This window comes from Salmo trutta, chromosome 30 (assembly GCF_901001165.1).
Source record: "Salmo trutta chromosome 30, fSalTru1.1, whole genome shotgun sequence".
In the NCBI taxonomy this organism is placed as follows: Eukaryota; Metazoa; Chordata; class Actinopteri; order Salmoniformes; family Salmonidae; genus Salmo; species Salmo trutta.
In genome coordinates, this window is record NC_042986.1 from 21,916,459 (window position 1) to 21,986,333 (window position 69,875).

A 69,875-nucleotide genomic window follows, 5' to 3' on the forward strand; every position below is an offset into this window, starting at 1 on the left:
CGTGACTGGCCTCACTTTAGCATAGTAGGTGGCAGTGTATGCACCTTTAAGTTGGATGTGATCCGCCAACCTAGTCCCAAAGAAGAAGAAGAATCAGTGTGGCAGACCTTACTATTTCAGTTTCAGTGTTCTGTTACAAGACACCTTTTCTCTTGTAATATTGTGTATTTTGGATGCATTTATGACCAAGTAAGTTTGTTCTCATTTCTTAATTTATTCTATAATTTTATTGAGAACATTTACTTTTTGATAAATTTGTTTGCTTTATGCATGTATGTTTTTATATACTTGTTAACCATCACATCCTTAAATCTCATCTTCAATTCAACTGAAATAATAAACCGGGCAACAGCCCATTGAACCGCAAACCACCATCTGTGTTTTAATGGACACACCACCACGATAGCCCTCTGTAACTCAAACCAACAGTTACAGCAAGATAGTTTTCACAGGTTGTGAAATGCAACCATTGAAATGGTGAGAACAGACATATATATCTGTTGGGGGAAAAAGTCTGGTTATTACTACACAAATACCTGCTTGTTAACAAGGTCAAAGAGGTCTCTTTCAGAATGATCCATAAGTATTACCCTGCGAATCATGAAGAAACTCAAAATACATTAACATTAACCATACTTTTTGTGTTGAGAATCCAGAAAAAGTTTTGCATTGATTTTGGCATTGTCTACATGTAAAGAAATGATGGAAAGATATATAGTTTAATAATTTTTAATATTCTTGATGATTTTAGTTTTTTATGGGAGAATGTGCTGCTCGGTTTCCTTAACTATAAAAAGGATAAAGAAAAACAATTTGACCTCAAATCAAATTGTGCTAATGGAAAAATGTCATGTTCATAAATGTAAATTCACTAATAAAAAAACACTCTTCTGTGTTTTCTATAAGGAATTCGAGCAGTACATTAAGACCATTCTACATTATTCTAATAAGAAAGCTGGTTAAAACAATCAATATGTGTGCATCTTTTAAGGTCTTTGTATAATCTGTAATTTGTTGTACCCCTAGCATATGTTATCATTGTCTGTTTGTATACTTGTATGTATACAATTTTTTCTGCAATAAAAAAATGTGTATATTATATATATATATATATCTATATCTATATCTATATCTATATCTATATCTATATATATATATATATAAATATATATATATAAATAACAACAACAAAAAACAAATATATATTATTTTTAAAGGAAAACAGGAATATATTACATGGTGGTTTATAACCTATGGCTAAGCTCTGATGACATCTGTCGGCCAGTTCAGGAAATGCTAATATCACAAAGCATATCTACAATTGTTCAATGAAATTAAAACCACTTAGTTTTGTTTACCATCAAAGAGTGGGTCCCACCATCCATAATGTAAACGGTGGATAAATATTCCAGTGTATTCCATGACAATGTCAGATGCAAATAGCAATTGATTTCCATGAGAGATCGATCGATCTACACACACACACACTGGAGCAGCAGCACGGCCAGGTGGACTGGGGACAGCAAGGAGCCATCAGGCCAGGTAGTCCTGAGGCATGGTCCTAGGGTCCAGGTCCTCCGAGAGAGAGAAAGAAAGAAAGAGAGAATTAGAGAGAGCATACTTAAATTCACACAGGACACCTGATAAGACAGGAGAAATACTCCAGATATAACAGACTGACCCTAGCCCCCTGACACAAACTACTGCAGCATAAATACTGGAGGCTGAGACAAGAGGGGTCAGGAGACACTGTGGACACTGTGGTTGTGGGGTAGGATGTGTAGATAAATGTGAAAACAACTATTTTAATGCATTTTAATTCCAGGCTATAAGGCAACAAAATGTTAACATTTTGACAGGGGTGTAGACTGTCTATAGATAGGCACTGTATCCATATAGGCTTACAATTGTCTTATGCCGCGTTCATATTCTGGTCGGAACTAAGAAACTCGAAAATGTCCGAATTGCTGAATGGTTGAACGCGACACGTTTATAATTACTATCAGCATGTTGGAAATGTCAGAGTTTCCTAGTTCCGACTAGAACATGAACGTGGCAATATTATAGGCATAGATCCCACCCCACATACTGCTTTATGTTTCATGTCAAACAAGGTAAATAACTTTAAATGGATATTACGAAATCGCATTTAAAGCCTCATTTCTATTGGACAAAAATTGCCACTTTACATCTCGGCGGATGCAAGACGAATATTCCATCGAAGATAACTGACTTGACTAGTTAAATAAAGGTTACATTAAAAAAATATGTTTTTTTTTACAATGGCGCGTTCCTCTGCCCAGGTGTTGCTGGCGCCTGCCAGATCTTTTAATATTACTCCACCGGGGGTGCTGAGCGCACATTTGGGTGTTACTGCGTGTGACGTTAAGTGTCAGCTGGTCAATGTTTACATCCATAATAGTGGTGAAATCTATTGAATGTGTATGGGGGAAACGAGAAGGTAACAACATATACGATTTCAACATAATTTTCAGAAGTACAGTTGACACTATAAAGCAGCGTCGATTAAACGTCACTTCCATAAGGTAAAGACAGCTGCTTCGTATTTCTTTGTTAGCTCCAACCAGACCATAATTTCTCTTCTCTGCTGAGCAGCTCTTCATAGACGACATCAACAGAGACAAAGGTGATACTTTTTTTTATGTAGCTCACATTGCGGCTGCAGTTTGTGCACGTCTTGGTTGGTTGTTGATAACAAAGCCTTACCAACTATTTGAAATAAGGCATAACAAAACACTATGACGAATGCGTATGAAATGCTGACCTAAATGTTGGTTGCAGTAGTTTTGGTGGCCATGAGAATATATTTATGTAATACAGACTCTTTTGTTATTCAGTGGCGCAGCTGTATTTTGTGTGTTCGTTGATTGGTGGGAAATATGCCTCTCTACCACCGTCACCAGGATTCTCGTGTACTGTGGCAGTGCCACCGCCCGGCTACTGGTGAAAACACAGGGAAAGGGCTTATTTGACTTGTTTATGATATAAGAACTTCATGAAAGACTTGAAGAAAGTGCTTATAAAACAGGCCTGTATTTTACACACACCTTCAAGACCCTAAAAGACAGATTATTTTCTCCAGCTACCGCTTGGCTCTGTTGAATGCAGATGGAAAATAACCATTTTTATTTTAAATTTTTTATAATGTCCCAAGTCAGTGGTTAATCCAAATATAGCAATAGAAAGTTATTATCTGGAGCCTGAGGTCAGCATTGCAGAAAATACAGAAGCTGGTACGGATCATTGGGGAGACGAGGGGGATGATGAATCAATTGATCAATATTTGACACCTTTTGTCTGACTCTATCCTAGTTAAACCAGCGTGATCTCTCTCTCTCTCTCTCTCTCTCTCTCTCTCTCTCTCTCTCTCTGAGACCGTGAAGATGGGAGGAGCAGTGAGTGCGGGGGAGGACAATGACGAGTTGATTGACAACCTGAAGGAGGCCCAGTACATCCGTTCGGACCTAGTGGAGCAGGCCTTCAGGGCAATCGACCGGGCCGACTACTATCTGGAAGAGTTCCGGGACAGCGCCTACAAGGACCTGGCCTGGAGGCATGGCAACATCCACCTCTCAGCCCCCTGCATCTACTCAGAGGTGATGGAGGCCCTGGACCTCCAGCCTGGCCTTTCCTTCCTCAACCTGGGCAGTGGCACGGGCTACCTCAGCACCATGGTGGGACTCATACTGGGTGAGTCAGGACAACACAAACCTCGCCTGGCCAGGTGAAATCTAGGCTGAGTGAAAAAGGATAGACTTGCTCCAGATTCACTAGATATTCTCAAAACTTTGGTGACTTAAATTAGATAAGTGCATTGCAATGGAGCAAGAGAGGCTGAGCACAGTTCTTGCCATTGAGACTCTCAGCCACTTGTGGTCTCCACTGCTATACACAAGCCTGTGGATGTGCCCTGTTAAGGGAAAGAAAATGGAGAAGTGTAAATTATTGATGGACTCTCATTGTTGATGGACTGACTCTTTTTCTCATCCTTACTGTAGGTCCATTTGGAGTGAACCATGGTGTGGAGCTGCACCAAGATGTCATTGAGTATGCGTACCAGAAACTGGAGTTCTTCATTAAGACCAGCGACAGCTTCGACAGGTAGGAGGGTTTCATGATGAGAGAGCTGGAGAGAAGGTGATAGAAACAGAAAGGAGGTCAACAGAGCAGAAGCTCTCATAACTCTGGTATAATGCCATCAGGCACAACCAGTTAAATGTAATTACTCTGTAACAAGCTAGTAAGATAACAGTTATTGTGAGTAGGCTACTCACCACACAGAGTAAGTCTGTGTCTTCGGTGTACAGGTTACATTTATTCTGGGTTAAGTGTCGTTGATAAGATTGTCGAGAAAACTGTTTCGGGAGGGCTAAAGGTATCCAAGAAACATCAGACTGGAATGGGGGAAACGTGTGTTTCTGTCTGTGTGTGTGTAGGTTTGAGTTCTGCGAGCCCTGTTTCGTGATAGGGAACTGTCTGGAGATAGCCCCAGAGAGTGGTCAGTATGACCGGGTGTATTGTGGAGCTGGGGTGCAGCGGGAGCAGGAAGACTACATGAAGAACCTGCTCAAAGTAGGAGGAATCCTAGTGCTGCCATTGGAGGAAAAGGTCAGCATGTGTGCACACCCACAAACTATACAGTTCATTCGGAAAGTATTCAGACCCCTTGATTTTTTCCACAGTTTGTTACGTTACAGCCTTATTCTAAAATGGATAAAATATTTTTCCCCCTCAATCTACACACAGTACCCCATAATGACAAAGCAAAAACTGGTTTTATGATTTTTTTCCCCCCAATGTATATAAAAAACACATGTACCTAAGTATTTAGACCCTTTTTGTGTGTGTGTGGGGGGGGCATAATATACTGTAAAACCACCAGGAAATCAGCTCCAAGTGATTTTAATAAAATAAATCTGTTCCCAAGTATTCCCACAAATAATAGAGAGACACGTGATCATATACAAATGTAAGCAAGGTTTGAAATGATTATGTCTTAGTCAAACGTTATTTGTTTGGGCTTCTTGCGGTCAATTTGCGGTCTCCAAATTATTTGTAATTATGTTCCCGACCATCCGCTCAAGAAAGAAATCGGCCCGCGGCTGAATCTAGTTGATGATCCCTGAACTAGAATAAACTAATCTCTTCACCCAGTGCTATTTTTAGAACTTGAATCTATTCTGGTGTCTTGTGGTTTCATCTCCCCTGTCCCTTGCGTTCTCTGTTGTAGAGTTTGTGTTGTCTCATCTTTCTTGGTCCTGCTCCTAGAAATGTTTTTTATACCATTGACACATTTTGACACTTGTTTCCTTTGTGTGTAGCTAATGCTCTGTGCTCCATTTGTGACTTGGGTTTAGAGAAAGGCTCCATATAAATGCACTTTATTTCCCAGAAAGTATTCAGATCCCTTGACTTTTTCCAAATTTTCTTACATTTTAGCCTTATTCTAAAATAGATAAAATAGTTTCCCCCTTCTCAATCTACACACAACACCCCATAATGACAAAGCAAAAACAGGTTGTTAGAAATGTTTACAAATGTTTAAAAAATTAACTGAAATATCAGATTTACGTAACTATTCAGACCCTTTACTCAGTACTGTGTTGAAGCACCTTTGGCAGCGATTACAGTCTTCTTGGGTATGACGCTACAAGCTTGGCACACCTGTAATTGGGGAGTTTCTCCCATTCTTCTCTGCAGAACCTCTCAACCTCTGTCAGCTTGGATGGGGAGCATCGCTGCACAGCTATTTTCAGGTCTCTCCAGAGATGTTTGATCAGGTTCAAGTCCGGGCTCTGGCTGGGCCACTCAAGGACATTGAGACTTGTCCCGAAGCCACTCCTGTGTTGTCTTGGCTGTGTGCTTAGGGCCGTTGTCCTGTTGGAAGGTGAACCTTTGCCCCAGTCGGAGGTCCTGAGTGCTCTGGAGCAGGTTTTCATCAATTATCTCTTTGCTCCATTCATCTTTCCCTCAACCAAAATGTGGAAAAAGGGAAGGGTTGTGAATACTTTCCCAAATGCACTGTAGATGTATTTATTAACCCTGCTTAATACAAACACATTTCCAGTACACATAAACACATCATTGTCCTTCCTCTCCTTAGTTGACAAAGATTACTCGAACAGGCTACAACAGCTGGGAGACCAAAAAGATCATTGCTGTGTCATTTGCCCCACTGGTGTTGCCCAAACACAGAGACAACAGTAAACCGAAAGCAGTGCCTTTACGTAAGTACTGTACTAGCATATCTGTCATATAATTGTCTTTGTAGCAGAGGTAGTTTTCTAAGTGAGCCTTTTGTGTGATGAGTAGCCATGTTGGAGTTCTGGACCCCTATTCGCAAAGCGTCTGAGTAGTGGTGTGCTGATCTAGGATAAAACATTTTATTTTAGATTATAAAGAATACAACAGGGGGAACTGATAGGGGAGGCAGAAGCAAGGCACTTAACCCTAATTTCTCCAGGGTCGCCGTTGATAATGGGTGAACCCTGGCCATGACCCCACTCTCCAAGGGTGTCTCGGGGGAGTTAGGATTTGCAAAAAATATAATAAGAAATAAAGGCACCCTCTAAATTATTATTATTCTAGCTCAGCACTCCTACTCTGAGAGGCTTTGTGAATACAGGCCCTGGAGACTCAAGAGACTGGGGAAGGAGGCAGGAGGTGAAAGCAGCTGAACACTGTTGTCTCAAATGCATGTTGGAATAGTTAGAAAATGAGAATGCAGAACTTCCATCATTTACTATGTGGGGAGGGTGAAATGGTCTCATCCTGTGGTGTGTGTGCGCCTCCTCAGCGACCATGTTTGAGGTGCGGACTCTGCAGGACTTGGCTCGCATTTCTATCCGCCTGACATTGAAGAGGACAGTGGCGGGGCCAGGGCCGTTGCCCAGGAGGAGGTTGGCCCACAGCGGGGAGCGGTTCCGACGGAGGCGGGTCCAACACCGTGGCTCCACCCTGCTCTCCAACCGCTACGTATTCATGAGCCGCCTCATCCCCGGGCCGATGGACAACAACAACAACCGCTCTGGAACCGACACCGAAGAAGAGCAGGAGGACGAGGAGGTGGAAGAAGAGGGGAACTGCAGGGTTCTAGGAGATCCTGAGGAGCAGGAGGAAGAGGAGAGGAGGGAGGCTCCAGTGAACCTGCTAAGAGAGAGGATCCTGGGTCTGCCGCTCCCTGAGCTTCTGAAGATGTACCTGCTTCACTACAGAGAGAAGTAGGGAGGGACAGGAGACGTGAAGCTGTGCGGCCATTCTTTAACTTGTTCCCATCCCTATGCCCTTGTTGACTCCCCTTTCTGGATTCAGAAGTAATGGATGTGTAAGAAATAGTCTGATAACTCCAGCGGAATGGCTAAAATGAGTTCCCACTTTTTTTATACAGCCTACCTAATAAGTTGCAAGTCAACAACTGGTGAATTTGAAATCAACCCCTAAAAACTTCATGTTGAAGTGAATATCTAGAAGAATTGGATAAGTAGAAGCAATATGGTAATGGCACCATCTCCCCCTCCCCTGATAGCCCAGGTACGCCTATCCAGAGGTGACTAGGAGGTAACGGTTGAGTTGGAAAAACAAGGATGGCGAGTTAGGGATTGGAAGCTTACTTAGTCAGCCCCAGAGACGTCACCACCACCAGCCTCCTAGGACTATCCCAACAACTCTTCTGAACACTGAATTCTCATCATCTCACTCAATGCCCTACCTGTGAACTCCATCTACCCATCTTTTGGGGTATCTTCTGTTTTGTGCCTGACCGTGGCACCCCGTCTCCAAGTCCTTCTTTATTCCCTTTGAATTTTGTAAATGTGATTGTTTGGAAAATTATGCTTTTGACTGTGACCGAACAATTCAGTGAAGATTTTGAGATGGACTTACAAGTATTGAAAGCCCCAAATGTTGTGGAAATATTTGCTCATTCTGTTCATATCTTACTGCATTGAATGTAGTTGGTGAAAGCAGGGAATTTGTTGAAGAGGCCATTTCTGTTCAGGCAAATGTCGAGGGCTCCAGGCATTAAGGTATAGTAACACATTTTTGCACACAGAGAAATGAAAGGACCACATTGTCAATCAGCATTACCCAAATTCACTCTTTTCGTGAATTCTTTCATCAAATCTTTTCAAATAATGGGACTGTAGAACACCCCTGTATTAGGGGTAAAAAGTGAATGAGTGTGGGATAGCAATTTACCATCAGTTCTTAATGCAGAACTGTAATCAAAGTAGTGAAGAATGTGTGTATCCACCTGTGAAGGAATTTAAGTACTAATTGGTCTACATTGGAACTTCAGTGTAATGCTCTTTGATGGTGTTTATCGGTTGTTTATAAAATGTTTTGTCTGATGTTCTCAGTGCCAAACTTCTCCAGCACTGGCCAGCTCCAAATGTTTCTTGCGGTTCCGTTCTACAATGTGTCAAGTTGTTCAGCGGAAGTAAAAATTATGTATTTATTCTAAATATCTACGTGTGACAAGATGTTTGGAAAAGGACTGTAGCGTGACGATCATTAAAATAAGTTAAACTATACTGCAAGAAAATTAAAAAGTTGTATTGCTTAATACCAGACTGCTTGATTAGTTTTGAATATTGTGCTTAGCTGCAGAGTATAGTCTTGACTTTGTGCAGGAAAAATTGAAAGAAAGCAATTACAAAAAAAGGAACGTAATTTATGCTTGCTTTAATGATTTAAAAAAATATTTATTTGCAAGAAAGAGACTAGAACAAATTCCCCAGAGGGGAAAACAAAAACAATAACAAACGGCCACCATTTTCACACTGAACTGATGACAGGTGTCAAGATGAGGTAAATGTTTTTTTGAGAAAAGAAAAAAGGCACAATTTACAAATCAACCGTGCCAAGTAAATTCACATTAATAATTATAATACAAAATAATAATCATAAAGGCATTAGAAAAAATAAGCAACAAAATACAGACCGATTGTATAATACAAGGCATCATCCTGCCCGTGTTCCACCCTCGGAACATGTCGAAGCCTTAAGTCCCACACCCTTGTTTCTCTCACAAGTCCTGGGTGTGTTGTTAGCTAACAGTTTATACATGGAGCAGGTATGCTGAAGGTGGCACACCAAACCACCAACACTGTAGCAACGTCAGAGAAAGCGCCTATCTGACCACCAAGCAGGATACACACAGTTTGGAGGGACCGATGCAGTCGTCGTGGCAGAAGGCCCCGCAGCCCTGGCACATGATCATGGCCTTGAGGCGGCAGGAGCACTTGAGGGCCACCTCCTCAGCGGCGCTGTCTGCGAACGCCTGGATGCTGAGCGTGGCGCTCTGGCTGGCACTGTGGCGCTGACGCAGCTGTAGGACGCCATCGGCGATGCTCCTCGAGAAGCCGCTGCCGTCCACCACAGACACGTTGGCCGTGTAGCTGAAGCCGGGCGCCGACACACCGCTGCCCCCGCCCTGCTTGGGCAGCTTACCGTAGAGCTGGAAAGGGAGGGAGGAGATCGAAGAGGAGGATGAAGATGAAGAGGGGGAGGTGGAAGAGTATTGAGCTTTGCTTTGTGCCTCCTTCTTAGCCATGCGGGCTAAGGACATCTCCATGTTCAGCAGTCCCTCCATAGCCCCACCTCCTCCTCCTGTCAGGTAACCGTCCATAGAGTTCACTGCCTCCTTTTTGGTGACCACCACACCTGGTCCACCACCGACCATGGGGCCAGAGGCGGAGGTTTTGGCAAGAGCTTGACAAGAGGGCCGGGAGGTGACCTCGTTCTTCACGCTGGGTGCGGGCGAGAGCTGCTGTTTGGAAGTGTGCCAGTTTATCTTGACAGTGGGGACCACCTCAGAGGGGCAGAGGTCAGGAGTGACCCGGGGCTGAGGAAGGTTGTTGTGGTGCCTCTCCGGAGACTCTCTGATGACGGCCGACTCTTGGGAGTTCCGTCTGGAGGAAGAGGATGAAGAAGAGAGGGATGTAATGACGGGCACGGCCCCGAGGGGCACAGCACCACCTGGCTGCTGGGACAGGTACTGCTGCATGGCCGTGGCCCGAGAGGAGGCCTCCTCCAGCAGGCAGGCCATGCGGGAGGGCACTGTGCCCGGGGGAGAGGACCCGAAGCTCCGGCTTGCTCCAGGGGAGCCTCCTCGGCCAACAGGGGACTTCTGCTGGTTCTGAGATGACAACTCGGGGACCAGGGACTCCCCCGTATGGTCCTCTGTGGGGCCCCTGAAGCGAAGGCCCGGATTCCTGGTCTGTTGCTGCCGGCTGAGCTGGGACTGGGGGGCTGGCTGGGGCCCCCCTGGCAGGCGGTTGATCTCTAGCTTGCTAGACGAGTGCGTCTGCGGAAGGACTTTCTCCATCGGGAGGCTGCCTTGAAGCAGCTGGGTGACCAGAGGATTGTTGGCCTCCACTGTGGACACAGGCCGGGCCGAACTAGGGAGTCTCTTGGAGCCAGTGGTGGGGTGGATGGGAGAAGGCTTCAGCCCCAGCCTACAGTCCTCCTCAGCCGAGCCCCGGCTGGACGCTTTGTAGTCATCCATTGGATCCGTTTTGTGCCCCCTCTGGGTTTGGGAGTGTGGCGCAGCGAGAGTCTGTTGGTCTGGGTGGGGAGTGGATTCAAGCTGCGGCTGTTTTTGGCCTGGCTGTATGAGACTCTGGCTGGGCAGGCCGTTGGGGAAGCAGGGCTGGATGACCGTTTGGCTGTGGCCGTGGTGGTTGGACACGTGAGCTTGGATGACCGGCTGCTGGATCTGCTGTAGAGGGGGGCTGCAGATCACAGGCTGTCCGTGGGCCTGCTGAGACAACCTTTGGAGGTGCTGGATGTTGCCGTTGCGCTGAGCAGGCAGGTGGTGGCTCCACATGCTCAGGTGGGGCTCCTCCTCCTGGCTCTCGTTCTCGCAGTCGGAGGCCGTCTCCGTGGAATCGCTGTGATGCCCTGCTTTGTCCTCTCTGACTGAAGGTGGGAGACGAGGGAGGGAGGCTGTATCTCTACCCCTCTCTGGGGGCTGCGACTGCTTTTCGCCCTGGCTGTGGCCCTCTCTAGCCGGGGTGGGGGGGTTCTCTTGTGGCCCCACGTGGTGGGAACCATGTTGGATGACACCCCCTCCTCCCCCAGCCAGGGACCTGATCACATCCACTCCCTGGGCCCCAAACCTGGGCAGAGAATCTGGGATGGAGGTGGGCGCCAGGGGACCATTTTTGGCCGTTGTCCTGTCACAGTCGTCCCCCTCGCCCCGCCCTCCGAGGTGGCTGGACACAGACTCAGGCTCCAGCAGCGCTGCCTTGTCCGAGAGTCCGTTGGAGGTGCCTTTGACTGGTGGTGTCCCCTCTTCCCCACTCAGCTCCCCTGGTCGCTCCTCCTGGGTGGTTGGGGATGGAGTGGGGGTCTGCGGGGGCTCGGAGAAGGACAGGGAGGGGTTGGAGGAGGTGGACAGAGAGGGGGACGAGGCAGCTGTGTTGGGGGTAGAGGAGGGCTCTAATTTGGACTGCTGTAGTTGTGTTCCAGGCGGATGAGAGCCCGCAGGCGATCCCTGCTCCTCCACATCTCCTGCTCCTCCGGGCTCGACGGGTCCTGGGTGCTCTCGCGTTCGTCTTCCACTGCTGCGATCCTGTAGCCCAGCACCAGCCCTGCCCCCGCCCGGCCCTGGTCCGTCCCCAGTGGCTGCAACAGCAGCAGCGGCCTCGCGCTGGGCCCGGGCCTGCTGGGCGCGGGCTTTGATGTCCGCCAGGGTGCGCGCCCCCGTCCCAGGGCGCCGCGAGCCCTCGCCGGGGGGCACGATGCGGGGACAGATCTGGTAGGTTGGCGGCCCTTTGACCCAGGGCGGTTTGATTCTGGAGAGTTGAATCTGGAGGGATACAGACAAGGAGAGCATATCAAACATGGATTTTACTAAGGCCATAACAGACATTCGCATCCATTGCTTGGCTAAGAATCCCACACCGAAACCCAGTCAATCATCACTAAAGACATTTTTGGTGGAGACAAATCACAATAATCAAACTTACTTTACAGGTTGTTGATTCCAGGTCATAGGAAATTGAGTGCCTGCTACTGCAACACTACAGCCACAATAAAGGGTTACAATTACAAATGGTGACCTCATACCCGGATAGGTGGGACCTTGGGCTCCTCTGCTGTCGGCTGCGGCTTTTCCGTGTGAACACCGTCGATTGTGGTACGAAAGGACTGACGATCTTCCATTCGCGGCCTCTTTTCGGGGAAGCTGGAGAAGGCCTGGGGCTCGTCTGGCCTCCTCTTCTGCTCCTTGGCGGCCTGGGTGGAGGTGGCGATGATGGGGGCGGGGCTGGCTGCAGGGCTGCTCTCCCGGCTACTGGTGGTTGTGCCCCCCGTGACCGAGGTGACCATGGAGGCCCCGTCGTCCAGTGGATCAGCGGTGGCAGCGGCCGTGGAGGAAGAAGAGGACGAGGAGGAAGAATCCAAGCCGGCGGTGAACCCTCCCTGTCTCTCTGAGTTGGAGGAGGGAGATGAGGAAGGGGAGGAGGACGAGGAGGAGGAGGAGGAGGAGGAAGACGAGGAGGAGGGAGAGGAGGTTGAGGCGACGGCAGGTGCAGGCTCTTCGGGGAGCAGGCGGGCGGTGACTTCAGGCTCATCGGAGGCGCTGATGGATACAGGGCTGGGACTGGGGGTCGGGGTGGGCACAGGCATGGTCACAGACGGGAACGCAGGCACAGGGGAAGGGCAGGGCACGGGCTCTAGGGAGGCACACTGGGCTGGGTCCTCCAGTTCACAGTCGGCCTGCAACACGACCTCTCCTCCCTGCACTGTGGTGGCCTCTGGGACGGGCAAGGGGACAGAGGCAACAGAAGCTGCATCTAAAGTGAGCGTGCCTTCCAGCTGCTTGGAGGACTGCAGGGTAGGGGAGTTGGTCTTACAGAGGGTGCGTTGCGCCCTGCGTCTCAAGTCTGCCCGCGTTCGCCGTCTCATCCTGCCATCGCGCCTCCGCCTGCCCACATTGCGGCGCTTGGGCGTTCCCGCCGCCACCAAGGACACCTTGCTGTCCAGAACACTGGTGGCAGCATCGGCCGCTTCGCTCATCGTCAACTTCAGAGACTCTTCTCGGGTCAGGCCAGACCTGCAGCAATAGAACAACATTAGTATAAAGAGTATATACACTTTTATAAAAGACACTGTTATACAGTTGAAATAATCAAGTAAATTTGCAAATGGTCCATGGAATAACAGGGAGCTTAAAGAAATAACAGCCGATGTTGTGGCTGTGGATGTTCAGAAGACTTACTTTTGACCGTGGTACTCCTCAAAGAACTTCTCCTTCCATGCCTCCACTTTCTTCTCTTTCTCCATTTCCTGGCGGAATCGCACCTGCATCTCATGGGTGAACTCCCCTGAGCAGGTCAAACAATATTGGATTAACCTACAGATAACTGGCTATAGCGTTTTATATAATACCTTTATGTATTGACTGATTTCTGTTTCCCCTGGTATTTGCATGGTATTTAGTAGGAAGCTATGTGACAGCATCAATGGGTACTTTCTGGTACTGAATACCCAAGAGACAGTAATTCATGGGATATTATTGTACACCATGTTATTTCTAGAAAAATACCTGCCAATTTCTGTAGAGTAAAATAAATTGCTAGTGAATGAACTCCTGAACGGAAAGAGTTCCCCACCTGTGTAGCCAGTCACTAACCCCTAGTCACGTGATATCAGTGGGGCTTTATACCAACCATAGTATATAATTAAGTAAGTAGGTACTAACCCTCAGCAAGCCTTTCCTTCCAGCTCTGGGAGGCGTGTGTGAAGAATTCATTGTTGAGAGCCGAGTTACTGAGGCGAGCCAGACCATCAGGTCCAACCTGGAGAAGAAGGAAGACTGGGTTACATTCACAGACAGAGCTGTACGAGAAATCCAAAAAACAATATGGCACTGAGAAATGATGAGACATTATGGGTTGGACTAAAAAGGCACACTCCAATGGAGAATCTACATTGAAAAATCTTTAGTCCAGGGAAAGGTTTAACCTGGGTCCGGGAAACTACCCTTGAGTTATACAGTTGAAGTCAGAAACAGCTTTAAACAGCTTGGAAAAGTCCAGGAATGATGGCATGGCTTTAGAAGCTTCTGATAGGCTAATTGACATAATTTGAGTCAATTGGAGGTGTACCTGTGGATGTATTTCAAGGCCTACCTTCAAACTCAGTGCCTCTTTGCTTGACATCATGGGAAAATCAAAAGAAATCAGCCAAGACCTCAGAAAAATAATTGTAGACCTCCACAAGTCTGGTTCATCCTTGGGAGCAATTTCCAAACGCCTGAAGGTACCACGTTCATCTGTACAAACAATAGTACGCAAGTATAAACACCATGGGACCACGCAGCCGTCATACAGCTCAGGAAGGAGACGCGTTCTGTCTCCTAGAGATGAACGTACTTTGGTGCGAAAAGTACAAATCAATCCCAGAACAACAGCAAAGGACCTTGAAGATGCTGGAGGAAACGGGTACCAAAGTGTCTATAGCCACAGTGTAACTAGTCCTATATCGATATAACCTGAAAGGCCGCTCAGCAAGGAAGAAGCCACTGCTCCAAAACCGCCATAAAAAAGCCAGACTGCGGTTTGCAACTGCACATGGGGACAAAGATTATACTTTTTGGAGAAATGTCCTCTGGTCTGATGAAACAAAAATAGAACTGTTTGGTCATAATGACCATTGTTATGTTTAGAGGAAAAAGGGGGATGCTTGCAAGCCGAAGAACACCATCCCAACCGTGAAGCACAGGAGTGGCAGCATTATGTTGTGGGTGCTTTGTTGCAGGAGGGACTGGTGCACTTCACAAAATAGATGGCATCATGAGGGGGGAAAATTATGTGGATATATTGAAGCAATATCTCAAGACGTCAGTCAGGAAGTTAGAGCTTGGTTGCAAATGAGCCTTCCAAATAGACAATGACCCCAAGCATACTTCCAAAGTTGTGGCAAAATGGCTTAAGGACAACAAAGTCAAGGTATTGTCAAGGTAGTGGCCCTGACCTCAATCCTATAGAAAATTTGTGGGCAGAACTGAAAAAGTGTGTGCGAGCAAGGAGGCCTACAAACCTGACTCAGTTACACCAGCTCTGTCAGGAGGAATGGGCCAAAATTCACCCAACTTATTGTGGGAAGCTTGTGGAAGGCTACCCGAAACGTTTGACCCAAGTTAAACAATTTAAAGGCAATACACTCAATTAGTATTTGGTTGCATGTAAACTTCTGACCCACTGGGACTGTGATGAAAGAAATAAAAGATTCTCTACTATTATTCTGACATTTCACATTCTTAAAATAAAGTGGTGATCCTAACTGACCTAAGACAGGATTAAATGTCAGGAATTGTGAAAAACTGAGTTTAAATGTATTTGGCTAAGGTGTATGTAAACTTCCGACTTCAACTGTAAATGATGAATAGGATTATAAATGATGAGCATGCTCCCTCACCTGGCGGTCAACCTCGGGGAGGAGCTGCAGGAGTTGCTGTTGGGAGTGGGCTGGAAAGGCAGAGAAGGTGCGCATGTTGATGAGAGCCCTGATATTGGTGTTGACCAGGATAGAGCCGGGCGTCTCAAAGTCCACCTCCACCCCGCCTCGGCTCCTCTTCATGGGCCCTGCAGACAAACACAACCACAGGCCCGCAAGTGGCTAATGCTATCCAATGGATATGGGTTTAAAACTCATTCATTCAACTAACAGCAAGCACAGCATGGCCGTTCCATTGCAAGCCAACAACTCCAGTTAAGAGCCAGCAGCACAGTCATTCAGGCGTTTAGTTTAGCAGCCAACACAATCACAACAGCTATCAGTCAGTGAGCGGTTAAGTATGTCCTGGCCGGATAGCCAGTGTTGGGATAGCTAGCCGACCCTGGCATTCAGTTAGCAACCTGCAATGCACTGCTGTTCAGTTAGCATTAGTGACCAATGCATCCCTGACAATGTTAGCGACCAGTGTACTATTGGTTAGCTACCAAATCACCCTGTCAGTCTGGGATTGACCCAAAGTCCAGGTTTGACGCTTATTCGTAGACAGCTGGCCTGTGTAGAAACTGAGACATACATCTAATAGTTCTACAGATTGTGTTCTATGTCCAGATTATGTTGTTTGACCTCTTCATTTGTGACAGCTAAATTCATAAGATATACAGATTTGTCAAGTTGTTTACAGTTCAGGTTCCGTCAGGCATATCTCTTTGCCAAAGGTGTCCTGAACAATGATGAAAGGAAAATAAACTGGGTTACAACTGGGAGAGGGAGAGGTTGGTGTTTTAGGGTTTACTGGAGTGAGGTTGGTTGGGTTGGTGGGCTTTATTATACCCGGGTCTAACCCCTGTACCTGAGTGGTAGCCACGCAAGCTCTTGAAGTGCTGGGGGCGTTTCCAGCTAGCCAGCTCAGGGCGGGCACGGAGCGTGGGGCCTGGACCCCCCCTAGAGTCTTCCCTGCGCCTCCCCGCTGCTCCTGAGGGGGAGAGGTGGGGGGAGGGGGAGCCTGGTGAGACACTCCGGTCACGTGTGTGAGGGGGGACTTACGAGCGGGAAGGTGGGGGTGGGCAGGTCAGGCAGACAAGCCAAAAGGGGAGGCAGCAGAGCCCATAGCACGGGGTGGGGGGGATTGGGACAGGTGAGCAATACATACAAAGCAAAGGGAGCAGTTACCCAGTCCCACAGTAACACAGAGAGAGGAGGGTGGGGGGTAGGGTGGAGCAGAAATCTCAGAAAGAGCTCCCCCACCTCATAGATAGCAATTGGGTTTACTGGGCAGCTAAATGTAAGGCAGGAGGGAAGGACTGATGAGACTGGAATTTCCAGGTGCACACAAAAAGAAGCAGGGAGGACAGAAGTTGCACTCAGACAATGAGTGGCTAGGAGGGTTATTCTGCACGTAGAGACTGACAGACAATCAGCCACAAGAGGGGAGGGTTTCAGGGGATCCTCAGAATGAGAGAAAGACTGTGTGCACGAGGAGCACGGTCAAAACTGCACACAGGTCACATTTCAGTCAACACGACACCTGCAGGAACACTAGCCATTCCTACACTTTCTTCCCATAGATAGCACTAAAACAGTTTAAAGGCCATTCACAGACTGTTTTTGTTACCCAGAGCTTACTGAGAAACTTGAAGAGGTTACAGTCTAAGAATGCTGCTGCAAAAGTAAATAGGCAACACATAAATAAAAAGACTGGCAAAGCAGTAGAGGCCCATGCTGGGTGAGAAATGGTCCAAGACCACTGTAGGAATATGACTCAGAGGTGTCTGTGTGTAATGCTACAAATTCTGCAACATTTTTATGCCCAGGAAGAGGTTGTGTGTGTGTGTGTGTGTGTGTGTGGGCACAGCGAAATGGGGTTAGGGTAGCAAAGGGGCTAGCAGAGAGAAGTGCTCACCTGATGGGACGTGTTCACCATTAACCTTGAGTGGAGTGAGGACCACTCGCGGCATCATCACAGCCTTCTTCCTCTGTCTGCTTGACTGCAGCGAAGGAGAGAAACGGACATGGTGAGAGGTAATAGAACGCTGAGGTTGTCACTAAGCCAGACAAAGGGGATCCGCAATCATTTCCTATGCATGTAGTACTCATCTAAAAACCTCTTTAGACTCTATGCACAACCACCTATAATATCTCTATTGAGCAACAGTACACATACAGACAGCCCAGGTTGAGGGGGTAAAGCGTACCTGTCTGGATCGACTTAGTCGGGTCTGTGCCTGGGCCTCAGAGCGCACCTGTCCAGAGACTCCAGATCTACTCAGCCTGGTCTGGGGCTCTGTGGAGCAGGAGGCACTAGACGAGCTCTCATCTATGGACGCTGTGAGGGGTAGAGGGGGCTATGGTCAGATACCAAATTGTTCTCTCTTTACTGGGTTTCAAATGGTTAAGTTGATGATAAATGGTCCATGGACCACAAACACTGACAATAAGGTTTTTCACACTGCACATGTTTTGGTTTCCGTTATCACAATTGGTGGTGTTTATCATCTAGCATTTTTCAGCCATGTACTCAGATAAACAGGAGCTCTCACCCAAATAAAATGTTTCTCTTAAACAAAATGTTAAAAAAAAGATCTAAGCCACGGTTGGCAGTTTCATGTGCACCCGTAACCACAGCAACAATCACATCCTAAAAATAAGAAAAATGTCTCTGGTTTGCAGTTGTTTAAAAACACTTCAATTTATTCTATCATAGGCATGCTCTTTCCGCCTTTATCACGACACATATTCCTATGTTGTTTTCAAAGTGCCTTTGAACAGGGCAGTCAGGGAGATTTAATAGTGATGTTAGATGTGTGTGCTTAATAAAGACCAGTGATGTAGTGGTATAAACAAATGGTGGATAAACTGTAAAAGGGCGGTTGATAAGATGGGCGGTGAGTAATGTAAATTTCAACGATGTTAATTTACAGTGGAAGTAAACACCAAATAAAAAGGGCATTTACTCTCCACTAAATGATCACTGATGAAGGCATGTGGTGATCCCAACCATACACACCATCGTTCTCTCCACTGGCTGCAACTGTTTCCATGGAGTCACAGCTCTCTTGCTCCGCACCTTCCGTTAGCCCTGCTGTTGCTGCGTTAGCAGTAGCCGGTGTGCTGGCTTCGGCTGTCTCCGCCTCCGTCGAACTCTTGGTCCACTGCAGAGCGTTCTTCTGCAGAGGGACAGTCAGAAGAGAGATTGCTATCACAAACATGCATGCGTGTGTATTCCAGATATGGGTTTGTATGAGGTTTATTACGGGTAGGGATAAGAGGTACGTGCGTGTTTGAGATATGGGTGTGTGGATTGGGCTGGTTCCATACCTTCAAGGTAAACAGACTCATCCTGCCAGGAAGCTTAAAGAAGATGCTGTTTTTTACTCTGTCCCCCCTCACCTGGGAGTGCAGCATGGTCACCAGACAGGCCAGAGGGGCTGTGCCACTGGTGGACAGAGAGAGAGAGAGAGAGACAGGGTGGGGTGATGGAGAAAGAGTGGGGAGAAGATGAGTGTGAGAAACAGAACAATACCTATGGTATGCAAAGAGACAGCTAAACATAAAATGGAAATATTGTCCCTTTGTTCTTGTGCCATCTTACCTTCTGATTTTGTTGAGCATATTGTGGATCAGGCCAGGTAGAGATCATGGAAGAATTGTGAAAAATGTGAGTTAAAGTTGAAACATTCCTTTCTCATGGATATTCTCATAACATATTGACTTATCTTTCATAAAACATGAGCGATTCTATTCTTGGTTTTGTTGCTGGTATACATTATCATAAAGATGGGCTTTAAAAGTATAATGCGAGATTCTGGCATTTAAGCCCTTGTTCTACAGTTGAAGTCAGAAGTCTACATACACTTCAGCTAAATACATTTAAACTCAGTTTCACAATTCCTGACATTTAATCCTAGTAAAAATTCCCTGTCTTAGGATCACCACTTTATTTTAAGAACGTGAAATGTCAGAATAATAGTAGAGAGAATCTTTTATTCCAGCTTTTATTTCTTTCATCACATTCCCAGTGGGTCAGAAGTTCACATACACTCAATTAGTATTTGGTAGCATTGCCTTTAAATTTTTTAACTTGAGTCAAACATTTGTGTAGCCTTCCACATGCTTCCCACAATAAGTTGGGTGGATTTTGGCCCATTTCTCCTGACAGAGCTGGTGTAACTGAGTCAGGTTTGTAGGCCTCCTTGCTTGCACACGCTTTTTCAGTTCTGCACACAAATTTACTATGGGATTGAGGTCAGGGCTTTATGATGGCCGCTCCAATAGCTTGACTTTGTTGTCCGTAGACCATTTTGCCACAACTTTGGAAGTATGCTTGGGTTCATTGTCCATTTGGAAGACCCAAGCTTTAACTTCCTGACTGATGTCTTGAGATGTTGCTTCAATATATCCACATAATTTTCCTTCCTCATGATGCCATCTATTTTGTTAAGTGCACCAGTCCCTCCTGCAGCAAACCACCCCCACAACATGATGCTGCCACCCCCGTGCTTCACGGTTGAGATGGTGTTCTTCACCTTGCAAGCATCCCCCTTTTTCCTCCAAACATAACGATGGTCATTATGGCCAAACAGTTCTATTTTTGTTTCATCAGACCAGAGGACATTTCTCCAAAAAGTACAATCTTTGTCCCCATGTGGAGTTGCAAACCGTAGTCTGGCTTTTTTATGGCGGTTTTGGAGCAGTGGCTTCTTCCTTGCTGAGCAGCCTTTCAGGTTATGTCGATATAGGACTCGTTTTACTGTGCATATAGATACTTTTGTACCTGTTTCCTCCAGCATCTTCACAAGGTCCGTTGCTGTTTTTCTGGGATTGATTTACACTTTTCGCACCAAAGTACGTTTATCTTGAGGAGACAGAACGCGTCTCCTTCCTGAGCTGTATGACAGCTGCGTGGTCCCATGGTGTTTATACTTGCGTACTATTGTTTGTACAGACTAATGTGGTACCTTCAGGCATTTGGAATGAACTAGTCTTGTGGAGGTCCACACATTTTTTTCTGAGGTCTTGGCTGATTTCTTTTGATTTTCCAATGATGTCAAGCAAAGAGACACTGAGTTTGAAGGTAGGCCTTGAAATACATCAACAGGTACACCTCCAATTGACTCAAATGATGTCAATAAGCCTATCAGAAGCTTCTAAAAGCCATGACATCATTTTGTAGAATTTTCCAAGCTGTTTAAAGGCACAGTCAGCTTAGTGTATGTAAACTTCTGACACACTGGAATTGTGATACAGTGAATTATAAGTGAAATAATCTGTCTGTAAACAATTGCTGGAAAAATTACTTGTCATGCACAAAGTAGATGTCCTAACCTACTTGCCAAAACTATACTTTGTTAACAAGACATTTGTGGAGTGGGTGAAAAACGAGTTTTAATGACTCCAACCTAAGTGTATGTAAACTTCCGACTTCAACCGTACTTACCCAGAATCAGATGAAATTGTGGATACCATTTCTATGTCTCCGCGTGCAGTATGCTGCTGCAGCATTGCTATTGTACCTGTAGACTTCCAGTCATTGCGCTAACACTAGTTAACGGTAGTTTTGCAAACCAATGCTAACTTCCTTCATACTGCCTGCAGAGACATAAAAAGTTATCCACAAGTTCATCTGACTCTGGGTAAGTGGTTGAACAAGGGCTTAAATGCCAGAATGTCGCATTATCCCTTTAATTAAATGTGTGTGTGGTGGTTGTTTACCTCATTTCCTTGAGCCCCTTGGTCTGTATAACATGCAGGATCTGCTTGGGCGTCATGGGGGCATCAGAGAAGTTCTCTAGAACCTGGAAACATTACAGTCAGTCACGAACATGTTATAGCCCATACAGATTCAATTTAAGATGTACCTCCAACTATACCATACATCCAGTAAGTGAATACAGCAGCTTCAGAAATATCTGGTGAAAAAAGGCTACAAAATGTGAACTCCATACCTTATGAATGGAAGATTCACAAAAGGCAGTGTATAAAACTAGTGTCCATTTATTAAAATGTTTCAGCAGAAAGCATGTGGCTTTAATATCCACTAAGACAGTGAAATAGCACAACACACAATACACCCACAACTTGGCCTATCCCTCTAGGAGAACCAATTCATATAAACATACTATAACAATTTAAATAAGTGATATCGTGATAAAAAATAAGTGGGTAAATGCTATGGTGAAAAAAGTGATGCTCACTATACTTTCAATGCATTTTTACGCAAACGGTGGGTAAAAAATCACGCAAAATAAAAAGGTGCGTAAACAATGTTTATCCTCCACTACACCACTAATTCTAATAAAGTGACATCACTACATAGCCTAGCAGCATTTGTGGTTTTAAGTGCCACCTCCACTCCCTTAAAAATACAGTGAATTATTGATTCATTTCCATTAATAAGACCAGAGATAGGTGCTTGAGGTTGTGCCATCAATCCAGCGCCTCTCAGTGTGTCGTCATGACAGGATGCATGAGAAGGAACAATACATACTGGGTACTAGAGCGCTGCTTCAAATTAACCCAAGGACACACGTGCAGGAAATTGGACGAAGAGGAAAAGGTATTTCGGTCAGGGAGACCAGCAGACAAAGCCAACTCCAAGCACACAACACACACACACTGACAACACAGGCACACACTAAAGATGCACATCACAATAGAGCAACAGTATGCACCATGATTCAGTGAGGCGTTGATTACAGAATACCAAGACATGTGGCATTCAATGTAACAATTATGTAGTCCTTGTCCCTGCAGAAAAAGGAAACTGAAAACAGTCTCTGAGGAACTCAAGGGGGCAGATGGTGGATAAGTTAGACCTATCAGGGTTCTCTGCAATCTGTGGAGAAAAGAACCTGCCCAGTCATGCATGGAGAAAACCCATCACACACCACTACCAAACTCTTGATTAATGCCATGGCAGATAGATTATTTTGACTTACTACAGATAGGCCTATATGAAAATTATAAACTAGCCTACACAGACTGTGCTTATGGTTGTCTAGGCAACATAACATTGTTGGTAATAGTATGAAAAGTGTCTTGAAGGTTCTCCTTTTTTGTATGTGGTGTTATGCAACCCTAAATGGATTTGTTCCATACGGTGATGTGGATGCAGTCGAAGCGTGTTCCTCTATCTTGTTGAAGATACAATTTCACACCGGCCCATCCCCATTTATCTGAATGTGTGAGCGTGCAAGCTAGGTATGTGTGTTTCACTAGCGGTTCTCAAACCACGCTTGAAAGTCTGTATTTGTTTTTATCTCTTATCACTAAATCGGGTCTGTTATTCCTGTATGCCTCAGAGAATAATGAGAAGCTAGCATGGCCTAGCACAAGTTTCGGAACACACTGGACTCGCCTCAGCCTATGAATATTGTTTAGGCTCCCCAAAAGCTAGCCTAGCCAAAACATTCGCACCACAAGGATCTGCAGTGACATATGGGCTTGGGTTATAAATACATGCATTCCCCACACAGTGAAAACCAAAAATGGCACTGAGCTATGTAGCGCTGCCGTGGCGTGCAAGGATGCTGATAGGCAGGGAACAGAAAAGTAGGGTCTGGCAACGGAATAGAGCCCCACCCTAACATTTAAGTAACTTCCACACCCATATTAGAAAGGAGAAATTAGCCAAAGTTGAGCTATAATGCATCTGCAGTATGCATGCACAATATAAAACATGGTAGGCTTTATAGCTATGTGAACTGAATAAAATGTGTCATTAACTGCATCCAGTTCAAAATCCTCAAGAAACACCAATGATACTGCTATGCAACACAGCCTCATCTGGCAGTGGAGTCGCAGAAGAGGGGTCTGCCTACCATTTAAACTAATAGACTGTTGCCTGAATGCAGACCGTTTACAGCAGTAAATGGGCACTGTGTTAGGGCTCTGCATAACTACACAATGTTGGTGCCTGACTATCTTACTCTGCATCAAGACACAGCTCTGAGTGGCAACCTCATGACATTCCCAATCGTATATCCTTTTTACATACAATTTTAATCCAAGTACTCTCTGATACAATATAAATAAATGAAATCTACCTCATATAGTAGGCCTGTATATTTAGACCAGTCTACAAAGAATAGAGAATAGGGTGTCTTGTTGCGAAAAAAACATAATGGAAAATTGAATTACAATAAAATGTTGCAATGGTCATTGAAGAAAGCCACAAGAAGACTTGCATTACACAAGAACACAGACATGATTTGTATACCATTGGGTAGTAACGTTAGCTGGAAGCCTACAAGCAACTTCTTAGCTGTCTTCTTTATCAATATTGCTAAATAAAAACGTTACATACATACATACACCAGCTTAGCTATCCAATAACCATGATGATAGCTACATAAAGACAACTGTATCCATCTTTGAATGGTTGTAGCTAGCTACCACCAAGATTACATTAACTAAGGCTTGGGGTGGTATTCCCCTGACCCCTGCTCTGACCATAACCAGAGGGACCTGTCTAAATGTGTTAAAATAAGAGCAGACAGTGTAATTAACGTTAGCTTGGGTGGATAACTCTGAAATAGTTATTTGTTTACATTTTCAATGAATGGTGGTACCACTGGTAGTCTGGCTAATTTACCAATACAGTGGGTTATGCTAACTCGCTAGCTAGCAAACAAAGGGTCAAACTGGAAGGCAGACGTACCCGTATGTTAGCTATGCTCCTGTCAACAATGAGCGTTAGCTTAGATACAACCAGAGCCATCTAATGATAACTCTGGCTACAACCACACGTGGAATGACTAACGTTAATCATATGAATAATAAAAGTATTTCGTTATCAGGGGCTCAATGCATTTACTAATTTCACTGTTAACATGCTGGCGATTTAGCTAAATTAATTTGAGATTATCCGAGCACTCCCTGCTAGCTAACGTGCAGCCCAGGCTCCGACTAATATTTGTTTGGTTGCTGAGTGTTTGTCTTCCCTGTCAGTACATTAGCTAGCTACTATATTACAACTAAAGACAGTATTACCATGCGAGCCGCCTCAGCCCACGTGCGTTCCTTCTTTCTCTTCTGTTTGTCCTTCATTTCCTCCCCTCTAATAGCTAGCTAGTTATCGGTTGCGTCTCCAGCAGCAGCTAGCTTCCTAGCAAGCTAAATACGGTCGGTGGATCAAGAAACCCCGAACTAGCAAGCTAACGTTAGCTGAACTGTTTCTCTCCGTTTCTCTAGCCTTCCCACCACGTAGTTGCTCGTCTGGTGCTCGGTAGGCACGCCTCTTGTTGAGCTAATTCATTTAGCTATATAAACTATTATTGTTCTACGCTAGTGCACGGTAACGCGCCTAAAGGCTAGTAAGAAGCTAGCTAGCTAATAAACACATACGGGGGCGCAGTAACGAGCGAGCGCCTGTCGTCTTGAAGCTACTACCACAGAGTTTCTAAACCTAGAGGGCCCAACATCGCGATACTTCCCAAGACTCTACCTATAGCTCAGCGGACTCAACAGAACAGACTGGGGTTTGGGAAGTCAAAGAGAGAAGTGGACAATTCTTCCTTAAATTGTTCGTTTTCTCGATTTCTGAAGGCACATTAGATTCGAGCCAATGTCTTAAGTAGCTGATTGTGTTATAACTCCAACCTCAAACTGACACGTTTTCATTTTCGTCAAAAACGACTTTATATCGATGGACCGTTAGACCTGATGACTTGTTTCATGCTCATGAGCTTAGCTAGCTAACGTCGCATACTAAACCATATTGTTTTAATAGGGGTTCACAGCGAAGCTAACCTATTGCTTATCTCTCCTGTATTCTTTTTTATATTTCTTGACATGGTCAAATAACTGAAGCATAAATGTGTAACTTTTTTCTAAATTGGCACAGAGTAACTTGGTAAAAAAATAATGTCACATATTGGCCTATAGGTGGCGGTGTTATAAGCAGTCTCACCTAACACACTCCAGCACAGTAGGTGGCGGCATGAAGACTAAACATTTGTTTGCTGACCGACATATTGTATGAAGAAGTCTCACTGAAACCGAAGATAGAACAATGAGCCAGATGTTTCACTGGATGTATAAATCTGAAGCATCCAGTTGGCGTTTCCACTCACCACCAACCATGGTGATGAGAGGAAGCCCAGTGGCCTGCATTGGAGAAGATGGCGCGAGATGGATTTTGGCCGACATTCTGCAAATGTTCTCATCGATGAAACATTTGATCTCAATACAGTTTTCTATTCCCAAAACTAGAATATGCTACGAACAGAGTGGACTACGTTTTGTAGACTTTACCCTTTGCCAAAGTTTAAAAAAAATTGCCATTGTCTAGAAGGAGTGCACGAGTGAATTGAGTTATTTCACAGGAGCACTTCAATATGCAAATACATGCTAGAACGCGCAAATAGGATCTCACTTTAATCGATTTTAATAGTTGCAACGGACAGTATTTTTCAATGACATCACGTTTGGGGTGTCTTCCGTTCACACTAATTAGCACAGGTAGTCGACTCTGTCTCCCGTCTGTTTTCCGTAAACAAGCGCTGTATGATGAAAATATGGCCATGTGGAAACCTTAACTAAGTTGGAGAAAAGCAAAGGGATTGGTTAAGAGATGGCGGAGTCATCAGGAAATCAGATTTTACGTGTCCATTTAAATCCTTTCTAAATCCACTCCACAATGGCTTATCTACTTGACACGTTCTATGGTCATCAAAGCCATTATCATGATGAACCATGTTAAGTTTGGCATTGATGTCTTAAAAAATAAGGAAACTATTAACAATTCAGTTTTTTGACTATGTAATGCTAATACTTAAAATAATCATAAATAATATTCTTCTCATGGACTAAATGTCAGATTCACTCCAAATCTTGTTTGAGTTTGAGAAAACAACATTGACGCACTCAAAGATGGCCGCACTATACACTATACCAGTTGATGCATATTAGCACATATGCTAAAATGTGCAAAATATACATAAAAAATCGAATAAAAACCAAATTTGGAATTTACTAATGAAGGGATTGATCACAAGATGGCTGAGTTATTGACAAATCAGGTTTTACGTTTCCATTTAAAACACTGTAAATCCACTCCTCAGTGGTCTTTCAACTTGAAACTTGTCATCACCCTCATGGACGTCCCTAAGATTGACCACACTGAATTTGGTATTGATATATAAAAAAAACAAGGAAACTATTAACAACTTAATTTTTGCATATGTAATGCTAATGCTCAAAATCATCTGCAATCCTGTTCTTCTTGAAAGGTTTTGAGAAAAAAAATAGGTGCTGCATTCAAATATCTCCACACTGTACCTATAGATGCATGTTAGCACATATGCTAATGCTAAAAATACTGGGCACAGACGTCAGTTCAACGTCTAGTTTTCGTTTACATTTGGTTGAGCGTTCAACATAGGTGAATTCAAGCAACGTGAAATGTCATTGGCCGTACTGTAGGTTAAAAGTTGAGTGAAAAAAATACGAAATACCCTTACGTTGACTTTTTGCAAATCCAATCAGTTTCCCACTTTGATTCAACATCATCACATATATTTATTTTGGGGGGGGGGGGTTGAAATGACGTGTTAACAATGTTGATTCAACCAATTTTTGCCCAGTGAGTCACTTTGGAATGCAAGGCGGACAGAACACAACAATGAGGTCAAGGGTCAAAACACTGCAGGAATGAAACACAAAACAACTCTCCCTACCCCCTCTCTCTCTCTAGTCACGCTACAAACCAACGCTAGTGGGAGAGAATTGACAGAGATCAAGCCATTGTGGCTCTGCTATCTGCAAAATTAGCCACAATCAGTGCTACACTTGGACTGAAATAGATGCTGGTATTCATTTTGGGTGTCGGTACTGTTTATATTTAGGTGCAGGAGCTCCACAATACTTTTGAGCTAATATTCTCTAAGAGGAACAGGAGCTCAAGCAGTAGAACATTTGAGGTGCCGGTACTCAGCTCCGGTGAGCTCCTGCCCAAGTCAAGCACTGGTCACAATGGCATCAACATGTAACCTGCCTATAGCCGAACCTGGCAAAGATCAACCTGAAAGAAAACATGGAGAGGAAAAATCTGAGACCACCCCTGTGGGCACAGATGTCAATTCAATGTCTATTCCACGTTGGTTCAATGTTATTTTATTGAAATGACATGGAAACAACGTTGATTCAACCAGCGTGTGCCCAGTGGGACATTCTGTTTTGAGATTTAAAAAAAATCCAAGAATAAATAAGATTTTTCTAGGCTACTATTTAATTACATAAAGACATAAGGGAACATAATTATATTTACTACAGCATTAAGATAAAATCCTAGGGCTAGCCATATTTTTCAGTGATGTTCCAGTAGTCTAGTTTGCTTAGGGTGTGCAGTGCTGTTCAAATGACAGTGGAAAAGGCATGTGTCTGTGTCAGCCTTAACTGCCTATTTATTAGCACACACTAAAATTGGGGTAAGGGGCGAATAAAATAATTTTGGTTATTATCAAACAAAAACGGATTATAGTCTGTAAAAAAATAGAGTACTTGTCATTATGATTGCCCATACCCCCAAATCAAGTCACACAGAGAACATCCACATTAATAAAATAGGTACAATCTGTCATTTCAATAGCCTGATCCTGCCACATTGTTTGGTTAACTGAGGGATGGGGCTGGGGAAATGTAAAAACACATTTTGCAGCTGGAGCTATGAACGCAAACCTGGACAGACAGTCTGTGAGATTGACATTATATAGTTTGAAGCTATTGGTACAAGACAAATGACAAAAGCAGTAGGCTATGCAACCTTACTCCACAATCAATGCAACCTAAATCCATGTTGCAAACAGTTCCTCCATGGATTAAGGTTACATTAGGATTTTTGGTCATCCTAAAACCTGACCAGAACCAGATTATGACCAGAAAATCTGATGGAAAAGACGATGAGGATCTTCTCCTCATACCCGTCTTAAGTGACTCCGCTACCTCCATCATCCTCTCTTCTTATATAGTGTCATGATGTGGGGCCCATATGGCCATCCTCTTGTTTTTTGAGCGTACAACACCTTCAATTCAACAGTTTTACTTTCCTACAGAAAAAGGAGTATATGCAATGATGTTATGGAAGTTTCTTTTCCAAGTTTTAAAATATTGTGAATTTCTTAAGGTTTAATATGAAATATTGCATACTAGGTCGCACAGTGTTGGTGAACCTTATTTAGTTAGCAACCCCTACAAAAGTTTGTCAAAAAAGTGGTGTGTCTGACGTCACACTCCCATAATGCAAGCGCTCTGCAACTCCAGCGCCGCCGAGGAAAAACCCAGGCCCCGAAAATAATAAAACTTTAAAAATTTGGAAAAATTGTTTTACAAAACATCTGAGAGAAAAGGACCAAGAACCGAATCGTGAAAGTTTTAAAGGTACGTTTACGCCAATTTTCAACGGAAACGTCCCAAATATACGCCTGCCAGGCTGATAGTAAAAATCGACTCATACCGATCAAATTCGGTGACATGAACTTGCTAAATTTCTTTAGCACTTTTCAAATAGTTGTGCAATATGTATATTTATTTTCATTACTTTATTTAATTAAGAAAAACATAACTGTTTTGTTAGCGCTCATCACATTTTCAGAATACAAACGTTTAAAAAAAACGTTTTTGAATGTTATCTTCACGTCCTTATTTTCGTATTACGTTTCCCCATTCATTATTTTTCAATCATTGCTCACGAATTACACGAGTCCATTTATTGAATTAAGTTAATTTACTTTGTTTTTAAGTTACTACGTGAATACGTTTTTGTGTGTTTTTGACTTCAAATACATGCTGATCAGCGCGAGTTGATGATGAACCATATGTTCGTTGTATATAGACTCTTGATTCGTTTCCAAGTGAAAGTTGCATAGCTTGCTTTACATTGTTCAGATCAGAGTGTCTTTTGTACAGTGGCCCCATCAAATGATGTAAAAAGGATAATTTTCTAATATAGAATACAAGGCTCATATCATTCCACCCCAGGTTTCACTTGATGACACTATCTGTTCCCTGAATATTGATCTGCAGCACTTGCACAATTAGCCTAACCATAGTAAATCTTCAACTTAAAAAGCCAAGTAATATTTTTTTATATTACAGTATTGTTAAAGTTTTCCTTATTTCACATGTGTAATCACAAAAACAGCTCAACTCCATTACTTTACAAAGTAATGACTAAAGTTTTATGTAATAAAAGTGTTACTACCAATGATGTATAGCTATGGTTATTACACAGGTATAGGGTAAAATAATGTAAAGTGCATGGCTTTGGATGGGTGCTATACATGGGGTGTGTCCGGCATCAGCTTGACCCTGGTAATTTCATCACACAACAACTGTAGGCTGATCTTAACCTTGTGCTTCTTTATAGGACTGTGGTCATGCAAAATTGCCACTCACGTTCAACCGGTCCTCTGGCTCGTGTGGCTGGATGAGACAGGGAGAAGAAGCACACAACTTTGGGCCTTACCCAAGAATTACCCTGCGGAGACACGCACACATACACACAAACACACACAAGAACATAAAACTCACACAAGCTCAGGGATGCCCACCCATATTTAGTCCGAGCCTTAGCAGCTGAGTGAGTGACTCTGCTCTCTTTGCTCAGGCCCTATTGGGTTGCTATGGCAGCTGCTGCCGCAGAACCCCCCCATCTGATAGAAGCTCGTACTGGAAAGGGAGACAGGCGGACAGACCCTCACCTGGAGAGAATACGAAACACTCCACTAGCAGCATTCAGCAGCATTCAACACCTTACTCTCCATTAACGGTGCAGCCAATGGTGTCAAGTTTGAAGGACCTCTCTTAAAATACCCCATGAGTGTCCGTCTGCTCATGCTTATGGCCCGTCGCCCTCTGCAGAAGACCCAGCGCCGTTCCCTCTGCTAGAGCATGTTCCAACAGAAGGAGCACCTGAAGAGCCACCTGCAGGCCCACGACGCCAACAGGCAGGTGTTCCACTGCCAGGAGTGTGGCAAACAGTACAGCACTCAGTTGGGCTACCGGCGCCACCTGCTGGCTGCCCACGCCCCTGCCTCCAGCGCCACCATTCCTGGGGAGCTCCATTGCCAAGAGGGGGCACCTGCCCTGCTGGAGCAGCTAGGGAGCCACACCGACAGCCTTCCGCCACTGGAGGTCACCGCCACCGTCAGGGAGAGGAAGTATTCGTGCGAGCGCTGCGACCGGCGCTTCTACACTCGCAAGGATGTACGGCGTCACGCGGTGGTGCACACGGGCCGCCGTGACTTTCTGTGCCCGCGCTGCGCCCAGCGATTTGGTCGCAGGGACCATCTGACACGCCACCTGAAGAAGAGCCACGTCCAGGAGCCCACAACCACCACCCCCACACCAGCCCCCACCACACCTGGGCCCGTAAAGGAGGAGCCAAGTCCAGTGCAATGCGGCATGGGACCCTCCTCCAAGGAGCATGTAGAGGCCTTCCCCATTGACATGTACAGCAGTTACCCCCTGCAGACCATGTCCAATCCAGGCATGGGCCACCAACACCACTCTCTCATGCAAGGCTCCCTGTCCACGGCCATGGGGGTGGGCCTCCACATGCCAGGCCCTTCTCCCCATCCCCACCACCACCTCCCCCAGCAGCAACAGCAGCCTTATGGCCACATGGCCAGGTATCAGCATGGATCTACCTCATATCCCCGCACTGACATGGAGAGCTTCCTAATGGACCTGCAGAGCGGGCTGCCCCCACACCTGACCACAACCTCCTCCTCTACCTCCTCCTCCGCCTCCCCTCAGAGGGAAGTGCTTTCAGAAACCCAGGCGGGCCCAGTGGCTGGGGACCCCCACCTTCTGTCCAGGAGCCCCGCTCTCTCCTCAGCTGAGCTGTCGTGCGCTGCTAACATGGACCTGGGTCCTCTTCTGGGCTTCTTGCCGTTCAGCCTGCCTCCCTACAGTGCTCATATGAGTATGGGAGGTCTGGTGATGGGCTACCCGTCTACCTCCACCTCCACTGTGCCACCCTCCTCCTCCAGCCCCCTACCCTATCAGGCCCCAGGAGGTCTCACCTTCCTGCAGCCCCCACAACTTCACGCACCCCAGGGCCCCGGAGCCCACAACCACAACAACAACCAGCTACCTCAGGGGTTCAGCAATCCTGGAATGAGCACTTCCACCTCCCTACCTCGCTACTACCAGACCTTTCAACAGTGAGCAGCCTGATACCATGTGACCCCAGCACCAGGCCAAGGGACACTCCAAATATTCTTGAATAAAGCCTCCCATAAAGGACGAGTGTCTAGAAAGTGTTGAATATACGAGTGATACATATAGGCATCCAATGTGCTTGCATTTATTTTTTTTATGGAAAAAATATGGGAATTGTATTTTTTTAATGATGCTAATTAAGCTTTCAGTAGCAATAGTTTTTGTTATGATGATGTTGAACACAAAGAACCACTTCATCAGTATTACCTCATCCGATAATAAGAAACTTGAGCAGAAGGAGAATAGAAAGTGTGTTTTAGCAACCAAAATGTTGTTTTATTGAAACCTGTTAGAAATAGGCCAAATGGTTGCACTTTGTTCAGAAAAGACCGCATAAGGTCTATACAATGTGGACATAAGTGCTACATGACATCTGCCACTCATCTTGTTTTCCAATAGTGTTAGTCACTTGTATGACAATGGTCATGTTAGATATTTAACAGCAGTTTGCATAAAAGTGTACTTGTGTTATCATGTTCTGCTTATTTATACAAAAACTAGAGATGTTTGATTTTTAAGTTCCTTTAAAAATCAGTTTCCCAAACCTCTATCCAGGACCACCATTCCAATTATTTGGTCTGTTCCAGACAGTATTAGCACACCTGATTCAAGTAATCAAGAGCTTGATTATTAGTTGACCAGTTCAATCAACTGTGCTTGTTCTGGAATATACCAAATAAGTGGAATGGCAGGGGGTACTCGAGGAGAGGTTTGTCAAACACTGCTTTAGAGAATGTTACTGAAATGGGTTTCATATTACTGCATATCATTGACTGTATCCTTTATTCAGTGAAATGTTGCACCGATGTCTTAAAAAATGCTACTGTTGTTTTTCTTGGGTGTCTACTCTATTGACTGGGTTTAAGCACTTAAGACATTATGAAAGGATAGAATGGATGTCTTATGAAATGTTTTGTTCCTTTTACCTCAACAACATGCTCTCCTAGATGAGCAGATTAATACACAACTCTGTCCTTTGGGGTTAGGGTATATCATTTGAATCTCTTCCCTAGTTACTTTGGCTCTAACTTGTGCCATTAGATCTAAAGTGTAGGTTTTATTAATCAAATTGCTTGTTTTGTTTAGATACAACAGACAGTGACATTGATTGACCCATAAAATCTCTACCTCTATCTTATCCTATTACAGTACCCGTTTCTTTCTTGGCGTGGAGGTAACTGTTACGTTAAAATGAACAATCAGTACGGAATAACATCTCTCCTCCTTGAACATTGTTCTCTTTTACCAGTACTTATGTATTGAATCCTTTCCTGATAAGTAGAGATCAGTTCCTTCACGCCCATGATGATTGTATCCTTGTTGGCAGCGTTTTAGACAGACTACATTGCAGACGCCTGCCAAATCTCACAACACCTGGATAGGTGTTTTAACATATCACCTAACCACATCATATGATATAGCAATCTGAGGCCCGACTGCGCAGTCAATTAAGTAGCACGCAACCATTGGTTGATGCAATGCAACTGTCTGAAATGTAGTCAGCCTGGAACGCGTCCTTTGACTACCTCAGAAAAGAGCAACTTGTAATTGCAGAGATAACATTTGTGTAGAGTTTATTTTTGTCAGTTCAACGAACGCACACTTTATAGTAATAGATTTGTATTGAGGTTAGCTGAGCATATTGACGAAAGGATGTTATGCCCAATAGTTAAGTTCCCATCATATTGTATTGAATGAGGATTCCATTTAATTCAATTGCATTGTTGCCTGCAGTAAAATTAGCTGGAAGCGTTACTAGTATGCAGGCATCACATTCTCGTTAGCTCTTAGGACAAGGCTCTAGCTGTTTGTTCCATCACCCTATAGAAGAAGATACAAAACAAGAATTGCTGAACTGCTCTTATCATATTATCTTTGAAGCATTTTCTCATTGTATGAATGTAAACAATAAAGTACCTATTAGATTGGATTGGTTTCTCGTTATTTCGTTATTAGGGCTCTTGAGTGGCGCAGCGGTCTAAGGCACTGCATCTCAGTGCTTGAGGCGTCACTATAGACACCCTGGTTCGAATCCAGGCTGTATCACATCCAGCTGTGAATGGGAGTCCCATAGGGAAACAATTGGCCCAGCGTCGTCCGGGTTTGGCTGAGGTAGGCCGTCATTGTAAATAAGAATTTGTTCTTAACTGACTGGCCTAGTTAAATAAAGGTTACGTTTAAAATAAAAAAACACTTTCACTATTTCCTTTATAGATGTAGTGTCATATCTTTTGGCATGAATCCGCTTCCATACATTTCCACACAAGAAAATAAAAATATTAAAGTACAAAATTGCTGTTCATTTTATGAGTGAAATTATGTTGTGTAGCCACAATTTATTCACACACTGTGTCCAGTTTTGTTTACACAGACAGACCATGACAAGAGTACCTTCTCTGACTGATTATGTGGGAGGTCTTTACAAGTATGCAGTTTGTCCAGCGTAGGTCAGTACAGATTTCACCGGGGGTGACATTGTAAGGTGGCAGTGCAGGTACTGTATTAATGGGTGACATTGTTACGTTGCTATAGGTACTGTATCCGTCTCCGTATCCAGAGAGGTCAGTTCCCCACCGCTGCTGATCTTCTTGAATCTGTTGGCTGCTGCTATCGCAATGTAGTTTTTCTGTCAACAAGCACAGAAGCACATTTACAACAAAGTGAGCAGGGCAGGAAGGTTGGATGCGTCTCATCAACAATGGTTGGCCGGAAACAATTGACATGAAACAGCTGATTGCAGTGCAAAGAGGATAAAACTACCATAATGTGAACAATGTGTCTTCCAACTACAAAACCAACTAAATGAACCACACTGTGTGGTGGAGGAAATCTGTTGGACTGACCTTCCATAGTTTCTTGGCCAGGTATTTCTTCAGCAGGACCTGGGACTTCAGTACTATATTGCTGCCCTTGGCCTTCTCTGCAATGTTGTTGAGCCACGGATGTCTTAGACACTGTAAAGCACTCATTCGCCCTCTGGCCAAACAGGGAACAGGGTAGAAGTATAACTAATAAACTGTAATAATCATCACAATCATGAGTGTTATGATTATTATTTCAGCTTTGGCCCTCACCCCCTCTCCTTGACCAGAAGGTGGGAGATAAAGTCCTTGGCCTCAGCTGAGATGTGCTCAAAGGCCTCGTCCTCAAAAGAACAGTTGGCAGAGAGGACGTTGTTGAGGGTCTGGCTCTCATCATCACCCAGGAAGGGTGAAAGGCCACTTAGACTGCGGAGGATGAGAGGAAGGAAGTGCCGCATGCACATACACAGGGAAACAGGTCAAAATGAAAGAGCATGCATGGTAGGGACATGGGGGGGGGGGGGGAATCCTAACTTCCACTTAAGTCACATTTTTACTTAGTCATGCATTGATGTCAATGGGACACTAAGTAAAAATGTTATTTACGTGGAAGTAAATTTGCCCCATACAACTTCCGGTTTAACTTAGATGTTAGGGAATATGAGACTGATATTTTAGACTCACAGCATATAAGTGACGACCCCTAAGGTCCACATGTCTGTGGGAAAGGACACAAAATCAAAGTTGACCACCTCTGGGGCCAGAAATTCAGGGGTTCCAAAATTGACTCTGAGCTTCTCCCGAGGCCTGTATCTGATTCCGAGGAAGAAAGAAAATTAATTTTCAAGGTTCTTTTTGAGAGAGCTGCTACCAATGCTCACAATAAATCCCCCAAAGTCACACCCACAGCTGAAGAGAGGCATTACCTTCTTGCCAACCCAAAGTCGATAATCTTCACCTGATGGCCAGTTCGATTCACACAAAGGATATTCTCCGGCTGTAAACATCAGAGTGTGCAAATTCATTTGGATAAATTAACCATTGATTACTTTTCTTACAACAACACACATATGGATGCCTCTGAGTTATGGTGGGACTGACCACGCTGTGCTTCAAGTGGTTATTAAAATGTGCCTGGCATTTGTGACGGTGGTAAGCCTTGAAATCTGGAATGCACATCCAGTCCACCATACTCACTTTCAGGTCGAGGTGGAGGACGTACATCTGATGCATGTAGCTGACCCCTTCACAGATCTGCTTGACAAACACCATGGCGTCCACCTCGGTCAACGGTGCGCTCTCATCCACAATCCTGTCAAACAGCTCCCCGCCCTCAACACTGCCACACACAGACATCAGGTTGAGCAACTCCACTGCTCCTTTCTCCCCTTTCCATTGTGTACTATTGATTGAGGTATACTGTATGTAATGCACTTTGTCTTTGTTTTAATAATGTATCCATATTTGTGGTGATTCAGTGTTCCGTATCTATGTCTCTGAGTGTCTGTACTTTGTACTTTAGTGTCTGCTGCCAGCAAACCAAATCCCCCCTCAGAAGATCATTAAAGTATATTAATTAATTGTTAATTTATTGATCCCTGTAAAATGATTTGTTGAATGTTTGGAAGCACCACAGTGTAATGGAGATCTTGCTAACCAATGACACTGCATAGCAGAGTGGAATATGAAGGAATAGTAGCCACTTACTATTCCAGAATTAACACCAGCTGGTGCTTGGCCTCAAAGGCCTCGTAGAGCTGGAGGATGTTGGGATGACTCAGCTGGTTCATTGCCTGCACCTCGTTATTTGCCCTTTCCTGAGAGAACAACACAGGCAAATGTGTATGTGATCATACAAATGTGTACCTCACTCACTCACTCACTCACCTTCTCTTTAGCAGTTCGTGTGTTGATTATCTTAGCTGCGAGCTTTAGTCCAGAGGATTTTTCAGTGCATTTGTGCACCTTGCCAAAGCGTCCGCTGAGGAAAAAATATGTTTTCTTAACTCATTAACACACAAACCCAATAGCTAGTAGATAACATCTGGGAGATTACTAGTTCTACCACTATTCCAGACCAGTAGGCTACAGATGTCAGTTTACCTCCCCAGCACCTCTCTGGTGTGGATGATGAAGATGTCAGATGGGGGGTTGGATCGCAACGACACACAGCGGTGAAGGAAAGGAGCTGGCTGGGGGGGAACGTCATCTGAGAGACAGAGAGAGAGAGAGAGAGAGAGAGAGAGAGAGAAAGATTGGGAGGGCAACACTCATTAGCGCAACGTCAGTACACGTCTCTGTTTAATAGCATACTAATCCCAAAATTCTCAAACACACTAAGGCCTTTTGTGCACGGAAGTCAACATTCACCTATGACCTTATGGCAAGTTTTGGTAGGGGACTTGGGCCGGGTCCTTTCTGCTGTAGTAGGGACTACTATGATCTGTATTCCACTGGCTGCAACTGGACTATCCCTTGCCAACACACTGCAGGTCTTCCCAACAGCAGGTCCACGGGCAGGGCAGACAGACTGGGGCTTGGGCCTTGAGCTCTGGAGCCTGGACCAGAAAGAAGGCCAGCACAATCAGAGCAGAGTAGCATTTATAATTTGTTTGGTGGAAAGCAATGTGATTCAAATTGGTGGTGGATGTGTTGAGTTTTTCACATATAGATATGATATCGAATAATTTATCATTTTTATTAGTATGTATGTTAGGTGATGAGTAAGTGCCTTTACCTCTGCAAGGACTCTGGACAGCTGTGCACTTGTCTGAGGGAGGAGCTCTCCACGGTTGGCATAAGGACAGCCAACCCAGACTGCTTTTTTGGTGCGGGGGCGGGACTTGATGGAGCAGCTGCTTGGTTCTCTGTCACTGCGGTCCTCGTCTCAGTCTTTGGAGTGTCCGCCATTGATGGTACAACGGCTACAGCTGGAACCTCTCTCATACCACCCCTTTTAGTTTCACTCTGTCTGTGGGAATCTGCTGCCATTGGTTGACCTCTGACCCCTTGCTGGTTCCCTCCAATCCACCGCTCTCCAACACAGTCTCTTTGCTCTGCTCCCATACCAGCAGACACCCCTTAATTAATATACAGTTATAGTCGGAAGTTTACATACACTTAGGTTGGAGTCATTAAAACTCATTTTTCAACCACTCCACATTTTCTTGTTAACAAACTATAGTCGGTTAGGGCATCTACTTTGTGCATGACACAAGTAATTTTTCCAACAATTGTTTCCAGACAGATTATTTCACTTATAATTCACTGTATCACAATTCCAGTGGGTCAGAAGTTTACATACACTAAATTGACTGTGCCTTTAAACAGCTTGGAAAATTCCAGAAAATGATGTCATGGCTTTAGAAGCTTCTGATAGACTAATTGACATCATTTGAGTCAATTGGAGGTGTACCTGTGGATGTATTTCAAGGCCTACCTTCAAACTCAGTGCCTCCTTGCTTGACATCATGGGAAAATCAAAAGAAGTCAGCCAAGAACTCAGAAAACAAATTGTAGACCTCCACAAGTCTGGTTCATCCTTGGGAGCAATTTCCAAACGCCTGAAGGTACCACGTTCATCTGTACAAACAAAATTACGCAAGTATAAACACCATGGGACCACGCAGCCATCATACCACTCAGGAAGGAGACGCGTTCTGTCTCCTCGAGATGAACGTACTTTGGTGCGAATAGTGCAAATCAATCCCAGAACAACAGCAAAGGAACTTGTGAAGATGCTGAAGGAAACAGGTACAAAAGTATCAATATCCACAGTAAAATGAGTCCTATATCGACATAACCTGAAAGGCTGCTCAGCAAGGAAGAAGCCACTGCTCCAAAACCACCATAAAAAAGCCAGACAACGGTTTGCAACTGCACATGGGGACAAAGATCATACTTTTTGGAGAAATGTTTTCTGGTCTGATGAAACAAAAATAGAACAATTTGGCCATAATAACCATTGTTATGTTCGGGACGCTTGCAAGCTGAAGAACACCTTCCCAACCGTGAAGCACGGGGGTGGCAGCATCATGTTGTGGGGGTGCTTTGCTGCAGGAGGGACTGGGGCACTTCACAAAATAGATGGCATCATGAGGGAGGAAAATTATGTGGATATATTGAAGCAACATCTCAAGACATCAGTCAGGAAGTTAAAGCTTGGTCGCAAATGGGTCTTCCAAATAGACAATGACCCCAAGCATACTTCCAAAGTTGTGGCAAAATGGCTTAAGGACAACAAAGTCAAGGTATTGGAGTGGCCATCACAAAGCCCTGACCTCAATCCCATAGAAAATGTGTGGGCAGAACTGAAAAAGTGTGTGCGAGCAAGGAGGCCTACAAACCTGACTCAGTTACACCAGCTCTGTCAGGAGGAATGGGCCAAAATTCACCCAACTTATTGTGGGAAGCTTGTGGAAGGCTACCCGAAATGTTTGACCCAAGTTAAACAATTTAATGGCAATGCTACCAAATACTAATTGAGTGTATGTAAACTTCTGACCCACTGGGAATGTGATGAAAGAAATAAAAGCTGAAATAAATCATTCTCTCTACTATTATTCTGACATTTCACATTCTTAAAATAAAGTGGTGATCCTAACTGAACTTAGACAGGGACTTTTTACTAGGATTAAATGTCAGGAATTGTGAAAAACTGAGTTTAAATGTATTTGGCTAAGGTGTATGAAAACTTCTGACTTCAATTGTATGTCTATCCATTCATATGGTTTCATTCAATTCAATGCTTTCTCTGTGTTCCTATCTATCATATAACACATAAACACCCATCGAATTCATGAATGTTGGTCAGCTCAATCTAGCCAAATGTAGGTCTTGAGCTCACAGAGTATGACATGACTATAGTCATACCACTAAAATGGAAGTGAGTTACCTTTCTTTGCAGGAGCGATAGGAGTCTGTTGCTTTGTTTCCTGGTGTCTGTTCATCTCAAACTGATTCTGGGTCTCAGCCTGAGCATGAGAGAAACAGAGGCAGCTTGAGCATCTCACAAGGTGTGCCACTGACCAATCATCAACTAAAAGGCTTGTTTTATGTTTTGCCAATTAGAGATATGAAGTAGACACATATCCATGCAATGTATACACAAACCCATTCACACAATGAAGAAACATATTATAAGAGTACCTTTTCAGTGCTTAATGAATCACTGACGGGCAGAGATGCTGTCCTAAGTGACGCCTCGATGGATGTCACCGCTTGGTTCTTCGTCACTGTGGTCCTTGTCTGAGTCAAAATCTTTTGAGTGTGCGCCATTGATGGGAAAACTGCTACTGCCAGCCGTGTCAATGTTTTCTTTGCATCTGTCTCTATCAAATAATACACCAATTGAATCCACCCTGGATTATAGTCACCTACATTTGGTCTAGAGCTCATTTGAGTATGAATAGTTACCTTTCTTTGCTGGGGTGGTAGGACTGTGTTGTGTCTTATCCTGCTGTCTGTTTGTCTCCAACTGATCCGGGATCTCATCCTGACCATGAGAGAACATAGCACCAGACAGACTAAAACGGTTGCTTTATGTTTTGTCATTTAGATATACATGTTTACCATGTTGACATGTATCAACATGGAAAAAGACAATGCAGTGTATACACAACCATTCACACAATGAGGAAACAGACTGAAAGTACCTTAGAAGTGACTAGTGAGGTCCTGGCTGGCAGATATACTGTCCTAGGTGATGGTTCAATGGGTGGGGCTGGGGCAGCTTCCTGGCAGGTGTGGGGGTTCCTTTGCTCCAGACCTCATTTACAAGACAAAACAGAATTATCCTCAAAGGAAATTGGACACAATTCTTACAAGCCTCTGTCATCTTCACAGTAGCATGGACGTTGTTGTAACATCAACATTGTGTGAGCAAAATCATTGTAATTCATGTCCACTTCACAGTTATTTATCTCCTTTGAAATGCAGTTTGAAACTTTAATGCAGATACACGGTATTGGTTGAGACATTGAAATACTAAACCATGGGCCAATCCTGTAGTGAGCTCAGTCAAACTTAGCTTGTCAATAACAATACAATACTTCCATGTGTCATTTCAGATCGATTGAACGTTACCTTTGGCCAGGGCCTCTAAGGTCCTCTGCATCTCACCGATCTTCCTATCAAAGTTCTCTAGCAGCCTGGACTGGGCCACAAGCTGCCTTTCTGTTGCATCTGTCTGGCCGCTGTGCAGACTGCAGGTGGAGCAGATGGAGCAGGAACCTATTTGTCTGGAGAGGAGCTCATCCAACTTGTGAGTCAAGTTATCTACTTTGGCCTCTAGGACAGGTAGGTTTGTGGGGAGTGGGACAGGTGGCATACACCGCACGGAACCCATGATGAACAGTGGTCCTCAATAGGCCTCCGCAAAACACAAGCCTCTAGAATAGAAGACATAGGCAGAGTTATCCTCAAGAAATGAAAAGGCGGGTTACAGATTGTAAAAAAAAGTCAGGACAGTTGGTTACAACTCCCTCCAAAAATATAAAGGTTGTCACTCTTCAGGCCTCCTCTCAGAGCTCTTAAAATTGTACCTACCTCTTGGATCAATGAAAGCTGTAGAAGGCAGAGTAGGAAGAATGTCATATCAGGTAAACAAGCAGAAAGACCAGTATTGGTGAGAGTCAGACAGTAGGGGTTGGTCCTGTCCAGAGAGCAGAATGCCGCAGTGAGCTGGTTTGCTCCGTTATCTCTTCCAGCGACAGCCTCATGGTCCAGAAATAGGCAAGCGAGGGGCAAGGGCGCCAAGGGTTGGGAAACAATAGCAGATAACGAAGGTATGCATGTCAGGCCAGACAGACGTCAAGAGGACATACGCAGTTCCTCTGATGAAGGAGAGCATGTGCACACAATTCTTTTTTTATTTGGGCATAGAAGGCAGTGATCCAAATGTCAGGGTCTTGGCTAATCAAGTTACAACCAATCCTTTCCAGGCTTGGACCAGACTCCTAATTTGCATATTTATTGGTGTGTTAATAGTCTCACTAAACTATCAGATACTGTTCCCCCATAATACTATTCCCAATGAGCTGATTACTGAAATGACACAGTTTGGCCTCCATCCAACCTTACCCACTAGCTCAGTGTCTCAACCTCTGGTCCCCAAGATGGTTAGTCTACACCAGTGGTTCCCAAACTTTGTATAGTCCTGTACTCCTTCAAACATTCAACCTCCAGCTGTGTACCCCCTCTAGCACCAGGGTCAGCACACTCTCAAATGTTGCTTTTTGCCATCATTGTAAGCCTGCCACACACACACTATACAATACATTTATTAAACATAAAAATTAGTGTGAGTTTTTGTCACAACCGGGCTTGTGGGAAGTGACAGAGCTCTTATTGGACCAGGGCACAAATAATAATATAATAATAATAATGTTGCTCTTTATTTAGGCATCTTACATATAAAACCTTATTTGTTCATAAAAAATGGTGGGTGTGCTTGAAATGATGCACATAAATCATTTTCCACACACAGTCTGTGCCTGTATTTAGTTTTCATGCTAGTGAGGGCCGAGAATCCACTCTCACATAGGTACGTGGTTGCAAAGGGCATCAGTGTCTTTTCCAAGGCAAGAAACTCTGAGCTCAGCCCTATCCAGAAATAATTCAACAAAATTTTCACAGAACCGCTTGTTGCAATTTCGATGATGCTCTCTTGTTCAGATATCGGTAAGTGGACTGGAGGCAGGGCATGAAAGGGATAACGAATACAGTTGTTTGTGTTGTCCGTTTTGGGAAAGTACCTGTGTAATTGAGCACCCAGCTCACTCAGGTGCTTCGCTATATTACATTTGACATTGGCCGTAAGCTTAAGTTAATTTGCACACAAAAAAATCATACAATGATGGAAAGACCTGTGTGTTGTCCTTGTTAATACAGACAGAAAAGAGCTCCAACTTCTTAATCATAGCCTCAATTTTGTCCCGTACATTGAATATAGTTGCGGAGAGTCCCTGTAATCCAAGATTCAGATCATTCAGGCAAGTAAAAACATCGCCCAGATAGGCCAGTCATGTGAGAAACTCGTCATCATGCAAGCAGTCAGACAAGTGAAAATTATGGTCAGTAAAAACTCTAAGCTCATCTCTCAATTAAAAGAAACGTGTCATACTTTGCCCCTTGATTACCAGAGCACTTTTGTATGTTGTAAAAGTGTTACATGGTCACTGACCATATCATTGCATAATGCAGAAAATACAGAGAGTTCAGGGGCTTTGCTTTAACAAAGTTAACCATTTTCACTGTAGTGTCCAAAACGTCTTTCAAGCTGTCAGGCATTCCCTTGGCAGCAAGAGCCTCACGGTGGATGCTGCAGTGTACCCCAAGTGGCATTGGGAGCAACTGCTTGCACGCACGTTACCACTCCACTATGTCTCCCTGTCATGGCTTTTGTGCCATCAGTACAGACACCAACAGATCTTGACCACCAAAGTCCATTTGATGTCACAAAGCTGTCCTGTACTTAAAGAATTTCCTCTCAGTTTGTCCTGGTTTCCAGTGGTTTGCAGAAGAGGAAGTCTTCCTTAACCCTTGTGTTGTCTTAAGGGTAAAAAATGATCCGCCACTATGTTTAACAGCAGAAAAAAAACCCTAAATGATATTTTTTCAACTTGAAATTTGATTACTTTTCCTAGAGTGACCCCAACATTAGAAAAAGTGAAACATCGCCGTTGTTCATATTTCCATGAAAGCTGTGCACCACCAGGGTACAAAGATTGTCTTAGGGTCATTTTTGACCCGGCAGTTATAAAATAATTTACACACCACAAAAACCACAAAGACACACACGCACAATGAGAAATGTTGATTATGTGCGCTACTGATTGAACTCAGACAAAACTAAAACTTTCTTGTGCATGTGCAGCATCTCCCCTCCACGACCCCACACATGACTCAAGTTCACAGACAAAATAAACAACATTTCAGCCAAAATAAATATTTATTGAAAGCATTGTTTACTAATGGGGAATGCAGTCAGAGGCTATAAAGGTGCTACAGATGACAGTCCCCCAGTTCTCTCTTTGCTGAAGCCATGAGTGCACGTTTCAGTGCCCAATGGGATGTAGATCAGATTTTTGTTGTCCAGGAGGAACAAGAGAACAATGATTTAGAAGAGGAGGAGGTCTATGAAGAAGAAGACGGGGAAGAAATCCCCCAAGCTGAGAGACATTTTTGTCAAAGAACAGCAAAATAAAATGGTCCTTGTCACCATATGACAACCAGGGCAGGATGGCAGCACAAAATGTCATAAGGATGACCCCAGGGCCCACAAGACATGCAGTTGCCCATGCCCAGGACATCTCCTCAACATTCTACATGTTCATCACACCAGCCATCAACAAAAATCATCCTGGAGATGACAGATTTGGAGGGTTTCCGTAAATATGGAGACAACTGGAAAAGGATGGATGAGATTGACCTGCATGCCTACATAGGGCTGCTAATCTTAGCGGGTGTGTATAGGTCCCGAGGCGAGGCTACATGTAGTCTCTGGGATGCAGAGAGTGGAAGGGCGATTTTCTGTGCCACGATTCCACTGAAAGTCTTTCACACTTTCTCAAGAATGCTATGATTTTATAACCGTGAGACAAGACCTGCAAGACGTGTGAGAGATAAACTGGCAGCCACAAGAGAGGTCTGGGAGAAGTGGGTGGAGCGTCTGCCATACCTCTACAACCCTGGGCCTGAAGAAACAGTGGATGAGCAACTGGTTCCATTCAGAGGTACATTTTTATATCTGTAGTGTAAGTGATTTTCACTGTTAATTGTATTATGTATTCCTGTAATATTATTGATTTATGTGATTGTTTTCTGTGACACTGATACTACTTACTGATAGTAATCTCTTTTGTCAAAAGGTCACTGTCCTTTCCAGCAGTATATGCCCAGCAAGCCAGCAAAGTATGGCATCAAGATATGGGTGGCCTGTGACGCACAATCCAGCTACGCTTGGAAGATGCAAGTCTACACAGGGAAGCCGACCAGTGGAGGCCCAGAGAAGAACCAGTGGATGCAGGTTGTGCTTGATGTGACAGATGGACTGAGGGGGCACAATGTCACGTGTGACAATTTATTCACCTCTTTTGAACTCAGCCAGCAGCTCCTGAAGAGAAAGATCACCATGGTTGGTACAGTTAGAAAGAACAAGCCTGAGCTCCCCCCTTCACTCTTCATAACAAGGGGGAAAGACCTTCTCATCAAAGTTTGCCTTCACCCCCACCACTCCAGTTTCTTACCTCCCAAAGAGGAACAAGAATGTGGTCTTCCTTAGCACACTGCACAAAACGGCTGAGATCAGTGATCGTGAGGACAGGAAGCCAGCCATCATCCTGGACTACAACCACAATAACGGAGGCGTGGACAACCTGGACAAGGTGATTGGAACTTGGTCAACTTCCATAACAACATTGATGTGTCCTCATACAATGCCTTCGTGCTATGGAACAAGATCAACCCTACCTGGATGCCTGATAAGCGGAACAAGAGGGTGTTCCTGGAGCAGCTGGGAAAGGCACTTGTAACCCCACACATTCAAAGAAGGCAGCGCCTCCCACACACAGCAGCCTCTGCAGCGCTTGTGAAAACTGTTCAGGGGGCTGAATCTTGTCCTGGTCCACCTGAGGCTGCAGCTGGGGCAGGCAAGAGGAGACGCCAATTCTGCCCCCCAAAGGACTGTAAAACAAATACTATGTGCTGCAGAAATACATCTGTAAAGTCCATGCACACACACTTACATACTGTCCTACATGTGCTAATTAGAGTTGAATGAATTAGGTTCTTCACATTTTTGTTTTGTATATATTACCTTATTTTATTCTTATTGTTCATACAGCTTGTGGGTGGGGGCAATGGTAAGAAAAATGGAAGACTAGTATTTTGTAGTTGAATTCCTCATTGTACAGTATATAAGAATTTATCACTATGTTGGCAAAAAAGTTCAAGACTGTTTCCCTTCAATAAAATGCTTTCAAAATGACTTTCTGCACATCTGCTACTTTCTTAGGCTATACAAGTGCTATCTCTTACATAAAATGTTTACACCTATGCAGTACCTTTAGCAATAATAATAATCTACTTTAGTAAAGAAATGACAGGTGTGTTGTAATAAAAACGAGTGGTGTCCACTGATTAAACCCAGATATTCACAAAGTTTGATGAATGACAGGTTGTTTCATGCAAATTAGATTCGGGGTTTAAAATTCAATTAAGCTGCTTTATTTTAGGGGTTTAGTGAAGGCAGGTCATTTTTGACCCTTTGGACAATGTTTAGACTATACAAGGGTTAATTGACCCCCCATAAACATAAGAGATATACCAGGGGCTGTGCCAGGCAGGCCACGTCCGTTTACTCATCCAGCTGTAACGCATATAATTAATTGGCTTGTATGCGAAGCAGTAATCGTTTCAAAGCATCTCCTGCCATGTCACTGAAGCGTCATGAAACAAGTTTGATGAAGGCACTGTGTAGTTCTTGGCCTTTCCCCCAGCCATATCCAGAGCAGCAGGAAGAATGAAGTCCTCCACAATAGTATGGGGCTTGCCTGTCCTAGCCACTTGGTAACTCACCCTGTAAGATGCATCTAGCCCCTTCTTATTAATGGTATCTGTTGTTTATGACATGTCTGCAGCTGCCACAACACAATTCCAGACATCTGCTTTTGTAAGAATACAAATTGGCATACTGACTGCAGGAATGGACACCAGATCCACTGCCAATTGAATTATCATTTATCTTCCATAAGTCACCGTCATTTTAGAGAAGTTGGCTGTACGTCCAACCGGCCTCAACCGCAGATCACGTCTATGGCATCATGTGGGCAAGCGGTTTGCTGACATCATCCTTGGGGACAGTGGCCAATGGTGGCGGTAGGGCTATGGCATGGGCAGGCATAAGCTACAGCCACAATTGTAATATCAATGGCGAAGTCAACGCACAAGAATACCGTGACAAGATCCTGAGGCCCATTTCTTTTAATGCACTGTATCTGTGACCAGATGCATATCTGTATTCCCAGTCATGTGAAATCCATAGATTAGGGCCTAGTGAATACATTTCACCTGACTGATTTGCTCATGAACTGTAACTAAGTTAAAAAAAAAAAAATCTATTAAATTGTTGCTTTAAAAAATCTTGTTCAGTATGCAGATATTACTTCAAAAGATAGTAATGATGTCAATTCTGATGTATGAACTAAATCTTTACTACATTAAAAGTGAAAGCTTTATTATACATAATTGAAATCAGACAGTAAATCAGATCAAACAAAAAGTACAGGTCATTTACAATTAAGATGGGAATGAGAAGTTAGGATTAGAAGTAGTTACTCAGGTTTGTGAATTGTCCCATAATAGCCTTACTTTGGCTAGTAGAAAGGGGTCAGAAGCATATTTTCCAACTAACCTGTTATTTACGATACATTACTTCCGAGTTGAGCACAAAAGTATTATGTTCAGTTGCAGGTGGTTCTCCAAAAGCAAGCAAATAATCAAGAAGATTACAACGCATGTATTTTACATTGCGCAAGAAATGCCTCGTGTAGAGTTACGTGGCCATGTCACATAGAAATGTGTAGTTTGAGGTTGGGAAATGCATGCCTGGCAACTAAAATGGCAAGGGATATATACACAGACAAAACCTTTCCCTCAGCCATCACATGCGGAAACGGTCAGAAAAATTTGGGGACTGGGGCACAGTGAGTGTGACGTCGCTCTTCTTCAGCTCCAGCAGTTTGTAGCGTCTGATGGGCTGGGCTTTGTGGACCTGAGGGACAGAGAGAGGACATTAAGATGCAGTTCAAAACACCCACGCACCCGTTTACACCAAGGTCCAAGCAGGGCTTCTGTTCCAACAATTCAAACATTAACACCTAATTCAACTAAAATCAAAGGGCCTAAAGGGCAAGTAATTAGTAGTATCAGGTGTTGGTGGTGGAGCAGACATGTCTTAATTAGGGTAAACATTTAGTAACAGAAATATTTCATGAAGTTCAGATAATCCCTCCTAGATTATACCCAAGGAATAATACCCAGGAGTGTGTGTGCTGGAACAAAAGCCAGCACCTCATGTTGAGAAAATGGTTCATAATGGTCTATGGACACTAAGTGCTACCACACTGCAACAATTTTCCCCTTATGTTTGTTTCACATTAGCCATTTTATTGTAAGTTGGACTAGTAACCGGAAGGTTGCAAGATCACATCCCCGAACTGACAAGATAAAAATCTGTCATTCTGCCCCTGAACAAGGCAGTTAACCCACTGTTCCTAGGCCATCATTGAAAATAAGAATTTGTTCTTAACCTGTTGGGGCTAGGGGGCAGTATTTTCACGGCTGGATAAAAAAAATGTACCCGATTTAATCTGGTTACTAATCCTACCCAGTAACTAGAATATGCATATACTTATTATATATGGATAGAAAAGACCCTAAAGTTTCTAAAACTGTTTGAATGGTGTCTGAGTATAACAGAACTCATTTGGCAGGCAAAACCCTGAGACAGATTCTGACAGGAAGTGGATACCTGATGTGTTGAATTGCCTTTAAGCCTATGCCATTGAAAAACACAGGGGCTGATGAATGTTTTGGCACTTCCTATTGCTTCCACTAGATGTCACCAGCCTTTACAAAGTGTTTTGAGTCTTATACTGTGATATCTGACCGAACAAGAGCCTTGGAACGGTGATGGCCCATTAGACACCTGGCGCGCGAGTTCATGTTGGGTACTCTCATTCCAATAAGTTTTAAAAGAAAACCCAATCGTCAGTCTTGAATTTTATTCATGTTCTGGTTAAAAAAAGGCACTAATGATTTATGCTATACAACGTTTGACATGTTTGAACGAATGTAAATATATTTTTTCTGCTCGTTCATGAAGTAAAGTCCAGCTGGCTTAGATCATGTGCTAACAACACGGAGCTTTTTGGACATAAATGAGCTTTTTTGAACAAAACTACATTCGTTATGGACCTGGGATTCCTGGAAGTGACATCTGATGAAGAGAATCAAAGGTAATGGATTATTTACATAGTATTTTCGATCTCTCCAACATGGCGGTTAGTCTGTATCGCAAAGCATATTTTTCTGGGCGCAGTGCTCAGATTATTGCAAAGTGTGATTTCCCAGTAAGGTTATTTTTAAATCTGGCAAGTCGATTGCGTTCAAGAGATGTAAATCTATAATTCTTTGAATGACAATATAATATTTTACCAATGTTTTCTAATATTAATTATTTATTTTGTTGTGTTGACTTGACTGCCGGTTATTAGAGGGAAATGATTTCCTGAACATCAACGCCATAGTAAAACGCTGTTTTTGGATATAAATATGAACTTGATATAAATATGAACTTGATAGAACTAAAAATGCATGCATTGTCTAACAATGTCCTAGGAGTGTCATCTGATGGAGATTGTAAAAGGTTAGTGCATAATTTTATCTGATTTTATGGTTTTGGTGACGCCTGTCTTTGAATTGACAATACATTACACACAGCTATTGTCAATGTACTCTCCTAACATAACCTAACTTTATGCTTTCGCCATAAAACATTTTTGAAATCGGACAACGTGGTTAGATTAAGGAGATGTTTATCTTTCAAAGGGTGTAATATAGTTGTATGTTTGAAAAATTTGAATTTTGACATTTATTTGGTTTCAAATTTGCCGCTCTTGAAATGCACCTGCTGTTGATAGGGTGCGCCACGGGTGGCACGCTAGCGTCCCAAATAGCCCCAAAAGGTTAACGGACTTGCCTAATTAAATTGAAATGTTTAAGGTCTAAGGTTTGCGTAGTTACCTGCTCTTGGCGTAGTCTGGCCATTTTCTCCTTCTCGCACTCCTCCAGCTCCATCCGCTGCGCCTCATCCACACGAGCCCTCAGCGCCTCCTTTTCACTCAACGCCTGCTCAAACTCCAGCCGCTCCTTGGCGCGGCGCTCTGTGGCTAGCTGGAAGACCTCTGGAACTACGGAATTATTAATGTCTTCTAAAAAAGTGCCAAGGAAAAGGGGTTGGAAGAGAAGGAAGAGGGTGGGGGTGAAAAGGGTTTGGGTGGTGAGGTGTTCAAAAGGTGGGAGGAAAATTGGAAAGTAAAATGTGGGAAGCAAAAAGGGTTAGGGGTGCAGAAGCCAAGCTCAGTGTTTCCCAAACAAAGCCCATGTAAAGGAGTAGGCAACCCTGCTCCAGTTCGACTGATACATTCTTCCCCTGGAGATGGGTAATGATCCAACAGAACTGCTGTGTGACAAAATTTTCGAATCCCTTATATAAAATGGTGGAAACATTTCAGAAGTTGAATGAAGTCTAACAGGTTCAGGAGCAGGGTTGTCCATGGCCACCAGTGCAGAAAGCAGAGGTAAGCGAGGCAGTTGTGGTCATACGTACCCAGGACTGAGCGGTTGTCTTTCTTGGGCATGAACGGCTCTTTGTGAATTGCCGTGTTTGGTCGAGCTTTGAAGGTGGCTGCCTCCGCCTGGTGCTTCTGTTCCTCCTTCATCTGAGAACAAAACGGAGGAAATACTGTATGGGGCAGGGAATATGATTTTGTACCATTTGTTGTAAACATGCATGAAGACTGACACACTGGTGCCAGAATCAATCAATTAGTTATTCCTTGTACTGTATAGGGTCAAAGTATGAAAGCAATAGCATGACGTTTCAGACAGAAGGGCATGAATTCAATAGAGGTTTGTCTTACCATCTGCTCCCAGCGGTCATTCTTGGCGGCTCCCCGCTCGTCGAGGAGGAGCTTGAAGGGCTCAGGCTTTGTGGGCTCAGCCACCTTCTTCTCTGGCAGGACCACTGCATGGAAATCTGGCAGTGGCTGGGCCTTGAAAGTTGGCACCTGAGGGGTTAAGAACATAAAATAATTAACAGACAACCACTTAGGCTATATTGTCAGACCAACATTTAGTTAGGACATTTCCTAGCGCTACAACTTGCAGCAAAAGGCTATCATTCTTTATCCCCCCCCCAAAAAATGTTGAGTCATAAGTCTTACAAAGCATGCAAAAATAAAACCTCTCGCCGACATCGAATGACAGGCAACTGCATCTGTAATGCCATTAGTGGCATCATTCATCAGGTCTACCCATATTGATAGAATGTAAGGCAAATGATACGAGAAAACTATTTTAAGGCAGTTAATGGGGCTACCTCTTCGTGCCTCAGCTCCTCCAGCCTCTTCTCTTTCAGCACCTGCCTCTCACGCTCCCGCTCTTCAAAGGAGAAGGGGCACACCTCCACCTGGGTCTTGTCCTGGAGCTTAGGCAGAAAGGGCAGGCCAAAGTGGGGCACAGCGTGGGCCTTGAGCGGGGCTGGGGGTTTCACCTCCTCCACTTTTCTGTCCATGCGCATCCTCTTCAGGGCCCATGCAGGGGACTCTGGAACAGTGGGACACTGCACCTTCTTTTCAGGGACACCCTGTGAACCAAAAGGTGTGGGTAGACCATTAACAGAGCCATCACACCTTAGAGTCAGTGTTATACCAGTGCTAGAATGCTTTGAATAGAAGGTATGGAGGTAAAAAAATTATTATAATAATCTGAAAGCCGCATACTACTAGCCTGGGTGCCCATCTTCTGTTATCTTTTGCTTAAGGAGCAGACGTGGAAAAACTGTATAACCAATCCGATGTAAAAATTCATGACAATCCAGTAAAAACAAGTTGGTCGTGTAGCACTCACCACCACCTCCTCCAGGATCCTAACAGGCAGCGGTCGGGAGTGGAAGGTGTGCTGCTCCTCAGGCTCATCTGGCTTCTTGCTGGCTTGCCGCTCCGCAAGTCTCTTGTCCATATGCATATGGAATACCTCTGGGTGCGTGGACTTCTTCACAGTGGGCTTCTTGGGGTTCAGTGCCCCCTCCAGGATCTTCCTGTTCAGCTCCAGGGCCTTGAACTTAAACCTGGAATATACAGGACAGGGGTGGATTAATTTATTGAATGTGTTCATTGCAAATAGCAATAGAATAAGTAGAGACAATTCCCTAGTTGAACAATCATATCGGTTCTACACAATGTATTACTATCTGAAAGTTCTGTCCTTCTGAACAGGCCTCAAGGCTGAAGGTTGTTGGACTATGGATGAGCTGGAGCAACAGTAAACATTTTGGCTTTGTTCAAGTATCATTGGGAGTACACAGGTAAAAGTAACCCAGTCTAATAACTACTATGCAGAGGGTAGAAGGCTAGAGCGTGAAGAAGCCATAAGTGTGGATTTACTGTTGGAGTTTCTGGAGCTCCTCGTCCTCAAGCTCAGCGCTGCTCTTGACCACCGTGGGACGGCTCCTCTGTCGGGTCATCAGCTGAGGGGTGTGAGGGTGGGTGATCTTAAGCTGCTCACTCTTCACAGGTGACGGGCCTGAAGGAATGTTATCATATTGTAATTTGCTGCCACCCCCCCCCAACGTCACACTTCTCATGAATCCCAGCCATGCATAGTGAGCACATCCCAGGGTATGCTGTGACTGCCAGCCATCATCTGTAATGTACAACAGAGCCAAAGCTAACATACGCACCCCTCTCCTGGCTCTGTCGACTACGAAGGTGGTAGCGGGTCGGAGTCCGTTTCTGGAAGAGCGCGATCTGTTGGGCCATGGGCATGAAAGGGACAGGGTCTGCCACCTTCCTTTTGCTGCCAGTGGACAGGTTGAAGGGCTTGGGAACAGTGGCACCCTTTGGCACCTTGGCCTGAGAAGGAAATAATTCAGGAGATTAATTAAAAGAAACAAAGAATCAAAAATATGTCTGGTGAATTGACAATGTAGGTAAGTGGAAAATCATATTTGTTTGTGTGAACTATCCTTTTAACTGCCATAGCAGGGATGTGGCCAAACAGAAAGCTAGCTACTTACGGGGGAGGACGGGTGCTTGCGGAGCTGAGCAGTGAAGTCCACCTCCCTGTGGGTTGATGCAGTGCCCGCCTTGACACGTCCATCTGTGCTGAAGTTGAACTCTTTGGGTACGGTGGTGGCCAGAGCCAGCTTCTTAGGGAGCTGACCTGAGTGACAAGATGAAATCCCTCTTAAGCCATGAAGACTTGCAACGCTACACTCGTAGGAAGAAAGGAGGGGGTACTTACTGCCTGCCAAGGCAGCCCTGTAGCTGGCCTCATTCCTCTTCAGCTTATCAGCCACCTCCTTCTGAAGAGTCTTGATGTGCACCATCTCCTGCTGCTCAGAGCTCTTATGCCTGGGTGAACACACAATCTAAGGATTTTAACCTTCAAAGGCAGTGTTCTACAATCCTGGTCCTAGAGAACCACTGGTTGTGGGGCTTTTGTCCTAGCCATGTGCAAACACTTGGTTAGTTGCATAAGGTGTTACTGCTAGGGCTATAACACTGTTAGATGTTTCTAGGGAAATGTAAACACTCAAATTCCTTAACGTAGTCATGAACGAAAGGAATGACAGGCTTGTCGGCACCAATATCAGGTCATGATGCCTCCTTGACCAATTGCTGAATCCATTAGTGATAGAATGCCTTACTGTGTGGTGCTCGCGGCTGCTGCAGCGGGCCGGGCCTGGTTGGCTGCTCTGAGGTTGAGTCGCACGCTAGTACGGACACTAACACTGCGTCTGGGGGGTAGTGATAAGCTCCTGGGAAACAGACAAACCAAGACAGTCTGGTTACTTTTCTCCACAAGACAATTGGTCAAGGTTAATTATTAAACATCAGTCCTTACACTAAAAGCGTATGCCATGCAACGGTGACAAAACTATATCCGCATGTGAAAAAGTAATGCATTGGCACAGTCACTATTGACCAACAGCCAATGTTTGTTTATAATTCCAATCCCAAAAATGAAGAGTTTGACCATGCTAAAATAGCCCCCTCTAAACATTTTCACCATGGTGGGAAGGGGGAAGACCCTCCAGTTGTTTACCTTCGACGTGGGCGAAAGGTTCTTACAGCAGTTGGGTTTGAGCTGTAAACGGTTAAACTGATGACTACCATGATTGCGTCCAGGGCTGGATTTAATCATCCTAGGCACAAAGCTGCTCATGATAATAGACAGGTGGCAGGATAGTGCAAATGTTTACAGACCTCCTCAGCTTCTTAGCAGGTGGTGTGGCTTCAGGGGCTGTGTGCTGTCCTTCCTCATTGCTGGCTGCATCTTTGCGTTTTGACACCCTTCAGTGAAGAAACAGGATTGCCACTTGGAAGCATACAGTTGGTTGGTCTAATGCTGACTAGATAGGTCAAATACAACTGGAACTTCATTTACTCCTGGACTGGTCTACAGCTAAGCAGGCAGAAGCTTGTTTTGGAACAGAAACAATACTTTAGAGCAAACCTTTTTATCCTTGTGATCTTTCCTTTTAACCTTCTCAATAAACATATTATGAACACCCATGAATGTAGCAGGACGAAAGCTGCAATAAATGATCTGTGGGTTTGTGAAAACTCAACTTTACCAATGTAGAGCCTCACAGAACTCTCAAGATGTTAGCCGAGTGTTCTAGAAACAAAATACCTGCGTGGCCGGGCAGACGGTCCCTTCTTTGGCGGGGCAACTACCGGTGCTGGCCTATTTCCCCAGGATGTGACAATGTTGGAGGACGTGCTCGGGGCATCTGCTGTGGTGGGTACTGAGGATGTGCTTGGGGCTTCTATTGTGGAAACATTAATAATTAGCACATTACACAATGGTCAGTCAAACTTGTGATTTATCTAGGCCAGATACAGTCACAACTGTTTAAAGTACCAACCCGAGTCGGAGTTCTCTTTCACCCTGGGAGATACAATTGCCCTGGGCAAGTCTGCTTTGGGGGTCGCACCAAATGGTATGTTGTTTCTGTTCGGGGTGGCAAGATGGCCAAACAGTCTCTCATCCTGGCAAGCACATTGGTCTGCAGAGCATCAAATGATTCAGGAATACATTGTGGGAATTCAAGAACTTGGCAAGTTAGCTGCCACTTCAAAAGCATGTAGTCAGGCCCCCATTGGAGCATGCTGACAAACATTGAAATAGATGCATTCATCCTAAGAAGCACTATTCTTACTAGCCTGGAGACCTGAAGTTGAATTGCATTCAGTCAGCTAAAGTTCCCTGTCAAGACCTCTAAAAGCCAGTATGTTGGATAAAATGGTTTTAACTTAATTGACCAAAGTCCTTGCAGTTGGTCCTTCTGCAGGTAGGATTGTGAGGCCATATTTCCACCAAAAAGTGTAATTACATACACTTTTCAGAGCCTGGTAGGGCATTAAGACTTCTATCACCTGAAGCATGTGCAGGAGCTCTACACCTATGAATGAGTCTCCTGCATGCATTTTAATCTTGTGCACGTGCTTCAAGTGCGTTCAGATTTCTGGCACTTGAAAAGTTGATGTAATTATATTTTCCTGTAGATGGATATTGTCTCATTCCTACCTGCAAAAGGACCAAACACACGGAAAACTGGTAAAGTTAAAATATAATTGTATTCAACATTGACTTGAAGTCGTTAGAAGAAACGTTCCTGATCCAAACTATCATTTATGCCCTTACGTAAGCCTCACACAGAATTCAATGACATTCAAAATATTGTTCACAAGCACGCAAACATAGTTAGCAACCCATCTTACCAAACCAAATATCTGCGTTGTCCTCCGTATCCAATGCTTGGAAATCAATGACATGTGACGGTGCATCGAATTCGTAGTGACTAGTGATTTCACTCTGCGCCATCTCAGCATCCATCGCCGCACCTATTGTCGCCCCCTAAACAAGCAGATTAGATGCATGATGAGAGTTGTTGAAATGGGGCTAGCGGAGTTAGTTAGCTAAGGTTATTCATTCACAACACATTTAACTGCGTAGCAACAAAATATGCGTTATTACAGCAAACACGCGAGAGCTATATAAAATCCAAATTAATACCAGAAATTGTGTATTGAAGTTAACTACGCAACAAGTTCGTGAAAAAACAAGCAACGTTAGCTAGCATTCGTCGACCAGGTAACGTTAGCTAGCTATTGTAAGTTTACTGTTGATCAAAATTCTCTGGGTAAATTATATACAGAAGAGATGTCCATTAAAATACAAAATATTATAACGTACCTCTTAAACACAACCAACACGTAATAGAAATCGCGTGAGCCGTAAGCTTAACTGCAGTGTTGCGAGCGCAAAATAACGAATGAGGTTTGGCGAAACCGTTTAAAGTTTCTCGCCATTTGAACCAGCCAATCAACAGCCTCGTCCAGATCAATCGGTTTTCCATTGGCTCACGATTGTCTACGTTACGAAATACTCAAGTTACATTTCCTGTCACGTGAGGAGTTTCTGTAACTTTTTTTGATTTATTTAACCTTTATTTAACTAGGAAAGTCAGTTAATTAAGAACAAATTCTTATTTTCAATGACGGCATAGGAACGGTGGGTAAACTGCCTTGTTCAAGGGCAGAACGACTGATTTTTACCTTGTCAGCTCGGGGATTCGATCTTGCAAACTTTCGGTTGCTTTAACCACTCGGCTACCTGCCACCCCAAACTTTAAAACCAACAATCTCTGCCCACATTCTGTTATTTTTCATTTAGTTATATTTTGCTCATTTAGTAGACGCTCTTATCCAGAGAGTGACCAGAGTTGGGGAATAACCTCTACATCTGATTAAAAAAAATACTGTAATGTTAGCACAAATATTGTAATCAGATTACAGATACTTTTGAAAAAGTAGATTATTACTTATTGGATTACTTTTAAATTCAGAAAGGATGTTTGTAAAAAAGAAGAAAAACATTATGACACCTTTCTGTTTTGTCTATGACATTCAATTCAGCACTGAAAATAGGCTCAAGTAAATATGTTCCACCTGAGCATGTCTGACCACAAGTCAGAGACCACTATGATCACACACCAAATGCATTTGATGGATTATTTTTGTCTTTTTCTAATTCCTCATGGGAAATGTAATCCAAATGTAACTGAAAATAATAGGATTATGTTACTGAGTTTGGATAAACCAAAAATTACATTACTGTTGACAATTTTGGACAGGTAACTATAAGAAAGTAACTATTAGAAAGTAACCTACCCAAACCTGAGAGCGATTTACAGTCAACTAATGTAGGCATGACAACCACATATCACAGTCATTGCCCTAAAAAAGCAGCTACCCAATTAAAGATTCACTATGTAGAAATCTCTCTGCCATTTCCTGATTGCTAAAATTAGTATAGTTTGCCTAATTTCAGTTTATGTGACAAAACAAGCAAGTATAGTGTAGAGAATCACTGTCTAAACCGCTGTGAAATATCTTTTCCATAACCAAAAATATTGTATTTTCAAACTGTTTGAAGCTAGTGTACAAAACTCGAAAGTAAAAGATGCAAAAATGAAACTTAAAACAGGCAAGCATAGAAATTGCATGCATAGAACAAATCTACCATTCCTTAGACTTGCTTTCAATGAGAATGACATATCTATAAATCACATTTCTATGTGAATTTTGTCAGGTCTCCCAAAAAGTTACATATTGGAGGTTTAAAAATGACTATTCAACCCCTTTGTTATGGCAAGCCTAATTAAGTTCCGGAGTAAAAATGTGATTAACAAGTCACATAATAAGCATGCCCACATTCTCATCGACGGGGCTGCAGTGGAGCAGGTTGAGAGCTTCAAGTTCCTTGGTGTCCACATCACCAACAAACTAACATGGTCCAAGCACACCAAGACAGTCGTGAAGCGGGCACAACAAAACCTATTCCCCCTCAGGAGACTGAAAATATTTGGCCTGGGTCCTCAGATCCTCAAAAGGTTCTACTGCGGCACCATCGAGAGCATCCTGACTGGTTGCATCACTGCCTGGTATGGCAACTGCTCAGCCTCCGACTGCAAGGCTCTACAGAGGGTAGTGCGAACTGCCCAGTACATCACTGGGGCCAAGCTTCCTGCCATCCAAGACCTCTATACCAGGAGGTGTCAGAGGAAGGCCCTAAAAATTGTCAAAGACTCCAACCACCCTAGTCACAGCCTGTTCTCTCTGCTACCGCATGGCAAGTGGTACCGGAGCGCCGAGTCTAGGTCCAAGAGGCTTCTAAACAGCTTCTACCCACAAGCCATAAGACTCCTGAACATCTAGTCAAATGGCTACCCAGACTATTTGCATTGCCTCCCCCCCCCACACCACTGCCATTCTCTGTTGTCATCTATGCATCTAGTCATTTTAATAACTCTACCTACATGTACATACTACCTCAACTAACCGGTCAACTAACCGGTACCCTCGCACATTTACTCTGTACCGGCACCACCCTGTATATATTGTTATTTTTTACTGCTGCTCTTTAATTAGTTGTTACTTTTATCTCATTCTTATCCATATTTTGTGAAACTGCACTGTTGGTTAGGGGCTTGTAAGTAAGCATTTCACTGTAAGGTCAACACCTGTTGTATTCGGCGCATGTGACTAATAACATTTGATTTGATTTGACTAACTCTGTGTGCAATAATAGTGTTCAACATGGTTTTTGAATGACTACCTTATCTTTGTACCCCACACATACAATGATCTGTAAGGTCCCCCAGTCGAGCACTGTATTTCAAACACAGATTTAACCACAAAGACCAGGGAGGTTTTCCAATGCCTCGCAAAGGGCACCTATTGGTAGATGGGTCAAATAAAAAAAATCGAACATTGAATATTCCTTTAAGCATGGTGAAGTTAATAATTACACTTTGAATGGTGTATCAATTCACACAGTCATTACAAAGATACAGGCGTCCTTACTAACTCAGTTGCCGGAGAGGAAGGAAACCGCTCAGGGATTTCTCCATGAGGCCAATGGTGACTTTAAAACAGTTACAGAGTTTAATGGCTGTGATATAAGAAAACTGAGGATGGATCAACAACATTGTAGTTACTCAACAATACTAACCTAATTGACAGAGTGAAAAGAAGGAAGCCTGTACAGAATACAAATATTCCAAAACAGACACTAAACTAATACTGCAAAAGAAATGCGGCAAAGCAATTCACTTTTTGTTCTGAACACAAAGTGGAATGTTTGAGGCAAATCCAATAAAACTCATTACTGAGTACCTCTCCATATTTTCAAGCATTGTGGTGGCTTCATCATGTCATGGTTATGCTTGTAATTGTTAAGGACTGGGGAGTTTTTCAGGATAAAAAATAAACGGAATGGAGCTACGCAAAGGCTAAATCCTAGAGGAAAATGCACTTTTCAGCAGGACAATAACATAAAACACAAGGCCAAATCTACACTGGAGTTGCTTACCAAGAAGACAGTAAATGTTCCTGAGTGGCTGAGTTACAGTTTTGACTTAAATCTACTTGAAAATCTATGTCAAGACCTGAAAATGGTTGTCTAACAATGATCAACAACCAATTTGACAGTGCTTGAAGAATTTAAAAAATAATAACAGGCAAGTGTTTCCCAGTCAAGGTGTGGAAAGCTCTTAGAGACTGACCCCAGAAAAGACTCACGGCTGTAATCGCTGCCAAAGTATTGACTCAGGGGTGTGAATACTTATGTAAGTATGATATTCATATTTCTGTATTTCATTTTCAATAAATTAGCAAAGATTTCTAAAAACACGTCTTCATTTTGTTATTATTCAATCCAGGATTCAATCAACTGCAGATAATACATGTGCATTTGCACAGAAGCATGCCCTGTATGCCTAATATTCATGAAGTGGGAAACAAGTATCTATTTTTGCAAGTTAGGCCTACTTATTTAGGCCGATGGCCTAACTATAACAAATTATATGGATACAAAGGCAAAATAGACTTGGGTCTTTTTATTTATTTTTGATTTATTTCACCTTTATTTAACCAGGTAGGCAAGTTGAGAACAAGTTCTCATTTACAATTGCGACCTGGCCAAGATAAAGCAAAGCAGTTCGACAACATACAACAACACAGAGTTACACATGGAGTAAAACAACATACAATCAATGATGCAGTAGAAAAAAAATAAGACTATATACAATGTGAGCAAATGATGTGAGATAAGGGAGGTAAAGGCAAAAAAATGCCATGGTGGCAAAGTAAATAAAGTATAGCAAGAAAAACACTGGAATGGTAGATTTGTAGTTTGAAGAAAGTTCAAAGTTAAAATATAAATAATATGGTGCAAAGGAGCAAAATAAATAAAATAAATAAATACAGTAGGGGAAGAGGTAGTAGTTTGGGCTAAATTATAGATGGGCTATGTACAATAATAAACACTCAGTGCAAATAATATTTTTCAGATATAAAGACAAAATAATATGATTCATGTGCAATGCTTGTGACAATACTAAATTCATTAATCATAATAAACAATAATACAGTAGAAAGAAATTAGATGAAAACAAATATGATATGTACAGTTGAAGTCGGAAGTTTACATACACTTAGGTTGGTGTCATTAAAACTCGTTTTACAACCACTCCACAAATGTCTTGTTATTAACAAACTATAGTTTTGGCAAGTCGGTTAGGATATCTACTTCGCGCATGACACAAGTCATTTTTCCAACAATTGTTTACAGACAGATTATTTCACTTATAATTCACTGTATCACAATTCCAGTGGGTCAGAAGTTTACATACACTAAGTTGACTGTGCCTTTAAACAGCTTGGAAAAGTCCAGGAATGATGTCATGGCTTTAGAAGCTTCTGATAGGCTAATTGACATAATTTGAGTCAATTGGAGGTGTACCTGTGGATGTATTTCAAGGCCTACCTGCAAACTCAGTGTCTCTTTGCTTGACATCATGGGAAAATCAAAAGAAATCAGCCAAGACCTCAGAAAAATAATTGTAGACCTCCACAAGTCTGGTTAATCCTTGGGAGCAATTTCCAAACGCCTGAAGGTACCACGTTCATCTGTACAAACAATAGTACGCAAGTATTGACACCATGGTACCACACAGCCGTCATACAGCTCAGGAAGGAGACGCGTTCTGTCTCCTAGAGATGAACGTACTCTGGTGCGAAAAGTACAAATCAATCCCCGAACAACAGCAAAGGACCTTGTGAAGATGCTGGAGGAAACAGGTACGAAAGTGTCTATATCCACAGTAAAACGAGTCCTATATCGACATAACCTGAAAGGCTGCTCAGCAAGGAAGAAGCCACTGCACCAAAACCGCCATAAAAAAGCCAGACTATGGTTTGCAACTGCACATGGGGACAAAGATCGTACTTTTTAGAGAAATGTCCTCTGGTCTGACGAAACAAAAATAGGACTGTTTGGCCATAATGACCGTTGTTATGTTTGGAGGAAAAAGGGGGAGGCTTTCAAGCTGAAGAACACCATCCCATCCGTGAAGCACGGGGGTGGCAGCATCATGTTGTGGGGGTGCTTTGCTGCAGGAGGGACTGGTGCACTTCACAAAATAGATGGCATCATGAGGGAGGAAAATTATGTGGATATATTGAAGCAACATCTCAAGGCATCAGTCAGGAATTTAAAGTTTGGTCGCAAATGGGTCTTCCAAATGGACAATGACCCCAAGCATACTTCCAAAGTTGTGGCAAAATGGCTTAAGGACAACAAAGTCAAGGTATTGGAGTGGCCATCACAAAGCCCTGACCTAAATCCTATAGAAAATTTGTGGGCAGAACTGAAAAAGCGTGTGCGAGCAAGGAAGCCTACAGGCCTGACTCAGTTACACCAGCTCTGTCAGGAGGAATGGGCCACAATTCACCCTACTTATTGTGGGAAGCTTGTGGAAGGCTACCCAAAACGTTTGACCCAAGTTAAACAATTTAAAGGCAATGCTACCAAATACTAATTGAGTGTATGTAAACTTCTGACCCACTGGGAATGTGATGAAAGAAATAAAAGCTGAAATAAATCATTCTTTCTACTATTATTCTGACATTTCACATACTTAAAATGAAGTGGTGATCCTAACTGACCTTTAACAGGGATTTTTTTACTAGGATTAAATGTCAGGAATTGTGAAAAATTGAGTTTAAATGTATTTGGCTAAGGTGTATGTAAACTTCGGACTTCAACTGTATGTCACAATGCTAATGTCTGCATGCAGGATATTTCAAGCTTTTGTTCAATAAAAAAAATACAATAAAACAGAGATGGGTGTGGTTGGAGTGAATACACCTTCCTCCGGAGAATGCTACATTTTCTGGATCATGACCTGAAATGTACCTGTGGATAAGTAAATAATGTGTCAGAAGAACATAAGTACTGTTCATCTCAAGATCATCTTGATCAATCATCACATACCAACTTCACACACAAAAGTTCTGCAGCTGCAGAGAGCATCTTGACTGGCTGCATCACCGCTTGGTACGACAACTGCAAGGCACCTGATCACAAGGCACAACAGAGGGTGGTGAGTACAGTACAGCCCAGTACATCTCTAGGGCTGAGCTCCCTGCCATCCAGGACCTCTATAACAGGTGGTGTCAGAGGAATGCCCTAAAAATTGACTCCAGCCATCCAAGCCATAGACTGTTCTCTCTGCATGGCAAGCTGTACCAGTGCACCAAGTCTGGAACCAACAGCACCCTGAAAAGTTTCTACCTCCAAGCCATAAGACTGCTAAACAGCTAATCAAATGGCTACCTGGACTACCTTCATTGACCCTTTTTTTTGCACTAATTCTCTTGCACTGGCTCTATGCACACACACTGGACTCTGCACACACACACACTCACTTACACCACAACCCACACAATACAAATCAAATTGTATTTGTCACATGTGCCGAAAACATCAGGTGTAGACCTTACAGTTAAATGATTACTTACAAGCCCTTAAAACCTCTTTGGGATAGGGGGTAGCATTGGGAAGTTTGGATGAAAAGTGTGCCCAGAGTAAACTGCCTGTTACCCAGGCCCAGAAGCTGGAATATGCATATAATTAGTAGATTTGGATCGATTTGGCTCAGCTGAAAGCCATGAGTTGTTTATCGCGCATGGCCGTGAGCACGACGTTCGTTCCCTTTCATTTCTAATGAAAACGGTATTGTCTGGTTGAAACATTATTGAATATTTATGATAAAAACACCCCAAGGATTGACTAGAAACATCATTTGACATGTTTCTACAAACTTTAATTGAACGTTTTAGACTTTCGTCTGGATGTTGTGCCCGCGCTTTGTGTGCATATGGATTACTGAACTAAACGCGCAAACAAAAAGGAGGTTTTTGGACATAAAGATTAACTTTATCGAACAAAACAAACATTTATTGTGTAACATGGAGTCCTGGGAGTGCCACCAGATGAAGATCATCAAAGGTTAGTGATGAATTTTAACGCTATTTCGGACTTTTGTGACACCTCTCCTTGGCTGGAAAATGTCTGTATGGTTTTTTGTGGCTAGGTGCCTGTCCTAACATAATCGCATGGTGTGCTTTCGCCGTAAAGCCTTTTTGAAATCGGACACTGTGGTTGGATTAACAAGAAGTTTCTCTTTAAAATGGTGTATAATACTTGTATGTTTGAGGAATTTTAATTATGAGATTTCTGTTGTTGGAATTTGGCGCCCTGCAATTTCACTGGCTGCAGGCCAGGTGTTCCGCTAGCGGAACCCCCTTCCCAGAAAGGTTAACCAACAATGCAGTTATAATAAAAAAAATATATATTATATATAATTAAGGAGCAACCATACAATAATTTATGTCAATTCAATTTATGATATCTACCAGTGAAAATCAGAAAAATCTACAGGAAAACTCATAAAAAAACATAGGATTTTTCACACAGGGTGCCTTTCCTTCGCTGGGTGGACCGTTTGGGAACTTTAGAGTATAGCCACTTCTCCAGGCACCTCTACACCACTGCATTGGGCCCGATGGAAAGACAGCAGTCACACACAGCATCATGTTAAAGGAAAAGCTGCCCATAAACTTGGATATAATAAGCAAGTAGGTCCCAATCATAACAATACAAAAAAACATTAGGCATTTCCCAATCGAAATGTACAACTATTAGTTCCCATTGCAAAAACATTTCATGTTTAGCACACAAAGTAACCGGTGACCTAAAGTTTTAAGTGGAACTGACAGCGTTTTAACCACTTTGCAGATATGAAACAAACAGACAATCATAATATCAGTCAAACATATCAAATTCCCAATTGATTCTATAAAACCAACTTCATAAGAAGTTTTAAAAATAGGTTCTATTTGACTCAACGTTCCACGACGTATACTAAGGCATTGTTGGCAGAATAGATGGATGAAGTTCAATGCTTGATTAATATAATTCACCAAAACATTTCTTGGTAGACCAAAAAATATTGCTATCAGGTTGTCAATCACAGGTGGCATGGCACATTGTTTGCTGCCTCCATTGGGGGTAATCTGTTTCAGTTTCAATGACTCAATATTCTCGACAAAAATGGACGAGTGTAACTAAGGCTGGGAATGTCAATACAATCAAACTAGCAAGGGCATTTGTCACAAGTCAGTCATAACGTCGCTAATAGGCTAGCATATCTATTTATGTAGCAAGCTAAAAACACAGAGCTTAACGTTAGTTAGATAGCTAACTAGCTAGCTGTAAGAAGGATGTCATGTCATGGCATTGGAGGACTGGGTGAGTGAATGACTTTTCCCCCTCATATTGTTTTTCTTTGGTTATACACATCTAGAGATGCAGGTGTCATTTGGTTAGCTAGTAAGAACTTGAACGATTGTTATCCAGTTAGCATATCTCTTGTATTCGCAAATTCACTCTGGCTATCTACTCCGATTTCAGAGCACTCTCATCTGAGTGTGCCAGAGCGCAGAACTACTGATGATTTTATGAACGCGCAACACCCGCTGAATATGACCAGTGTCAGTAAACATAGGCAAAAAAAGTTATAGTTAGTCAAGAACGCTCTAGATAACATGTAAACAGCCTAACCAGCTCTGCTATGGCGAGTAAAATGGTCAGTGAGGTGTTCGCTCATTTGTGTCTGGAAGTAGCTAGCTAGCGAGCTAGTCAACTTTAGCCAGTTAGCATGAAAATATGTCCTGTTGAAAAACAAATGATTGTACCACTAAGCCCAAACCAGATGGGATGGCGTATTGCTGCAGAATGCTGTGATAGCCATGGTGGTTAAGTGTGCCTTGACTTCTAAATAAATCCTAGACAGTGTCACCAGCAAATCACCCCCACACCACCACACCTCCTCCATGCTTTATGGTGGGAAATACACATGCAGAGCTCATCTGTTCACCTACACCGCGTCTCACCCAGACACGGCGGTTGGAACCAAAAATCTCAATTTTGTACTAATCAGACCAAAGGACAGATTTCCACCGGTCTAATGTCCATTGCTCGTGTTTCTTGAACCAGGCAAGTCTCTTCTTATTGGTGTCCTTTAGTAGGGGTGTCTTTGCAGCAATTCGACCATGAAGGCCTGATTCACAAAGTCTCCCCTGAACAGTTGATTTTGAGATGTGTCTGTTACTTGAACTCTGTGAAGCATTTGTTTGGGCTGTTAACTCTAATGAACTTATCATCTGCAGCAGAGGTAACTCTGGGTCTTCCATTCCTTTGGCAGTCCTCATGAGAGCCAGTTTCATCATAGTGCTTGATGGTTTTTGCGACTGCACTTGAAGAAACTTTCAAAGTTCTTGAAATTTTCCGTATTGATTAACCTTCATGTCTTAAAGTAATGATGGACTGTTGTTTCTCTTTGCTTATTTGAGCTGTTCTTGCTATAATATGGACATGGTATATTTTACCAAATAGGGCTATCTTCTGTATACCACCCCTACCTTGTCACAACACAACTGATTGGCTCAAACGCATTAAGGAAAGAAATGACACAAATTTACTTTTAACAAGGCACACCTGTTAATTGAAATGCATTCCTGGTGACTACCTAATGAAGCTGGTTGAGAGAATGCCAATAGTGTGCAAAGCTGTCATCTAGGCAAAGGGCTATTTGAAGATGGCTATTTGAAGATTCTCAAATATATTTAGATTTGTTTAACACTTTTTTGGTTACTACATGATTCCATATCTGTTATTTCACAGTTTTGATGTCTTCTACAATGTAGAGAATAGTAAAACTAAAGAAAAACCCTTGAATAAGTAGCTGCTCTAAAACGTTTGACCGGTAGTGTACGTAATTACCAAACATTCTAATAATTTATGAAAACGACCATATCTGAGTGGTCACTTGTCAGAAAATATATACATATTCTTCCTGGGGGTGTATATGAACAGATTTGAATAAGATTTCATGTTGCTAAAATGCTATTAGTTCCACTTTAAATGCACAAGGTTTCACACACAAGTTATTTTCAAAGAGATGACTAACAGCAAGCATGCGCAATAAAAATAACACAGTTCCACTCACCAGATGATGATAATTTGAAACTTAACTTCTTGTTGAGAGTTATTCTTTAAAAGGGAGAAGCTAACAAATTAGCAACCACATCCTCTTTGATAACACCTGCTGCAGCAGCCGCAAACTAGTAGACAACAAAAGCTAGCTAGCTAGACCATGGGAAAACCGCTGCTCACTATTGCTCAGTGACCTGTTGGCCTTGTAAGGATCGACACTGGTAGACGAGAAGCAAGTACAGGGAGTGAACATTTAATTAGCAATGGACATGGAAGAGGACAGGACAGTGTCTGGACATGAACACATAACGACAATAATGCAGACATAGGGAACAAACGGGGGAGCAGACAGTTATAGACGGGGCAATCAACAAAGGGAAGGAGTCCAGGTGAGTCCAATGAGCGCTTCTGCGCGTAATGATGTAGACAGGTGTGCGTAATGAAGGGCAGCCTGGTGCCCTCGAGGACCAGAGAGGGGGAGCGGGAGCAGGCGTGACAGTACCCCCCCCCCCGGCGTCCCACCTGGGCAAGCCTGACTGGCCGTCCGAGGCATGGGTGCTGTACAAGCCGGCTGGGGCGTAGAAATCCGACGAACCGGCAGAGGCATGGGAGCCTGGCGAGCCAGCTGAGGCGTGGGAGCCAGACGATCCAACTGAGGCGTGAAAGCCCGACGATTCCACTGAGGCATGGGAGCCCGACGATCCCACCGAGGCAAGAAGATCTCGAGCCGCCAGCTAAGGCGTGGAAGCCCGGTGAGCTAGCTGAGGCACCCCCGGTTCCCTCGTTGACGGCACCCGGACCCGACGTCACCAACCAAAACAAAAAACAAAACTCCCTGATGCTTCTTTTAGTGGTGTCAGCATTCTGTAAGGCTTGACGCTGGTAGACGAGAAGTAAGTACAGGGAGTGAACATTTAATTAACAACGGACATGGAACAGGACAGCGTCTGGACATGAACACAGAACGACATTAATGCAGACGCAGGGAACAAATGGGGGAGCAGAAAGTTATAGACGAGGCAATCAACAAAGGGAAGGAGTCCAGGTGAGTCCAATGAGCGGCTGCTGCGCGTAATGATGGTGACAGGTGTGCGTAGTGAAGGGCAGCCTGGCGCTCTCGAGGGAGAGCGGGAGCGGGAGCAGGCATGTCAGGCCTTCATGAAGGCAGAAGTTTCTATAAGTTTATGAAAAAATGGTCTCACCCATTAAGTCAAAATGTGATTGGTGGAGTCTACTGTCACTCCAAAATGAGTGACAGTAGAATTATCTAGCTTCTGATGTCCTAGCCAATGGCTGAGTTAGCTAGCTAGATTTATCTCCCCAGAGACTAGCAAAGAAAAATCCTGATTGGATCTTTTTTTCTCTTCAGTATTAACCCTTTCCAACAAAAACTGAAGAGGTGAAATCAGAATATCATCGAAAGTAATAATATAATTATAATCATTATTATATTATTATAACAGTTCTTTTTTTAATCCTTAGCCCTTCTCTGAAGGCGTAGAAGGCCCATTGTTCCCCACTGTGTTTGGGTTAGTAATAATTTGAAGAGTGGCTCTATCTTCCCTCAGCATGCATTTATTCACTATTCTGAATGTCTAAAGAATCTATATGTTGATCTGAAATATGAACACAGAAATACTGGACATTTTGAACTCTTATTATGGTGATGATTGGTCTTGACTTGGTGAACCCCTTGTCCCCCTCCAGGTCTCGGTCTTGACTCAGACTCCATTTGCTCCGGTCTTGGTCTTGAATCGGTCTCGCTTTAGGTAGTCTCGAACTCAACATTGCATATAATTGTATATTCTCAATATATATTATCAATATTGAGATGTGAGACCAAATATTTATATAATAACGGTGAGACATGAAAATAAACAGAGGTCCTTTCGCACCAGCAAGCAGTTGGCCAAAATAATGCCTGAATAGGAAGCGTTAAAGACAGAAAGAAATAATGAATTATGAAAATCAGATTATTATATTTCTTATTATTTACTCATTGATATGTTTATTAAATGTGGTTCCATCTGGTGGCTACGTCCGAATAGTTTTAACATGGATCCTCTTACTCACCACAGGCAAGGAGTTGAGAATGAAACAAAGCAAATATAATTCAGAATCAGTTGTGTAGTATCTTAGGATGCTACTTATATCGATGACTCTGGACACGTAAGTACGTTTTAGTATTTAATTGTAACTTAGAGTAACATTACATGAATGCACCTGGCGTAAGCTACCTGAGACTTCACTTGAGCACGGTTATATGGCAGACATTTAAAGGGCTACGCATAGTGGAAAGCAAACTCCATATTGAGTCATTGCTATATATATATATATATATATATATATATATTATATTATATTATATTATATATATATATATATACAATTATATATATATATATATATATATATATATATAGCAATGTCCACAATTCAATATATATAGCAATGTCCACAATTTTTTATAAAGTCTTTTGAGAAGATCAGAGTGGACTACCCTCACTTCCTTGACCTCTAATAACATGATCTCCCTTAGGATCTGAAATTGTCTGGTGGACATCTCTCTCTAATAGAGCATCTCAGAGGTGGTGTAGCTGGTGTCACCAGCACTTCACCACTTGCTGATGAAACAAAGTAATTTTGTGGAGACTTCAAAGGAAGTGGTTGTCCCGGACTTGTGGTCTCAGGAAGTTGAGTCTTGTTGGTCTCAGGTTGTTTGTCCAACTGCAACTCTGGGGAATGTTCCAATGTCTTGTCCTGCTCGTTTAAACATTGATCCAAGTCCATGGATAGAACTGAAATTGGAGCTCTGAACTGATCCACGTCTCCTTAGTCTTTGTCCACTTCCGATGATCACATTATATGATACTGGTCCTGAGCAATCCTCGATTGTAGCTGGAATTCATTTGGGACCAAACCCATAGTTTCTTGTGTAGACATTGTCTCCAGGTGAGACACTTCTGAGTTTTGCTCTGTTGTCATGATTTCGTTTTTGATTCCATTGTTTTTGTTGTATTTTCACTTTCAAGTAAAAACTGATCCTGATGAGATCCAAGGTTGACCTTAACCTCCTTGGAATCAGCATTTCTGCAGATGAGAACCCAGTTGTAGCTTGAGGAGTGATCCTGTAGATAAACAAGAATATTGACGCCTTTGTTTCAATGCTGTCCCCTTGCATCTTCCTCATCCCCTCCTTCAAGTTCTGAACCGCACGTTCTGCTAATCCATTTGAAGATGGGTGAAAAGGGGCTGACGTTACATGCTGAATTCCATTTTGCTTCATGAAACTTGTGTGCTTGTGAAACAAGTAGCATTGTCGCTAACCAACATTTGAGGCAATCCCATGACACTGAAGATTTATCTCAACTTCTCAATCATAGCGTGCGATGGTGATGTGCTCATGGGGTAACAGTCATCCACTTTGAATGAGAATTGATCAGCACAAGGAATATTTTTCCTAGGAAGGATCCAGCGTAGTACACATGTCGTCGTGTTCATGGTTTTCCTGGCCATTTCCATGGATGTAATGGCACGGTGGGGGGTGACTTCCTATTACTCTGACAATCTGTACACAGGCTGACCTCATTTTCCACGTCTTTGTCCATCTTTGGCCACCTCGCTTAGTCTTTCATTCTCGACGTACCTGGATGCGACCGGTGCAACAACTACAGTAGCATACCCCGCCCTTGTGGTGGGATAACTACTCTTGAACCTCATAGTACGTACACACCCATCTCGAACACTCAAGGCCAAGTGGCGAGCGTAGTAAGGCATTATCTGAGGCTCTGTCACTGTAGGCCATCCTTTCAGGATAAATTCATGCACTTGTGATAGCGTTACATCCTTTAAAGTCCATTGCCTGATTTGTTCTGTGTTCACCGATGCATCATCCAACACATCGATCGCCAAGACTTGCTAATTTACTCCTTCCTGAGTGATGATTTCTGGAACGGGCAGTCTACTCAGAGCATCAGTGTTCCCATGGTATCTACCTGGCTTGTAGATTATTCTGTACTCGTAGGCCCTGAGCCACACAGCCCAACGATGAACTCTTGGCGATACCATTTGTGGTACTGGCTTTTGTTCATGGAACATAGAGCTCAGAGG

General features: G+C 43.5%; 5 protein-coding genes across 15 annotated transcripts; 2 read left to right on the forward strand and 3 right to left on the reverse strand.

The window, feature by feature from the left end:
* Positions 1–2,300: 2,300 nt before the first annotated feature.
* On the forward strand, positions 2,301–8,589 carry LOC115168260 (protein-L-isoaspartate O-methyltransferase domain-containing protein 2). 5 transcript variants are annotated; one of them, XM_029723363.1, is made up of 7 exons: positions 2,302–2,461; positions 2,579–2,647; positions 3,396–3,711; positions 4,020–4,122; positions 4,458–4,629; positions 6,125–6,248; positions 6,818–8,589. In XM_029723363.1, the coding sequence occupies exons 3-7, from the start codon at positions 3,405–3,407 to the stop codon at positions 7,243–7,245; spliced, it is 1,134 nt and encodes a 377-aa protein (XP_029579223.1). In that variant the 5' UTR covers positions 2,302–2,461; positions 2,579–2,647; positions 3,396–3,404; the 3' UTR covers positions 7,246–8,589. The 5 variants fall into 5 exon arrangements, with proteins under 5 accessions (XP_029579222.1, XP_029579220.1, XP_029579223.1 ...); XM_029723364.1 differs by having other exon boundaries at positions 3,405–3,711; XM_029723362.1 differs by having other exon boundaries at positions 2,301–2,461; positions 2,579–3,711.
* A 94-nt stretch (positions 8,590–8,683) lies between these two features.
* On the reverse strand, positions 8,684–24,926 carry LOC115168259 (putative Polycomb group protein ASXL1). 2 transcript variants are annotated; one of them, XM_029723358.1, is made up of 13 exons: positions 24,475–24,926; positions 21,196–21,278; positions 19,076–19,078; positions 18,802–18,919; positions 18,491–18,650; positions 17,679–17,809; positions 17,387–17,471; positions 16,337–16,459; positions 15,448–15,614; positions 13,730–13,826; positions 13,247–13,352; positions 12,094–13,081; positions 8,684–11,833 (listed from the first exon to the last, which is right to left on the reverse strand). In XM_029723358.1, exons 1-13 carry the CDS (start codon positions 24,529–24,531, stop codon positions 9,152–9,154), a joined length of 4,800 nt encoding a protein of 1,599 aa, XP_029579218.1. In that variant the 5' UTR covers positions 24,532–24,926; the 3' UTR covers positions 8,684–9,151. The 2 variants fall into 2 exon arrangements, with proteins under 2 accessions (XP_029579218.1, XP_029579219.1); XM_029723359.1 differs by lacking the exon at positions 16,337–16,459 and having other exon boundaries at positions 24,475–24,925.
* Positions 24,927–28,426: 3,500 nt separating this feature from the next.
* On the forward strand, positions 28,427–33,637 carry LOC115168261 (zinc finger protein PLAGL2). Its single transcript, XM_029723365.1, has 2 exons — positions 28,427–28,860; positions 29,849–33,637. Exon 2 carries the CDS (start codon positions 30,373–30,375, stop codon positions 31,651–31,653), a length of 1,281 nt encoding a protein of 426 aa, XP_029579225.1. The 5' UTR covers positions 28,427–28,860; positions 29,849–30,372; the 3' UTR covers positions 31,654–33,637.
* A 368-nt stretch (positions 33,638–34,005) lies between these two features.
* On the reverse strand, positions 34,006–41,208 carry mylk2 (myosin light chain kinase 2). Of its 2 annotated transcripts, none has more exons than XM_029723367.1 (17): positions 41,055–41,208; positions 40,593–40,897; positions 40,163–40,275; positions 39,924–40,002; positions 39,657–39,838; positions 39,403–39,481; positions 37,246–37,564; positions 36,879–37,066; positions 36,612–36,717; positions 36,396–36,489; positions 36,216–36,325; positions 35,706–35,847; positions 35,435–35,505; positions 35,193–35,321; positions 34,782–34,934; positions 34,551–34,683; positions 34,006–34,333 (listed from the first exon to the last, which is right to left on the reverse strand). In XM_029723367.1, the coding sequence occupies exons 2-17, from the start codon at positions 40,852–40,854 to the stop codon at positions 34,226–34,228; spliced, it is 2,268 nt and encodes a 755-aa protein (XP_029579227.1). In that variant the 5' UTR covers positions 40,855–40,897; positions 41,055–41,208; the 3' UTR covers positions 34,006–34,225. The 2 variants fall into 2 exon arrangements, with proteins under 2 accessions (XP_029579227.1, XP_029579226.1); XM_029723366.1 differs by having other exon boundaries at positions 37,246–37,588.
* A 5,498-nt stretch (positions 41,209–46,706) lies between these two features.
* LOC115168263 (targeting protein for Xklp2) lies at positions 46,707–55,666 on the reverse strand. Of its 5 annotated transcripts, none has more exons than XM_029723370.1 (17): positions 55,557–55,666; positions 55,082–55,217; positions 54,226–54,366; positions 53,991–54,126; positions 53,561–53,647; positions 53,400–53,441; positions 53,002–53,112; positions 52,596–52,705; positions 52,369–52,514; positions 52,033–52,204; positions 51,737–51,875; positions 51,201–51,420; positions 50,671–50,937; positions 50,213–50,359; positions 49,900–50,011; positions 49,314–49,480; positions 46,707–47,280 (listed from the first exon to the last, which is right to left on the reverse strand). In XM_029723370.1, the coding sequence occupies exons 2-17, from the start codon at positions 55,194–55,196 to the stop codon at positions 47,170–47,172; spliced, it is 2,223 nt and encodes a 740-aa protein (XP_029579230.1). In that variant the 5' UTR covers positions 55,197–55,217; positions 55,557–55,666; the 3' UTR covers positions 46,707–47,169. The 5 variants fall into 5 exon arrangements, with proteins under 5 accessions (XP_029579230.1, XP_029579229.1, XP_029579228.1 ...); XM_029723369.1 differs by having other exon boundaries at positions 49,314–49,498; XM_029723368.1 differs by having other exon boundaries at positions 49,314–49,501.
* Between the last annotated feature and the right edge of the window lie 14,209 nt (positions 55,667–69,875).

Coding starts and splice junctions, on each gene's coding strand:
- LOC115168259 (XM_029723358.1), bottom strand. CDS start 24,531: ATGAAGGACAAACAGAAGAGAAAGAAGGAACGCACGTGGGCTGAGGCG. Junction 16,460..17,386: donor TGGTGAACACGTCCCATCAG/GTGAGCACTTCT, acceptor TCTCCCCCTCAG/GAGCAGCGGGGAGGCGCAGG. Junction 11,834..12,093: donor CCAAGGTCCCACCTATCCGG/GTATGAGGTCAC, acceptor GTATCCCTCCAG/ATTCAACTCTCCAGAATCAA.
- mylk2 (XM_029723366.1), bottom strand. CDS start 40,854: ATGGGTTCCGTGCGGTGTATGCCACCTGTCCCACTCCCCACAAACCTA. Junction 35,848..36,215: donor CTGGTGTTAATTCTGGAATA/GTAAGTGGCTAC, acceptor TGTGTGTGGCAG/TGTTGAGGGCGGGGAGCTGT. Junction 35,322..35,434: donor GACTTTGGGTTGGCAAGAAG/GTAATGCCTCTC, acceptor CCTCGGAATCAG/ATACAGGCCTCGGGAGAAGC.
- LOC115168260 (XM_029723360.1), top strand. CDS start 3,405: ATGGGAGGAGCAGTGAGTGCGGGGGAGGACAATGACGAGTTGATTGAC. Junction 3,712..4,019: donor CATGGTGGGACTCATACTGG/GTGAGTCAGGAC, acceptor TCCTTACTGTAG/GTCCATTTGGAGTGAACCAT. Junction 4,123..4,457: donor ACCAGCGACAGCTTCGACAG/GTAGGAGGGTTT, acceptor GTGTGTGTGTAG/GTTTGAGTTCTGCGAGCCCT.
- LOC115168263 (XM_029723368.1), bottom strand. CDS start 55,196: ATGGATGCTGAGATGGCGCAGAGTGAAATCACTAGTCACTACGAATTC. Junction 53,648..53,990: donor CCGTCTGCCCGGCCACGCAG/GTATTTTGTTTC, acceptor TCTTCACTGAAG/GGTGTCAAAACGCAAAGATG. Junction 50,938..51,200: donor GGATCCTGGAGGAGGTGGTG/GTGAGTGCTACA, acceptor TTTGGTTCACAG/GGTGTCCCTGAAAAGAAGGT.
- LOC115168261 (XM_029723365.1), top strand. CDS start 30,373: ATGTTCCAACAGAAGGAGCACCTGAAGAGCCACCTGCAGGCCCACGAC.